Source organism: Furipterus horrens, unplaced genomic scaffold (assembly GCF_987537825.1).
Source record: "Furipterus horrens unplaced genomic scaffold, mFurHor1.1.pri manual_scaffold_9, whole genome shotgun sequence".
NCBI lineage: Eukaryota > Metazoa > Chordata > Mammalia > Chiroptera > Furipteridae > Furipterus > Furipterus horrens.
Window position 1 is genome coordinate 85,152,379 of NW_028327179.1, and position 68,521 is coordinate 85,220,899.

At 53.1% G+C, this 68,521-nt stretch overlaps 2 protein-coding genes and 1 non-coding gene across 11 annotated transcripts; all 3 read left to right on the forward strand.

Annotated features, from left to right (window-relative positions):
- Window positions 1-237: 237 nt before the first annotated feature.
- On the forward strand, window positions 238-309 carry TRNAP-AGG (transfer RNA proline (anticodon AGG)). The gene has a single exon. It is a non-coding gene; the product is annotated as a tRNA-Pro (tRNA).
- Window positions 310-5,514: 5,205 nt separating this feature from the next.
- CCDC136 (coiled-coil domain containing 136) lies at window positions 5,515-33,629 on the forward strand. 8 transcript variants are annotated; one of them, XM_090287477.1, is made up of 19 exons: window positions 5,515-5,634; window positions 6,405-6,512; window positions 8,074-8,319; window positions 8,413-8,487; window positions 14,295-14,618; window positions 17,075-17,186; window positions 17,747-17,915; window positions 18,123-18,263; window positions 18,599-18,757; window positions 19,020-19,190; window positions 19,817-20,002; window positions 21,967-22,161; window positions 22,643-22,870; window positions 24,184-24,648; window positions 24,782-25,003; window positions 26,437-26,709; window positions 27,382-27,690; window positions 29,528-29,634; window positions 33,295-33,359. In XM_090287477.1, the coding sequence occupies exons 1-18, from the start codon at window positions 5,577-5,579 to the stop codon at window positions 29,627-29,629; spliced, it is 3,543 nt and encodes a 1,180-aa protein (XP_090143603.1). In that variant the 5' UTR covers window positions 5,515-5,576; the 3' UTR covers window positions 29,630-29,634; window positions 33,295-33,359. The 8 variants fall into 8 exon arrangements, with proteins under 8 accessions (XP_090143603.1, XP_090143602.1, XP_090143605.1 ...); XM_090287476.1 differs by lacking the exon at window positions 29,528-29,634 and having other exon boundaries at window positions 33,295-33,629; XM_090287479.1 differs by lacking the exons at window positions 18,599-18,757; window positions 19,020-19,190; window positions 19,817-20,002; window positions 29,528-29,634 and having other exon boundaries at window positions 33,295-33,629.
- A 5,156-nt stretch (window positions 33,630-38,785) lies between these two features.
- On the forward strand, window positions 38,786-66,634 carry FLNC (filamin C). Of its 2 annotated transcripts, XM_090287484.1 has the most exons (48): window positions 38,786-39,296; window positions 43,571-43,819; window positions 45,408-45,505; window positions 45,643-45,793; window positions 45,897-46,015; window positions 46,227-46,304; window positions 46,488-46,650; window positions 46,814-47,014; window positions 48,268-48,405; window positions 48,818-48,944; window positions 49,091-49,227; window positions 49,384-49,577; window positions 49,691-49,804; window positions 50,430-50,573; window positions 50,793-50,916; window positions 51,070-51,230; window positions 51,477-51,567; window positions 51,661-51,830; window positions 52,050-52,167; window positions 52,258-52,520; window positions 52,906-53,503; window positions 54,172-54,345; window positions 54,455-54,617; window positions 54,844-55,004; window positions 55,763-55,930; window positions 56,010-56,133; window positions 56,638-56,794; window positions 56,870-57,059; window positions 57,238-57,261; window positions 57,379-57,626; window positions 58,079-58,159; window positions 58,488-58,587; window positions 58,891-59,031; window positions 59,291-59,419; window positions 59,516-59,689; window positions 60,523-60,684; window positions 60,796-60,999; window positions 61,461-61,613; window positions 61,697-61,819; window positions 61,962-62,204; window positions 62,356-62,625; window positions 62,726-62,863; window positions 63,144-63,259; window positions 63,950-64,082; window positions 64,180-64,356; window positions 64,562-64,780; window positions 65,392-65,601; window positions 65,723-66,634. In XM_090287484.1, the coding sequence occupies exons 1-48, from the start codon at window positions 38,942-38,944 to the stop codon at window positions 65,908-65,910; spliced, it is 8,163 nt and encodes a 2,720-aa protein (XP_090143610.1). In that variant the 5' UTR covers window positions 38,786-38,941; the 3' UTR covers window positions 65,911-66,634. The 2 variants fall into 2 exon arrangements, with proteins under 2 accessions (XP_090143610.1, XP_090143611.1); XM_090287485.1 differs by lacking the exon at window positions 58,079-58,159.
- Window positions 66,635-68,521: the final 1,887 nt, after the last annotated feature.

Here is a 68,521-nt window from a genome sequence, read left to right on the forward strand (position 1 = left end):
TTGGGGGGCGTTGACTGATCACAGGGAGAAGGGGCCCTGCCTGGAGCACCAGGTATCTGTGTAGCCCTACAGCGGGACAGGGAGGAGCAGGAGAGAGCGTGGAGCAAGGCGTGGAGACTGCAGCTGGCCTGGGCTTGGAGCCAGACTGGAAGAAGAGAAGCCACCTCCAGAAACCACAAACTATGGCTGAAGCTGATGTGGCACCGAAGGCACATCTGGTAAAGGAGAATTATAACAGGCTCGTTGGTCTAGGGGTATGATTCTCGCTTAGGGTGCGAGAGGTCCCGGGTTCAAATCCCGGACGAGCCCTGCTTTTCCTGAATTATTTTTCCTTCTGTCCCCTGCCAAACATATATATACTGCCTGCCCTTTCTAAAATAGAAGCAAACAGATGGTCTACCTCTCCGGATAAAACTCAAGCTATGAAACGCACAGGATTCAAAAGCCCACAAGGTAGGATTAAAGTCACAATTCTGCCCTGCTAAAATGGGAACAGTAATACTTATTTCTCAGAGTTGTTGGGAGGATTAAGTCAGAAAATATGTGAAATCCCTTTGCAAACTACAATTTATCTTACTGACATAGAGATTGTTAGGAATAAAAATGACAAAGAGAATCCAGAGGGGAACTTCTGGCAGCATGGCAGACTGAACTAACGTAGCTACGTCCCCCCCCCCCCCCAACATTCCCTAGAACACACACAGAAATGCTGCAAAATAGAATTTAAAAGTTAAAATGTGGACAATTGCAAAAATTTATTTTTAATAAGGAAACCCAGATATCAGAACTAAGGAAGGAACACAGAGCCAAATAAAAGAGAAGAGGAGGCTGTCGCAGTGGCCCGTGGTGGGTTTTGGACAGATATATGCCCAGGGACCAGGGGCTGCATTTTAATGTTTCCAGTTACAGGCTATGTGGCTTCAGCCCACCAGAGGCAAGGAGCTTGGGCTGGACCTCCTGCATAAAGCTCAGAACATCAAAGATCCATCTTGTCCATGGAAAGAGGATGAAAAACTACATGCACCAATCCAAGGAAGCAGAGAAAAGGGAAAGAAATACAAGTCAACCCTGAGAGACTGATGTTCCAACTATGAGCAATTGCTTGCATTGCATCTGCATGATGCTGGTCCTCAAGCAGAGGAATTAAATAGAAATCTGGTCAGGACCTTTGAAATCCCTAGGAATATCACACAGCTCCACAGAAGAAAGAAAGAGCTCTGTAAGAATGTTTTTATAGCCTAGGATATATAGGACTCTCACTAAAATATACGCGCGCGTGCGCATACACACACACACACACTCTCACACACAATCTGCTGAAGTAAAGCTCACAACAAAATATTATAAACTAGACAAAGAAGTAATCCACCTTAAGAAAGAGTCAGCAGATACAGCAAGAGAATTAACACCCCTAGAGCTGTGCATAATAGAATAACATGAAAAATGTTATATAGTACATAATAAGTATACTTAAAAGTGTTAAAGATTAAAGACAAGAAAATAAACCATAATAAAAATTTTTACTATAAAAAAAGCAGTTTATTGAGAGGGAAAGTTAAAACATTTAAAAAAATGAAGGACATATGATTGAAATTAAAAATTCAGTGGTGTATTAAAAAGTAGACTAGACCCAGCTAAAAAGAGAATTAATGACTTGGAAGATAGAGCTGATGAAATCATTCAAAATTTTGGGGGAAGGTGATGAGATAGAAAATTTAAAAAATAGTTAAAAAACATGAGGGAAAGAATGATACAGACACACACACATACACATAACATATCACGACCCTATGTAAAATTGGGGCTCCTGAAAGAGACAGAAAGAATGGGGGGAATGCAATATTCCAATCAATAATGATTAAGAATTTTCCAAAATGGACAAAAATAACACATGGTCCTCAAGTTGAGGAGTCCTGAGCTTATAAGCACATTGTGGTGAAATTGTAGAATACTGAAGAGAAAGAAAAAAATCTTAAAACCCCCCAAAAAAGTCTGTTTGCCTACAAAGATAACAATTATACTGGCAGCTGACTTCTTATCAGCAACAAAATATTATAGAAAAAAATAATATCTTCAAAAGACCAAGAGAAATGTGTCTACCTAAAATTATTTGTTTATTTTTAATTAATTAATTTGTTTGTCTGTTTGTTTGTTTGTAGAGAGAGAGGAAAGGAGAAAGAGAGGGAGAGAAACATCACCGTGTGGTTGCCTCTCACTCGTGCCCCCAACTGGAGACCTGACATGCAACCTAGTCATGTGCCCTGACTGGGAATTGAACCAGTGACACTTGGTTCGCAGGCCGACGCTCAATCCACTGAGGCACAGCAGCCAGGGCTCAACCTAAAATTCTAAGCCCACTGAATTTCCATTCAAATGGTGTGAAATAAGGACCCTTTAAGACAATGACTGAGATTATTTACCACTCAAAGACTTCCACTGAAATGCCACCAATGGATATGCTTCATAGGAAGGAAGGAGTGGGATGCAAGAAGGAATGGTGAGCAGAAAAATTTATAAATGTGTTAGTGAATCTAAACAAGCATTGAAAGCCACTGTTAAGAGTATGAATTTGTCCAACTGCTCTACAGAGCAATTCGGCATTAACGAGTAAAGTTTAACTAGTGAAGTTAAGCACATATTCTATGACTTAGCAATTCTACTTCTAGGTATCTACCTTAGAGAAGTCCTCACATGTATGCCCGCACTATCCATGGCAGCATTGTTTATACTATAGAAAACTGGGAACATTCTAAATGCCCATTAGCAGAAGAATGAATAAATAAATCATGGTACATTCAAACAATGAAATAGTATTCAGTAGTTACAATTCATGAAGTGAAGCTACATGAAACAACATGAATAAATGTAAAAAAAAGTTGAGGAAAATGAAAGTTTGCAGAAGAATGTATACAATATAATACCATTTAGATAGATTTTTAAACACACAAATCAATATCCTGTATTGTTTGTGGATGCATACATACAGAGTAAAAGTATAAAACTATAGAAGGGCTATCTCTGAATTAAATACGGCAAGAAATTAACAGTAGTTGGATTTCAGTGGTGTGTACATGGATATTTATTGTTATTCTCTGTATTTTTATGCATGTTTAGAAGATTCACATTTTTTCCTTTTTAACGAAGGGATCTAGGCATTTAGAAATAAGGGTAAAGGGGGTTAAATGGCTGCATCAATCCTCAGAGAGGATGAGCTGCAGGGATGGGATTAGGAGGGAGGCTGAGTCCTGAGTCCAGGGATTACAAGAATTAATTTAGATCATTCTCCTAAGCAGATCACCTGGCTGGCTTCCCCCCCACTGATGGCCCTTCAGAGGTGCATCTCCTGGCCTCAGTCCACTTCCCCCCATACCTGCTAAGCCCTTTCCTCCTGCCTCCTGTTGCCTCTCCACCCTCAAGCCAGTGCTGGGCTGGCCAGGGTTTGCCCAGATTTGGGTCCTGAGACTAGATTGGTTCAGATCTCCCCTGCATGCTCTCCCAATCAAGAGTGAATGGTGAGCTGCACCCTAAGAAACAGGGAGAAATTAGTCTTAATACCCAGGATCAGAGCTTCCTGAGGAGAGCTTGGATCCCTGGATATCACAGTTGACAGCGTCCTCCCTTGTCCTTCCCTCCCTCAGCCAAGAAGTCAGCAGTAAATATCAACTGCTCACTGACCCCACTGGCTGAGCCAGAACCCAAAGGAGCTGCGCTGTGGCAGAACAAATAGTCACTGGGCTTCCAGCATTAGGCTCTATCAGTCGCCAGAGCTCTATGTCCCCCACCCTCCCAGTGCCAGCCCCTTTCCACCATCCCTGACAACTGCCCTGCTCCCCAAGACTGGACAAGCCTGATATCTGCGTCAGACTCCTTGAAAGGGGTCTGGGTGGGCTTGTCCAACCTCCTTTCCCCATGATGGGATCACCTTGACCACAGGATTTGGAGTGGAACCCTGACCTCTAGGGAGCAAATAAAACCTCCATCATCTCTCAGGACACCAGGCTAGGGGAATGAGTGGGAGGAGAAGAGAAGGGGAGGGGAGAGAAGAGGAAAAGAGGGGAGGGGAAGGAACTTGTATAGGGCAATGTTATTGTTACTGGGCAACATTTAATTAACTACCTAAGTGTGAAATCCTATCTTAAGTGATAAGACAGAGTATTAACTGCATAATTGGAAGATTCACTTTTACTCTTTTATTTACTTATCAGGTACTTGGTCAGACGCTGGAGAGTTAAAAAAATGACTAAGATACTTCCCAACCTTCCGTGAATTGGGCAGGCAGATTAAACTCCTGCCCTTGACCATTCAGAGTGACTGGTGCCACTAGAGGGAAGGAGGACAGGGCTGAGCACAGCAGGCACCTCTGACAGGGATGGGGTAGGGCGTCTGCGAAGGTTGCCTACAGTTGACTCTCCACCTAGGATTGAAGGATAAACTGGGGATGTCCAGGCAGAGGACTTCTTTCCTGGGGATTATGGAGGGCTTGTGAGCTTGGGCCCCTGTGGGAGTGAACAAAGACAATATATACCCTTGACTTTGTGAGTGGGTATGCAAGAGATGGTGTGCGTCCCTGGCTTACGAATCTCCTAGTACTTTTCTGGATGTGCTGGGACGCCCCAGTTCCCAAGTGTGCACCCACTCTTTCCCTGCTGAGGGGCCTGCAGAGATGTGGAAACAACTGCTTTGGGCACCCGGTAAAGGGACTTGAATGAATGATTGAATGGGTGATATAAGCCCCCGAGGCTTCCATATCTCCCTTCTGCAAGAGTGAAAATTAGCAGTTCCCTTTCTGAGCCAACTACACGGGCTGGGTGCGCGGGGGTCAGGGCTCGCAGAGCATGGCATTTGGGGCCAAGTGGGAAGGCCCCGCGACGGAGAGAGAAAGCCTTCGGGTAGCGAAGGCTGCGTGGGGCCACGCAGCGGGCCCTCCTGAAAGTCCCTGTTCTGATTTGGTGGGGGCTCCGGAAAAGCAGAGAGACAAGGCCCGGCATTTCGCGTATGCTGGCCTCAGCTTCCTTCCTTCAGCCCTCACGCAACCCTGGGGCGCAAAAGGCCAGCGCGCGGGACTGGGGCGGGCAGCCCTGTGTGGTGGCACTGTGAGTGTCTGCGCGTTTGGAAGGAAAAGGCAGGGAGGATTTGTTCATCCTTGCCGTTTTCCTCCCGCATCACCGAGTGCATTGACAGGGAGAGGGCCCTTGCGCAGGGCGCAGAGGGGTCCCGGCGCTCAGCGGGCTTCGGGCAGGACCCACGGCCAGACCAGGGAATCTTGTCGCTTTCTTTTGGAGCAGACTCAAACCACGATTAGCTTCGGTCCGCTCGCCCCTCTCCCTCCACGCGGCCATGGGCGTGTCCGGGAACACGCTCCCTGGCCCTCCCCGCGCCCGCGAGCCGGCACCGGGTCCCTGAGCGGCGGCGGACGGCGGACCGCCGACAGTGGACAGCAGTCCTGGGCGGTGTCAGGTGGCCGGGCCAGGCCCCGCCCCCTAGGCCCGCCCCCGCCTTTCCCTGCGCGCCCGGCTCCCGTCCCGGCTTCGCCGCTGCGGCGTCTGCTTCGGGCGACAGCGGCGGAGCGAGCGGCCATGGAGGCGGGTGCCGGGGCCGGCGCGGGCGCGGCGAGCTGGAGCTGCCCCGGCCCAGGTCAGAGCCGCCCCTTCCTCATTTCAGCGCCGCTCCTTCCTTTTCCCCATCTCTCCTCCCTGCGGGCCCCGATATCCTCCCTCCCTCCGCTGCTCCCACCGTTCCCCCCTAAGTCTTCCTCCCTCCATCCCACCCCCCGCCCGGGCCCGGTCTCCATCTTCCCGAGCTGGATCTTCCGCCACCGGCGGCATCCTCTCTGGCAGCCCCTCTCCGGAGCCCTCCCCATCTCGTCTGTCCAGCCCAGTGGTGCTTCCTGCCCTGGGGGCTCCAGACCCTGCAGCACCGCGGCCCCGAAGGCTTCTGAGCGCGGGGCGAGGGTGGGGCGGGAGAGGTCCAGGGGAAGAAGGGAGGGGAGGGGAGCAGCTCTGGCCTAGACCCCTTCCCACAGCCCCGCCCCCATCACCTGCCTCCTTCCACGCACCGCCTCACCCTTTCAGACAATTCTTTACTGGGTTCTGCACTCCCTCCCATCCTTGCCTCTCCCCGCCTGCCCCCCTTGGGCTAAAGAGACACACACTCTTTCCGCCCGTGCAAGGGAGAAGAGCCTGGAACAGGGGGTGCCGAGGGGGGTGCAGGGCGGGGTCCCTGCAGGCCCAACTCGCTGAGCAGGGGGTGAGTCGCAGTTCTGGGCAGAGTAAGCCAAGCACTTCCACCAGGATTAAAAACCCAGGGCTCCAAAGGGCTAGAAGATATGTTCCCGTCTCTCCCCTGCACTCCAGCGCCCAGCCGCCCCTAGCATCTGACGGCCCCTCCTCTCTCCGTGCTGGCAGGTCCCACAGTGACCACTTTAGGCTCCTACGAGGTGTCTGAGGGTTGTGAGAGGAAGAAAGGCCAACGCTGGGCGTCCCTGGAGCGGCGGGGGATGCAAGCTATGGAGGGTGAGTTTTTCCAGAAAGCTTTCTCTCTCTCCCCCTTGCCCAATTTCTCTTCCCTTCCTCCTCCCTCTGACCCTTGGAACTCTGAGCCAGGACGCAGCTCTTTCCCCAGTTGGTCTGAGCTCCCTCCCCTCCCCCTCAGGGTTCAGGCTTTGGGGGAGGTTCCAGATGCATCCCCCTGGGGCCCTAACCACCACCTAACCAGGCTGTGTGTCCTAGGGGAGCTGCCAGACAGAGGAGGAGGCCTCCGCTGGACAGAGCTTTGAAGCAGCTTTTCAGCAGGGGGTTTGTTCTTACTGCCTCCCGACCCAGATCCCAAGCTGTCTTTTTTTGAAAAGCCGAGAAGTGAGCATGTGAATTATCTTTCTGGTGTCACCACCACTAACTTCATCTGCAAAGCTGGTGGCTTTGGTTCTCTAGGAGAGCTTACTGCCTGAAAGAGATTGCTTGGGAGGGGGACAGGTGTGAAGGCCAAACTCCCAACACTCCTGTGTCCCCACCACACCCATGGGACCTCGTGGTTGCTGTCAACAACAGGCCCAGGATGCTGGTCCGTTTTCCAGGACTTCTTGTGAAGTGTCCCCAGACTCATGTGCACACTGAATGTGGGTAACCCAGCTTCCTCTAGGGGAGCAAATGATTCAAGGGACCCCAGATGAACCTTAGGCTGCTGTTATTGGATAAAGTAAGACCAGGGATTTAGAATTTTAAAACAAAGCAAACAATCATCATTCAGGCAAGATTTTTGCCATTTAGAGGAACTGCATTGCAGCAAAGGAGGGGGAGCTCACCAACCAGAGGCTGGGGACCAGCACACCCCAGTTTCTTAATGTACTAAAGGCTTTCTTTTACACAGAAGCACAACCTCAGATTTCCCCCTGAAAAACTGCATTGTGGCCATGAAGAGGCGAAGAGCCTCATAACACTCCCCCACCCCCACAAACACTCAGCAGGGAAAAAAGGAAGGTGAACCTTGCAGAAAATTTCAAAAAGAGCACATTTGAAAGGGCCCCCATGTTTGATTAGTGAAAGATTCAGAATCACTTCATTGAGGTATTTTCTTCCTCTGCCTGCTGACAGGTAATGGCTTTTTATTATGAAAGGGCTAATTTCTCACAAGCCATCAGGATAATTTTTTAACTTTCTACAAAACTCCAAACTGCAACTCTTGCCCTATTTGTCCTGAGTCATGCCCAGTGTCTGAATCCTTTTTTGACTGCTTGGCCCACTATCCAGAGACCAGGACTGAAGAAGCAGGTATCCTTTTGCAAGCTTCATATGGCTGAGTGAACCCTGGGTGGCTCAGTGGGCCCAAAGGCAGTAATTGTACCAGGTGCAATCCTGGTCCAGAAAGGGATTGGGGTAGGGGGTGGGGTACCTCTAAATTTGACCCTCCCACCTAAGGACTTATGAGTGCAGGTTCTGCCCAGGGGGATTCTTGGGGGACACCAGGTGGCACTATTATACTGTCTCTGCCCTGGGACAGAGTTTGAGGGCCTACCCTCAAAGGACCCTGGAAAGGAAGTTGTCTCTGATTCCCTGGTGGGATGGGTGTCTCTCCTAGGGGAAGTATTACTCCCAGCTCTCTATGAGGAGGAAGAGGAGGAGGAAGAGGAGGGGGAAGAAGAGGAAGAGCAAGTGCAGAAAGGTGGCAGTGTGGGCTCCCTGTCACTGGGCAAGCATCGGGGCCTGAGCCTCACGGAGACAGAGCTGGAGGAGCTGAGGGCTCAGGTGTTACAGCTGGTGGCAGAGCTGGAAGAGACCCGAGAATTGGCAGGGCAGCATGAGGACGACTCCCTGGAGCTGCAGGGTGAGTGTCTGTGGTGGGGCAAGACGGCCTGGGCCCAAAGACTCTGTGCTCACTGGGCCCCAGGCCTGATGCTGGTTCTCCCTCTCACTGCAGGGCTCCTGGAGGATGAACGGCTGGCCAGCGCCCAGCAGGCAGAGGTGTTCACCAAGCAAATCCAGCAGCTCCAAGGTAATTCCCAGAACTCAGGATGGAGAGATGGTAGCCATCTGGGTACTTCTGTCCTAAGGGTTTGGCAGAAGCATAAGAGACAAACATAACCTGATTCTGTACTGTCTCCTCTTTTTTTCTCTGCTAGTATCACCCTTTCTCCTCATTTCTCCATTCTCCTCTTTATGTAACTTCCTTTCTTTTTTGCATCTCTGCTTGGCTCTTCTATCTGCCCCTTCCCTTTCTTGCCCTCCCATTTCACCCCTTCTCCCTGTGGTTAACTCTCCTTTTTCTCTCCTTCAGCTGCCTCCGTTCACACCTGCATCTCTTTTCCTTGGTTCTCCTGGTCAGTGCCAGGGATGAGTGATCAGGATTGAATTTCAAACCAGATTGCTGTTTCCTGGCCCTCTAAGGGCACGATGGGAAGAGCAGTGCGCCAATGAGACGTGACTGGAGGGGACTCTATGCATCTTTTAAGTGAAACAGATGAGAACACTTCTTTTGTTCCCTAGGACTGAGCTGTGGCCCCAAAATCCCTTTCTTCTAATGCCCACATTCCCTTTGTCTCTGGGAAGCGGCAAGGCAGGTGTCCCACATCCCACTGCACCACCAACTAAAGAGGCGGCTTTTGTTACTTCTGTGGGCTTCCGGAAGGTTTAGGGGAACTGTCCTAGAAAACAGCAGGGACTTTCCCAGGAGAAGGGAGATCAAACAAAAGTAAAGTATAAATGGAGAAAAAAGGAAGGCCAGGAAACAGACCTGGAGAGGACAAAGCAAAGGTGGAGAAGAGGGAGAGAAAGAGAAAGGAAAGAAGATGTGAGCAAAGGTGGAAGCAGGAGAAGTAGATAATTTATAGGTAAGGGTGGGGAGAGAAATGGGGTGATGTGTTGCACAGGGAAGAGCTTGAGCATGGGTCTCAGATCACCTAGATTCTTGGGCCCAGGTCTGCCACTTAGCAAGCTTTGTGCTCTTGGACAAGTCACTTTTATCTTCCTGAAACTTGGTTCCTTATCTGTGAAATGGGGCTAATTTATTTGTTTATGAACTCTTTATGGAGTGCCTGTATACTTGGAGGACCAGCTAGGAACAATACAGACCAGATCCCTGCCCTAATGAAGAGTATGTTCTAATAGGGAGAGGCAGAACATAAATAACACAAGTTCAGGTGGCAATAAATGCTATGAAGACAATATAACAATGTGATAGAGAAAGATGGGGTGAGATGGGAGTTTATTTTTGATAGGGTAGTTAGAAAAGTCCTCTTCGAGAAGGGCACGTTTGAACTGAGACCTGAATAATGAGAAAGATCTGAAGGAAGGCACATAAGGCAGAAGGAATAACAATTGCAAAAGCTCAGGGGCAAGAATAAGCTTCATGTGTTTGAAGGACAGAACAAAGGCCATTGTGTCTGAAGCCAAGTGCATGTGGAGGACCTTGGTAAGAGAGTTCTAAGAGGCAGGCAGAGGCCAGATTACAAAGGGCCTTGTAGGCCAGCTGAGAGATTTGGCTTTTATCCTAAATACAGCAGAAAGACATGGCAAGGACTTAGCCTGTGCAAGGGTGACATAATCTACTTTACTATTTTTTTATTTTTTAAATAATTTATTTGTTTGTTTGTTTTTAGAGCGAGGGAAAAGGATAAAGAGAGGGAAACATCACTGTGTGGTCGCCTCTCACTCGTGCCCCCAACTGGGGACCTGACGTGCAACCTAGTCATGTGCCCTGACTGGGAATCAAACCAGCGACACTTGGCTCGCAGGCCGATGCTCAATCCACTGAGCCACAGCAGCCAGGGTCCTACTTTACATTTTTAAAAAGAACACTTGGGCCACTGTGTGGAAATTGGGTGGAGGGAACAGAGTCAAAACAGGGAGTCTGGTCAGCAAGTTATTGCAATAGTCCAGTCAAGAGGTGGTGGTTGCTTGGATTAGAGCAGTAGAAATGAAGGTGATTCACAATAGATTTTGAAGGCCAAGCCTTCAGGACTTCTGATGAATTGAATGGGGGACAAGAGAGGCATGAAAGATGACTACCTGAAACTGGTTGGATGGTAGTGTCATTTATTAGGATGGGAAGACTTGGGGGATAGGGGAAGCATTTAAGACATGTTTTCTACATGTTGAATTTGAAATGTCTAATGAGATCCAAGTAAATATGTTAAATTGGATATATGAATCTAGAAGCAGAGGAGAAATGGGAGATATAAATTTGGGAGTCATTAGCATATAGATGATGTTTGAATCTATGGGAGAGTACTATGAAATCACATGGAAATACGAGAAGAGAAGAAAAAAGGGTCCAGTCCCAGAGTTACTCCAGTATTTAAAGGTCCAGTATGGAAGGAGATATGAACAAAAAGTGACCAAGGTAGTAGGAACTATTGAAGCCTTCCATACCCTGAGAGCCAAAAGCAGAAAGTACTTCAAGAAAATAACAGTCAACTGTGTCAAAAGCGGCTTAGTCAAGTAAGATGGCCATTTGATTTGGCAAGATGGAGGACTTGGCGATATTTCAGAGAAGGTAGAAGCTTGATTGGATTGAGATTGAAGAGATGAGGGGAGGTGACATGGAGGTGAGTACAGATCATTCCAGCAGTCACGTTTCGAAGAGAGGCAGAGAAATAAAAGGAATAGGAAATAAAACCAAGGGAGAGTTGGTTTTTTGTTTTTTAGATAGGACACACTAGATCGTGTTTTTATGGTGAAGGAAATGATCCGTCGTCATCGTCGTCGGCAGCCGTCCGTCTCGAGAGACGATGGTGTAGCTTCTTAAGAGTCTATCTGCACCGCCGAGAATGGTTGTGCAGTCCGACTCGGGAGTGACACGGTATCTGTCTCCTCCCGTGTTGAATCGACATCTTGCGATGACGCTGGAGTGTCCTCTCCAGTGAAGCTGAAGCTACAGAGCCTGGGCAGGGTGATATGGAGGGTCTGCTGTTGCCCATGCAGCAGACCCCCCCTCTCTTCGCAGCTGAAGGATCCAAGGGAAAGACGGAGTCGATACAGCTTGGGTTCAGGTGCGCCGCAGGAGTTGCCGGTGTTGACTACAACGTCAAACCGCCTTAGGGACTCCGGCTCCGGATTTTCTGTCGGGGTTTACTCCCTTAGCCTTTCCCCTGAAGAGGTATGCCGCAAGGCAGCGGAGGTTTTTTGGAGTCAGAGTTTTCCTTCTCTGAGGAAATGATCCAATACAACATAAAAAGACCTTTGCTTGGATAAGAGACATTCTTCCTTTCAAATAAGAAGGAAGTCAGAATCGAAGTACTGTAAAGAGGTAGGTAGGCAACTCCATGGGAAAATAAAGTGATAGAGCAGTTTCTACTCAGTAGGGTTGTTTCTAGCTTTAGGTCTCATTCAAGCGGGGCAGGGGTGGGGGATAGTGGCTGTAGGTCTGGTGAAGGCGCGCCACCCCCCACCCCACCCAAACAGACTATCCTTGCGCACGCGCGTTGCCCGTTTCCGCCGATAGGGGGTGCGCGCGGCCTCAGAGGTAGCTGGTGCTGGGAGGCCGTTCCGGCCGCCACAGCCCCTCCGGGGCCGGGACCGGCCGGTGGAGGAAGGCCCCCCAGGGAGACCGCTTACGGGGGGCCGTCGAGATGGAGGCCATAACCAGTAAGTAACAACTGACTTCTCTGAACTGCAGCTTGACTCCCGGATCCTTGGCCTATCCTAGTAGGTCCCAGCCCCACTGTCAACCGGCGCCAGCTCTTTGGAACCCAGTTCGGGCCCTTCCAACTCCCATCCAGGTCCCGCCCCAGTCAGGGTCCGCCCCGCCCACCTTCTGGGTAAGCCCCTCCCGCTGGCCTGAAAGCCACGCCCCTCAGACCTCTGCAGGTCCTGACCCTTGCGTTCCTAATGAAGAGCTTTCGTAGGTGGAGGGAGACAGTCTTCTGTTCCTTTTGGACTTGAGCATAGCAAATTATAGGGCTAGACCCCAGAGGAGAACCTAAGGGAGATTTGAACCCAAACATCAAGAGCACAGTAGGGAAGTGGAGGTTGGTCAGCCCCCACAGAAGTCCATACTTTATCCTAATGGCCAATTGACATGTGTGTCTCTCCCACTGGAGCCAGACCACCTCTGTGCTGTTCAGTAGTGGATAGAGCAAGGACTTTGTTCCTTTCAAATTAGAAGAAAGTCAAAGAAGCTCAGGGGAGAGATGCTTGGGTTTGGCACAGAGGTGATGATCAATTAATACTTGAATAGATGAAGAAGAGGAGACATCTGGGATCATTCTAGAGAAGGAAAGGCTAGCAAAAGATGTGCCTGGAGCTGCACACGTGAGCTTGGGGGAATAGGGTGGGAGACCTTCCCCCTGCCTCTGAGACACCCTGACTACTCAGCATTTATATCTTCAGGATGTGTCGAATTTTTCTTCTCGTAGTACTCAGTAAAAGTTTGTTCAGGTAGGTGACCCCCTGCCTCATAAATGCATGAATACAGCAAATATTTATCAAGCTGCATTATGTCAGTTACTATGACAAATCCTGGAGCTATAATAATAAGCAAAACAGAATGTGCCCTGCTTCATGAACCTTATAGTCAAGTAAGTGAGAGACCAAGGTTTTACACACGCACACACTGCCAAACTACAGGGTGCCTTCAGAGCATTTAATAGAGGACTTGCTTAGTTTTGTTTGAGGAGGTGGGGGGAGAGGCTAGGGAAGTTGAAATCTGAATGGTGAGTAGAATGAGCAGGAGTCCAGGGTGAGGGATAAGAACAGTACGACCTGTAGAGGGTTCATGGGAAGGTCCTGACCCTCCCACCCCCATCCTCATTAATTCCTGAATCTTGATTTCCAAATTTTGAATTCTTTTTCCTTCACTTTTAGGTTCTAATCCCAGATTACCTATGTCCAAAAGCCCTGAGATGTTCCACGGATCTGAGAGCTCTGACACATTTCTTTTGTAAATTAAAATCTGTTATAAAATAGTCTTGTTGTGAAAATTTCAATAGCACCAGTTTATGTGATGTAGAAAGTAAAAGTTCCCATCACTTGCTCTCTTGTTCCTGAGAAGAAACTGCTCTTTATGGTTTGACACACAGATCTTTCTAGATCTTTTTTTATGTCTTTGTATATTTCTGTTATATGTTGTACATATAATTTTTTTTGCAAAAATAAGATAATACAATCTATGTTATAGCTGATTTTTCTTTCCAGTTAGTATATTATGGAAACCTTTTCATGTTTTCTCTATAAATCTGCCATTTTCTTTTAAATGGCTGCTGATATTCTATTTAACCATCATCATTTTAAACAATCCCTTATCAATCAGCATGTAGGTTATTTTCCCATGTTTGGTTATCACTTGATGAACCTGTGTTTGAATTTCAGCTGTGAAACTAAATATACATTGTTTTAGGGCCAGTACTTACCACAGGCAGTTCATGGGAGCTCTGAGGCTCTAATTTCTAAGCTCCAAGGCTGAATAGATGAGATTAATCTGTGTAAGTTTTTTTAGCTAGGGAATTTTTTAAAAGACTCAGGACATCAGTAAAATACTGTAAATTAGGTTTGGCCTTTCCTTGTTAGATAATTCCTTAGAAACACTAATAATACTTTTTGTTTTCAGTATCCTAAGTTGTTTTTGGTGCCAAGACTCAAAATCTGCTTTTCTACTACCTTACTACATACATTCGCACTCTATTCCCTTCTTTGGTATTCTCTTTATTCCATACCAAATGAAGCTATGCTTCTCTGATGGAGTAGAGACTAGGTTGTCATGTGTTTACAGATAAGAAATTAAGTCTGCCTTTACTTTTGTGCCTCTAGAACACGGTAGATTAACTAACTTATCCTCATGACCATCCCAATCTTTGTGCTTTGCAGGTGATCTGAGGTCTCTACGGGAGGAGATTTCCCTGTTAGAACGGGATAAAGAAAATGAACTTAAGGATATAGAACGGGAGCTGCATTTGGCCCATGCGGAGATCCAGAATCTGCGACAAGCAGCAGAGGATTCTGCAACTGAACATGAGAGTGACATAGCATCCCTGCAGGAGGATCTGTGCCGGATGCAAAATGAACTTGATGACATGGAGCGCATTCGGGGAGAGTATGAGATGGAGATCACCTCCCTCCGTGCAGAAATGGAAATGAAGACCTCTGACCCATCCAATAGTTATAGTCTCTCAGATTTCTCTGAGTTGCAAGGTATGGGAATGCAAGTCCTTCCTCCTACTCTGTCAGTCAAGTCAAGCAGAGGGAGATTGTGTACAAGGAGAGGGTGGAAGGTGGTCGTAGATCATGAGTTGGGAACCTCTAGAAAAGACCTCCAGCTTGAAATCAAGACTATAAGGGAGAAAAACTTACCCAGTGTCACACATTGTGGTGTAAGGAATAGGACCATGGAGATGTACCCTGAGAATTCTTTCTCAGAGAGCCATCAGGCTATTGTTGATTTGACTTTGCTAAGTCCTCCCTGAGAAAGACAGTTCTGAGATGGGAATACAGGGGCTGGTCACCTTGGGAAACTCTTCCTGCTGCTCTGGCATTATGGCGCTTTGCCTGGATTGCTTTCTGGGGTGTCCTCCTGTCCTGCTCTCAGACCCCAGGATGCTAATTTTTAGGCTCTTTTAGCTCTCCTCAAAGTAGCAGCTTTAGAGAGCAAGAAATCATAAGACAGCTGGAGAGGAAGGGAGTTTGTTTCTAGTAATACATGAGGTACTCAAAAGCTCGGAGCTCAAAAGCTTTCTGTGAGTCTCCCAGCTAGTTGCTAGGATTCATGACATCAGAGAGTCTGCCTTTATTCTAGGCTAGATTGATGATCTGAGTATAATGGGAGGCCTTATATTAGGCCAGGTCAAGTAGAGGCAAATCAACAAGGAATCAAAGAAGTGCAAGGTTTCCCAGCTGTACCAAGCCTCTCAGAAAGCCTTTGGATTGTTGACGTTAGGAGAGGGTGGCCAACCCAGTGGGGAGGCTTGGGCTAGACTTACACAGACCTCAGTTCAACATCTCAGCTCCACTGATTAGCAGAATGAACTTAGTCTCATTATTATCTCTCTGAACCTCGGTTTCCACCTATGTGAAAATGCCTTAATAAAACTTTACAGCTAGATGAGATCCTGAAATAGGAAAGGCACCTCAGGGAAAATGTAGAGAAATATGAATCAAGTTTAGAGTTTAGTTAATAGTAATATTCCAACCTGATTCCTTAGTCAGGTGTTAAAAAGAGGAAAACTAAGTGAGAACACTCCCAGGGAATTCTGCACTCCACAACCTTTCTGTAAATCTAAAACTATTCTAGAGTTAAAAGTTTATTTAAGAAAGAAAAGAAAACCTTACAGGACTATTTTGGGGATTCAGTGAAACGCCTAGCAGGTTGAAAGCACTCACACACTAACTGGATCCAAGGCCGAAACCATCAAGTCTAATGCTTAGCACATGGCTGGTTTTCATTAAAGATTAGTTTCCTTCCCTCCTTCTTCAGTAATCTGCACTGTTCAAGGACTTCTGATTGGATAAACATTAAAAGCAAACTTCAGGGTGGAGAAGCTGACAGACAGGCCTTGTGTTCTAATTAGAGCAACTAAGTGTTCTTTCAGAAACAGTAGAATTCTAAGAGAAATAATTCTTAATCATGAAGAAACAAAACAGATACAGGTGTTTTTATTATCACAGCATTGAAAAGTATTGGGCTCTGGCTGGGTGGCTTAATTGGTTGGAGCATCGTCCCATGCACCAAAAGGTTGTGGGTTTGATCCCCAGTCGGGGCAGGTATGGGAGCCAACCAATTGATGTTCTCTCTCCCTTTCTCTCTCTCCCTCTCTCTCTCTCTCTCTCTCTCTCTCTCTCTCTCTCTCTCTCTCTCTCTCTCTCTCTCTCCTTCCTTCCCTCCCTCTCTCTCCCCCTTTCCCTCCCCTCCCCCATCCTTCTCTCCCTTTCCCTTTCCTTCTCCCTTTCTCCCTTCTCTCTCTTATCAGTAAACATAACCTCGAGTGAAGATTAGAAAGTATATATATATATATATATATATATATATATATATACACCTAGTACTTAGGGACATGTGCTGGGCATTTCAGCTAGACTTCTCTGATACCTGGGGGTGATATGTGGGTCTGGTTGAGATGGGCCCGCTATCAACAGATAAAAAATCATCAGAGTCTTGACCACATGGAGGCCAATGTATTTGGTGTGGTGATAAAGAAAATTAAAGGACCTTCAGGACGCCTGAGTTGTCTCCAACAGGCCAGGACTGGGCAGTGTGACACCTGGCAGTTCACATCTCTCAGCATTTTGTACTAAAAGTATAATAGGAAGGTAATCAAACAGTTCAGTGGAAACTTTAAATACAATAAACCAAGCAAATTATCACAAGCTCCTAAAACCCCAAGATTTTGTGGGGGTTTGAAGATGGCCATACAGGGCAAGTCTTCTGAGGGATGAAAAGAAGGCAGCCTCTTGAAGGAAGACAGAGACCCATTGCAGCATGGAATTTTCTGGGCCCTGTCTTCTAAGCTTCTGCATGTGGTATCTCTTCTGTCCCTAGAAAAAGGGGAGCCATTCAGCCTTTTGCTATCAGATTTCTAGGCAGGGAAATTGGGGGCCGGGCATCAGCGCTTCCTCCCTAGGACCTCATCTCTCTCTCATCTTGTCCTCTGCAGAAGAACTGCAGCAGCTGCGGGAACGCTACCGCTTCCTGAGCGAGGAGTACAGGGCCCTGCAGGAGAGCAACAGCAGCCTCACGGGGCAGCTTGCAGACCTGGAGAGTGACAGGTACAGCCAGGGGGCTAGTGGGGCTCTAGGACTAGGCTGCTCCCGGATGCCAGGCTAATGAGTATCCCTCTCCTCCTGGAGACCCGGTCCTTCCCCTGGTGTCCGAAGGATACAGAGACTGCCTAGAAGCAGCCATGGGGATTCAACCCAGTTGTCTGGGACTAGAGTTGAATGAGTTCAAAAATTTGGTTCTCTTCCATTTTAGGCATTAGGGTCTAGTTTGCTCTGTCCTAGGGTAACTCAGAAGTGATTCCTTTGTTGTCCACGTAGACTCATTTCAGTCTAATGACCTCCAGATCGGAGTTGGCTTGACACTGGGCCCAGCCTCAAGCCCAGCTGGACTAGGACTTTTAGGGTCTCCAAGAGCCAAACAGAGCTTTGCCTATTGAGGTGCTGGGGACTTCGTACCATTCTAAGTGTGTTTATTTGACAGAGAAATCATAATAAAAGGTTCCTTACCATTTTTTGCCTAAAATGAAGGCATCAGGACCAAGCTCGCTTGGCAGGTGGTGCTAGGCAGAGCGCCCTCCCAAACATGGCTCCGGGGTTCTGGATTACAGGACACGAAGGGCAACAGAAAAGTGGCTGGAAACCGAAACACTACGGAGTATGGTGTCAGTAGAGTCTCAGACTGCAGAACTGGATTTCCTAGAGCCTGATCCAGAAACCCAGTTGTTGCGACAGCAGCTCCTGGGAGCAGAGGAGCAGATGCATGACATGCAGAACAAGGTAAGAGAATGCAGGCCCTTCCCTTGTCTCCTTTACCTTCCCCCGGACTGTGTGAGAAACCTCTCCTTAGACCAGGGCTGCACTATGGCAGGAGATAGTACTCTGGGGCCTGGCTTGCTTGCCTGATGTAAATATTCTTGCAAACCTGTTCTTGGAGTACATGTGGTACTTGTAGGAAGTCAGCTTCCTGTTTTGTTTCCCACACAGTGTAAGGAAATGTGTTGTGAGTTGCAAGAGCTCCGGCATCATCGCCAGGCCAGTGAGGAGGAGCAGAGGCGGCTGCATAGGGAGCTCAAGTGCGCACAGAATGAGGTGCTTCGGTTTCAGACTTCCCACCACGCCTCCCAGGTAAACACAGACGGGAAGGGAGTTTGGGGAGGGCAGAAGGGCCTCCATGGAGTCACCGCTTCCGGGGAGGATGATCGCAGAGTAAGGCTGTGCTCTGCTGACTCTTACCCTGCAACCAGGGGTACAGGCCACCGAAGACCAATTGAAGAAGTCCCATAGCGCTACATTCTAGAAATGGTAGTCATTATTGAGTGTTTGCTGCAGAGAAGAGACCAAACCAGAGACCTGTGGTAGCGCCTCAAGATGTCTGCATCTGGAAAAGAACCCCCCTGGTCTGGAGAGGGGTCTGCTGTTTCTTGAGACTAACAGTTCTACCCACATCCTCCCCACCACAGAACGAGGAGCTGAAGACCAGACTCTGTACCCTGCAGCAAAAGTATGATGCTAGCCAGGATGAGCAGACTGAGCTCCTGAAGGTGCAGCTCCAACTTCAGGCCGAGCTCCGGCAGCTCAAAGTCATGAAACCCACAGTCGTAGAAAGCCAGAGTGAGAAGGTAACAGCCACCAGAGGTGAGGGGCAGCCGAGGTGCTGAGAGGTTTGGGGCGGGTGGTTAAGAGTAGGGCTGAAACAGCGCAGCCACCACGGGTGAAGAGCTCCAGCCGCTTGCCGGTGCTGCGTCCGGTGAGAGGACAGCCAGTGCGTGTAGGGCAGGGAGAAGTCAGTTCTTAGACCGTCTGTGTCTGAGCAGGACGCAGGCAGAAGAGCGAGCGGGTGGAGGACCTCAGGACTACTGCCCGAAGCCCCCTCCACTGTAGGAGTTATTGTGCCGGCTCCATAAGCTGAAGCTCCAGCACGAGAACCTCGTATGTGAGAAGGATAAGCTGCTGGACGAGCGGCAGCTACTGCGGGAGGACCTGCACTCCCACAGGGCGGAGGTGCAGCGCCTCAGGGACATCGCGGACTGCTTCCAAGAGAGCAGTGAGAAGGTAAAAGAAACTTCGAGCCAGGGAGCAGGGGGCCAGGCCGAGCTGTGGTGAGAGGACTGGTCCCTAGCAGGAGTGGGGGCGGTAGGAGGTCTGTGCAGGAGCTGTTGGCAAGGGAGGTAAAGAGTTGCCTAGTAGAAAGGTGATCTCAGAGAGTTGCGATGCTCTCAGCTTCCTTTGATTTTTTTTTCTAAATATTTTATTTATTTATTTTTAGAGAGAGGAGAAGGGAGGGAGAAAGAGAGGGAGAGAAACATCAATGTGTGGTGCCCCCACTCAGTCACCTGGCCCACAACCCAGGCTTGTGCCCTGACTGGGAATCGAACTGGTGACCCTTTGATTCACAGGCAGCTGCTCAATCCACTGAGCTACACCAGCCAGGGCAGCTTCCTTTGATTTTAAATCAGAAAATTAGCCTATAAAAAGGAAACCCTTTCCTTTCTCCACTTCCCCAAATGGAAGCCCCAGAAGGTCTCTTTGTAGAGCCTGTTAGGGACTCCATCTCAGGGAGTCCTCAGTGGGATGAAATTGGGACTGGAAAGGACAGGGTAGGACCCCCTTAGTCACTGCCTGAGAGTGTAGTCATTGGGACTCCTGGGGTGATGGTGGGCCTGCCTCCCCTGCCCCAGAACATAGAGATGCAAGCCCAGCTTCAGGGGATGAAGCAGCTGTACCAGATCAGCAAGGATGAGCTGGAGCGGCAGAAGCACATGTATGATCAGCTGGAGCAGGACTTCCTGCTCTGTGAGCAGGAGCTGAAGCAACTCAAGACCACCCAGCCCATCCCAGAGGACGAGGGAAAATGTGCTCATAAGGTAACTGTAATTAAGGGAACTGAGGTCTCTTGGGCACTTCCTCTGGAGAAAGGAGGTAAGGGCAAAAGAGGAAGTCATCCATCCACCCAAGGGGCTTGATGGGCTCTTGTCCAATCATAGCCTAGCATGGCAAGGCAGGAAACAGAACCAGAGCCCCATGTTGTTAACTTTAAAACAGTTTGCCTTGACCTTGACCTGAGCCACAGCTTAGCACGATCCAGTACATCTGGATCCAGTCTGAATACTGGAAGACTTGCACGTAATTCCATGTGTAGTGATATCTTGTCATTTTCATGGAAAACACACACACAGGCCCATGTGTGTAACTTTGATTGTTAGAACTAGAAAGAGAAGGTCTAATTTTCTAAGGCAGATTGCAAATGCGTGTCAGATGGCATGGTCTTGTGCCCAAAACACGGATTAGGTATTAGAAGGACCTAGGCCCTTCCAGGATCCGTTTTGTGGCTTCAGAGCAGTTAAGTTCTCGAAGCTTAATTTTTACCCTCTTTAAATGGAATGGAATACAACTCTTATCTCACTTCCTTTTTGTCATAAACCCTGGTAGTGATAAATGAAGCCTTCCTTACTCATTCTCTCTCTTTCCTTTTTCTTTTTTAACTTTTTTAAAAATTGTTTTTCTATTATAGTTGTCCCATTTTCCCTCCATTGTTCCCCCCTACCCCACCTCCCCCACATTCAATCCCCACCCTGTTGTCCACGTCCATGGGTCATTCATACTAGTTCCTTGACTAGACCCTTCCCCTTCTTTCCCCCCTTTTCCCCTTTCCCCTCCCTCTTTTTCTTTCTTTAAAGATTTTCTTTTAAAGATTTTATTTATTTATTTATTTTTAGAGAGAGGGAGAGGGAGGGAGAAAGAGAGGGAGAGAAACATCAATGTGTGGTTGCTTCTCCCCTGCTCCCACCTGGGGACCTGGCCCACAACCCAGGCATGTGCCCTGACTGGGAATCGAACTAGAAACCCTTTGGTTTGCAGGCCGGCGCTCAATCCACTGAGCCACACCAGCCAGGGCTCTTTTTTATTTTTTCCATACTGTATAAATGCAAGTCATTATCAGGTACCCTGTGTTGAGCACTTTCAGGATTGCTGATAGGAAATGGAAAGGTGTTGAAGCATGATAGAGAACAGGCCCAAGATTCTCAAAAAATCATGGAACAAGTCACATTCTGCCAGAATACTCAGTAGCTCCTGCCACAACTGATAGCAGGCTGTGTCCCCAGGGAAAGTCCTCCAGGAGACATACAATTTGGGAGGTTATTTGGGCAAGCCCTACAGTCCACCTGCCTTTCTGTGCCCTGGCTCACGTTCCTCCCTTTCACCATTCCCACTAAACTTAGGAGTGAGGGGGTCCGTGCCTTGCTCATCCCCTCCTCTCCTAGTGGAAGAGCTACAGCATGCAGCCTACAGAGCCAGCTTTCTCTCTTGTCATAAAACAGCACTGAGCTTATTAGATAATTTAGATTTTTGGAATCATAGGGTGATTTAGTCTTCTTAACCCAAACTTAGCAATAGTGCATACTTTTCTAAAGATTTTGAAGATGATTGTGAAAATAAAAATGGAAAAGAAATTAGGGTGAAATTAAGGAACATACTTAGGAATAAAAACAAATTGAGTAACAGGAAGTAGAAATCTCAGCAGGGTAAGAAAATGGTATATACCAAAGGAAAAGGCCAGAGGAAAGGGAGGCGGGGAAATGAAAAGGGAGGGGCATTGATAACACTCTCATTCAAAATGCTCTCAGAGGGGACTAATAGAAGAAATTAGAGCACAGCCACACAGCGGTGCCAAGCAGCCTGCTGGGGTTACCTACTCAGCATCTAAACCTGTGTGAGCTCAGTGTGACTCAGGACAGGGGCAGGAGGGCCCAGAAGTACTCTGCTCACCACACCGGCAGAGGACTACCTTGCGGAATAACCGTGTCTCCGTGCCCCGTCCCATCCACAGTGTGATGCACTGCTGTTCAGACTGACAGAATTGCAGGAAAAGTACAAGGCCAGCCAGAAGGAGATGGGGCAGCTGCAGATGGAGCAGTGCGAGCTCCTGGAGGACCAGAGGAGGTTGCAGGAGGAGCAGGGCCAGCTGCAAGAAGAGCTGCACAGGCTCACGTTCCCGCTGCCCAAATCTGGTCTCCTCCAGAAGGTAACCACGGCCAGCAAATGGCTGCTAACTGTGGAGAAGTGGCTGTGAGTAGCTTCCCAGGTGTGACTGTCCTTGGGAAAAAGAAAAGGAAGGGTGGAAATAGAGATTTTTCTATTCTTAACCAATCACTCCTTACTTTCTCACCAAGCTCAAACCAAAAAGTTTAATATAGCTCATTAGGGTTTTACATCTTAAAATACATTTATGCTCTGGAATATGTCTAGCATTTTATATTTAGATATTTAGTGCATCTGGAGAAAATATACTTGAAAGCACTTTGTAAACTACAAGATATATCCAAACATCTGAGATCAGTACTACTCAATTATAGATCTCCACAGGAAGACTGCCCCAGTCCCAGATGAGCTGTGCAGAGCCAACCCAGAGATTCCCAAGGGGAGGGTCCCCATCAGGAAGGACCAGAGGGCTTTCCATGTGACCACCACAGTTCCTGCCCCCTTCCTTCTACTCTACCTCACAGAGTCAGGAGCTGCTTACAAAGTTACAAGACCTGTGTGAACTCCAGCTGCTCTACCAAGGCATGCAGGAGGAGCAGAAACAGCTGATACAGAATCAAGAAAATGTATTAAAAGAACAACTAAGGCTGCACAAAATGCTGCACCTTTTCAAAGAGTCTCATTTCCAGGAAGTGTTGGAGAATCCAGAAGGTTCCAAATCTCTTAATTCCTCAAAATGTGGTCAACACAAGGTAACCCTAGTGAGAGGCAGGGAGACGGTTCTGGGGACATCAGGGAAAGGGGCTGCCCAGAAGGGTCAGTGACAGGAAGGCCTGCTCAGCTGGGAGCAAGGATGAGACTGAATCCCTGACCTGCCCCAGCCATGACCGCTCCTGGGTCCATTAAGATGTGGCTTCAGATACAGCCCGAGGACCTGACCACGTGCATGCCCAACCGAAGCTCTGTGCACACTTAGACCCAGGATGACCCAGAGGTCTAATCACTTAATAATTTGTCTCAGTCCCTTCAACATCTCATTTTCCAGATGTATAATATCATTTTAGCGTTTGGATTGCTTGGGACTGACTCTGAAGGTATCCTTTTCTCATGAGCTGGTTGATTATCGAGAAGTACACTTCAATGATAAAATCTATAACCTCTTGGTGTTCCACATGAGCCCAATACGGGGCTGTTCATTTCCAAGGGAAGAGTTCCTAGCATGTGGGTTTCTTGGGCCTGACCACACTGTCTTCATTGCAACGTTGACAGGAGTAACAGCCAGGTCAAGGGAGTTAGACACCCGCAAGGGTCATGTCTCTGAGGACTCACTGGTGGAGATTTCAGGTTTGGGGGTGAATGTGGTCTGAGGTCTCAGTGGGAGTGAGGAAGAGCAGGTAGACTTTCAATTTAGGCAAAATCTATTCATTCAAATATTAGCTTAGACAGGGGATACAGGGGATAGCAGGAGTCTGAGCTGTGAGATTTGGTCAGATTCCAGGGGCATCAGATTTCAGCCTGGAAAACACAGAGACCAGGCCCACAGGGCCTGGAAAAGGTGCCTAGAGTCCAGATTCAGAATTGGGGTAGGAGGTTCAGGGACTTGTAGGGAGACCGTGATTCCAAGTCCCCATCTTCTGAGAAAGGAATTCTTCGTATGCTCACATTCAAGACCGAGACTGATTTTAGAACTGGGGGTAGGGGAGGAGACCGAGTCTAAAGGTCAGGATAATGGGTACATCTGACTGAGAAGAGGATAAGGTAGGGAGCCAGAGTGTTCTTGAGACCCACTCGTTAGTGCTCCAAGGAGAGAGGGATGTACCTAAGTGCAGAAACAGCAGAAATAGGAGCCTGGAAACATTAATAGTGTCTACTGTGGAGAGATTGTCTCCAATGAGCAAGAAACTGACCCCTGACGGTTACCTGTAGGCTAAGGTGACAACCTAGGCTATCTTGAGACCAGCGTGAAGGTGCGTAGTTCTCTCAGATGTCTGCACCAGGACGGGTATCAGGCAACTAGGGCCGCAGCGTGAGAGTAACAATACTGTCTCCCACCCACTCCCGGCAGTCCAAGATGATCGCCACCCGCATGCAGGCTCTGCAGGACATGTATGAGGCCAGCCAGACGGAGCAGGAGCTACTGCAGCAGGAGCAGGGGAGGCTCCTAGAGGAGCGGAAGAGGCTGCACGCTGACTTGCAGCTCTGCCTGGAAGAAATGCAGTTGCTCCAAGCCCAGTCCCCTTCTATAAAAATGAGCCTTGAGTCCTACAGGAAGAGTTATGGTAGCAGCATTGAGGGCAATGAGAGCTATCACAAGAGTTACGGGAGCACCCAGGCCAGTGAGGAGAGCTTTCTCAAGAGCTACAACAGTAGCAGCAGCACCACTGAAACCTATATGAAGAGCTACCGTAGCAGCAGCAGCAGCGTCACTGACAAGAAGGGCTATGACAGCGGCAGTAGCTCTGACACCTGTTACAATAAGAGTTACGTCAGCAGCACTGACGACGAACCTGCTGAGCCTGAAGATATAGAGGTAATAGCAGCCAGATGACACATCAGGCAGGGAAAGAAGGTTCTTATCCTTTTACGGAAGGGCCTAGCAAAGAGAGTGGGGTGGAGGACAGGTGCTTCCTAGGGTGCCGTCATCCCTCCTCCACCCTCCACAGCACTTTGAGGACGTGGTTGCCAAGGCGCTGATCAAGCTGCAGGGAGTGCAGGCCTTGTACCAGCTCAGCCAGGAGGAGCACGACCTGCTGCAAGAGCAGATGAAGATACTGCTGGTCCAGCAGAAGGAACTGAAGGAAGAGCTGGATGCCTGCGAAAAAGAATTCAAGGACTGCATCGAGGGCCTTGAGAAGCCTGTTACCTCCCAAAATGACAAGAATGAGGTAACTGCCATCGGGGAGGCAGGGTTTCTTGTAGGAGTCCCTAGAGCCTTTTCAGAGAGCCTGAGGAGTGAGGGGCAGGAGCCCACTGGCTGCTCTGCATAGCTGCCCCCTTCCTGATCAGACACAGTTGGGACTGAATCCCAGGAGGCGGGGCAATCTGCTGCCTCACTGATGGACATTTCTCGGGTGCCCACTGCGCTGGGATTCACTGATCTCCAAGACTCTGAAGAATTTCGTTCTTTCCCTTTGCCACTGCTGTTCTCTCTTTTGCTCTGTGCCCTAGAGCACTTCTGTAGTCATATTTTTTCACCTGCCAACTTTATTTAGTTATTTTATATGTATTTGTCTTGCCTCTTCAACTAGATTGTAAGCTTGTCAAGTACAGGACCACAGCTCCTCTTGGATCTGTCATGATGCCAAGAAGAGTGTCCTGCATCCACTAGCCATGGGAAAGAAGGCTTTGTCTCTGCCCAAGAGTAGTCCACAGTCCAGTGGGGGTCACTGTGTATGCACGGGAAGCCTCGGAGAGCATTAGCCACATGGGCCTAGGTTGCTTAGAGTTGGTACATACCAAGGAGACCCTGATGTGCTGCCAGAAGTCAGGAGAGACAGAATCAGGGCTAGGGAGCAGGGCTGGGACTCGCCTCTGTTTCCAGGGCGAGGTTCAGGTGCCCAGGTACACTCTCCGGAGTGTTCGACACAGTTCCTTAGGTGATTGTGCCTCATAGAGAAATAGTTTGGGTGAAGTAGGAGTTCCCATAAAAAGTCATGACAGAATAAAGCCCAAGGTTCAGAAGGGGTAACTCTGTAGTTATTCTCAAGGCAGGTCACAGTAAAAATATAATCTAAATTATCCTTTATTGATCATGTTAGATGTAAATCATCAGGTGCCTCAAGTGAGGAAGGAGCTCTTTGTAAAACTGCTTTAGAGGCTTATTTCCCACAGTTTCATGTTTTCTTTCTTTTTTGAGATTTTATTTATTTTTAGAGAGAGGGGAAGGGAAGGAGAAAGAGAGAAAGAGAAACATAAATGTGCGATTGCCTCTCACATGCCCCCAACTGGGGACCTGGCTTGCAACCCAGATGTGTGCTGTGACTAGGAATTGAACTGATGATCCTTTGGTGCACAGGCCAGCGCTCAATCCATTGAGCCATACCAGCCAGAGCTTCATCTTTCCTTCCTTCCTTCCTTCCTTCCTTCCTTCCTTCCTTCCTTCCTTCCTTCTTCCCTTCCTTCCTTCTTTCCTTCCTTCCTTTCTTTCTTTCTTGTAACTTGTCCATTGTCATTCATTTAGTAAGATGTGGGGCTGAGATTTGAACCCAGGCTTCCCCACAGGCTCTAGCTGGGAAATTCCTGAAGCAGTGGCCCCAGGCAGGGCCCAGGCGGACTGTGTAGGCTAGGTTGTGGGTAACTGGCCCTCCACTGCCCGCAGATCAAAGAGCTGCAGACCAAGCTGCGGGAGCTGCAGCTGCAGTACCAGGCCAGCATGGATGAGCAGGGTCGCCTTTTGGCAGAGCAGGAGCAGTTGGAGGGGCAGCTGCAGTGCTGCCAGGAGGAGCTTCGCCAGCTCAAAGAGAAGAAGTCCTCTGTTACCAAGGGGGAAAATGCCCGTAAGAACACAAACAAGAATGTCAATGGGGTTAAAAATAAAAAGGTGGCCAAGCCAAGCCCGGAGAGTTCTGAGAGCAGCTGTAAGCCCAGGCAGGTGAGTAGTAACCTCTGTAGCCGAAAGTGGAAAGGTAGATGAGGTCCTGAGAGGAAAAACCATCTCTACCACCATTCTGACCAGGTGAGATATTTGTAGAGAAGCTTCTGGGGTCTCTAAAGTATCTAGAGTGGTTCCGTCTTGGTAGCAATTTGGTGTACTCCTTTTTCCTGTTAAGTTAAAGGGAGTGGGGAGTACAGAGCACACATATGTGGAGCTACAGCCTCAGAGACCCACAGCTGCTAGGCTAGACGACCGACCGCTTCAGTGAACCCAGCCCAATTTTCTGGGGCCCCTGTTCTTCCTGGGTCACATGCTCAAGAGAAAGAGCAAATGGATGAAAAGTAGCTGTGTATATATGAAAGAGGACTGGATAAAATAGGAGTCACCGTGCAGGGGTAGAAGGAGCAGTTGAGGCACTGAGCTCAAGGATCTTTAGCTCTGGCAGCTGTCTGAGGTGGTTAATGACCAGATAGATGTATCGGTCCGGAGGGGCTGGTGTGACTACCCTCCACGCTGTGTGCAGGGGGATGGACGCTCCCAGATCACAGTGCTGCCCAGGCAGCGTGACGAGACAGGAAGCAGTGTTCTTGAGGGAGTTCAGCATTGTGTTGAGGGTAGGCATCTTCGCGGGTAACAGCATCCCCCACTCTGCCCCACCTCCGCCCACAGAGTCTGGAGGTAGTGCTATACTACAAGGCTAGCCACACAGATATCGATGATCCGCCAAAAGCAGAGGAAGAGGAAACCGAGGAAAAGAGGGAGGAAACCAAAAAGGAACCAAAGGAAGAGTCCTGGGATGAACTAATTTCTGAGCCCCCAGATCCCGTAGAAATGAAGCCCACAGAAGATGAGGAGGAGGGATTTGAAGAGTCCCAAGACCAGGAGGGAAAGGAAGAAGAAAACCAAGATGAAGAGGATGCTGACTCTCACCCTGAAGCTTCAGAGGAAAACCCCCTTAAATTTTCTGAGAGCAAAAAGGTAATTGCAGCCAAAGGCTGGATCAAGTGGGAAATGGGCCCTTGGCTCCTGAGGTGCCCCAGCCTTGAGGGTGACCCAGCCCTCGATGGGCTTGTGCAGGAGCAGAGGCTAGTGATCTCTGAGGTGGCCCACTCAGGGAAAGTGGAAATAGAGATGGAATTGGAGAGAGTGGTATCTCTGTGGGAGATGGCGGGCCTAACCCACAGTGCTGTGGAACTGTGGCACAAAGGCCGCCTTTGCTGGTGGTCATCGGAGTTCTGCCTGCTTTCATTTATATGGTAGCACCTGTTACTTACGTCAGGAGGGTGCTCCCCTGCCTTAGTGCATTAGTGCACTAGGGACGCTGACAGTGCAAGGCTTTCTGTCGCCTGGGCCACTCACTCGGTCCCCCTACCCCACAGGACCCTGTCAGGTTTGACCTTTGTTTCTGTTAGTAGTGGGTAGAGGGCTGGTGTCATGCACTGGGCTCTGTATATTACAAGACATGAGGGTAGGGGCCTGGAGTAATCAGAAGTTGTCCAGTATTCAGTCTGTACAGCAGGTCATTGACCAGCCCGGGAGACCAGCCAGAATGCTAATTAACCCTTTACTTGCTGGATCCTGAGAGGTTGAGGTGGGAGTATCCTGGGGTATTTATCAACAAAAATACAAAAGTATTTCTGTATTTTAACAACCGGTACATCTGTACAGGTACATACCCACTGAATTCCTGCCCTGGCTGAGGTTAACTGGGGCTCTGGTTCCTGGAAGAGTTTGAGTACTTCCTGACTAAGTCCTCAGTTTACAGTCTAGGTTCTTTCTGTCCCTCTAAACACAGGGGAATAAAACAAGTCTCTTGTGGTGGAATGTCCCAGTCAACTTTAAGGCTATCTTATTTTCTGGTGGTTCAGTCTGTGGCCCCTGCTGAGGACCCAGCATGCAGTCCTTGTTAACTTGTGGCAGACCATTACTTAGGATGTGAAGTGGGAGAACTGCAGCCTCTTCCCCAGCATTCTATTTCTTTGAATTCCTGGTATTCCACCACATGCTGGTTCAGAGCCTCAGGGATTTCCTGGCCTTGGGTGCCATCTTCCTAAGCGCCAAACCTGATTTATCCAAAGTCAAGCACATCGCTTGTGTCTACCCTTTGATGACCCTTCAGCTCAGCGGGTCCTGTATCTTCTGCAGGCAGCTCGGCTGGCATATGTTACCTCCTGCAATCCATTTCTCTCAGGAAGATTGTTGCAGACACAGAACTGGCCCTTCTCCATTGTTGGCTTGCTTCAGCGCATTCTGTCTCACAACCACAGCATTACACTCCTAGGGGATCGTAGGGACCGGAGCCCAGAACATTTAGAGATCTCATGGAAAGCAGCCAGATCAAGGGGCTGACAAAGGGACAGGTGGCCTGACAAGAGATGGGCTCTTCCCGGAGTGAGAAAGTACACATCCTTCTCATCTGGAGAGCCCTACTTTACTTGCTGAAGCTTTACTTTTCCAGAGTTACCTACAGGAAAGGTCTGGGTGCACATCACACCTCCTTGACAAGACATGAGAGGGATACGACAAGCCGAAAAGCTGGCCCCGCCGCCTGATTTAGACCTAAGCTGCTGCTAAACCCATTCTGTTGCGCGTCTTCTGGAGGCTACCAGTGGGGAGACCCAGGCGCAGGTAGCAGGGAAGAGCCCCTGCTGCTCTTGCTGACCAGTTTAACCTCTTGACCTTTCTCTCTCTCTCTCTCTTTTCCCTTTGTTTTCTCATCTTCATTATCTGTTGGATTCATGTGTTTATGTCTTTTCATGCCACCTTCCATCTCCTGGTCTCTCCTCGTGCTTCTTTCTTGTTTGATATGTTGCAGCCATCCCCTGCCCCCAATCCTCCCATCTTCTCCTTGCCTCTCGTAGGCCTGGTGGTCATATCGGCTTTGCTCTGGTGCTGGTGGGCAGAGACGTCGTCCTAACGCAGGTACTGGTATTGGGTCTTCTTCGGAGGGATCGAGGGAGGGTGCAGGTTGCCCTTGCCTCCCCTCTGTTTCTCTTTTCTCTCAGCTACTTCTTGTTTTTGCCATTTTATAGCAGGCAATAGTGGGGTCTGAGTTTTAGCTCTGGCTTTTCCTTGGGCTGCAGCAAAGCCCATGACTTCTCGGAGTATGTCTCCATAACACATAGGGAGTCGGAATGCTTACTGTTGACACGGCGTGAGTTTCTGTCTTCTGGCCGGGAAGAATTGGGATGATCTCAGCACTGTTGCTACTTTCAAAGCTTCCCAGCCACCTCTGATGAGCTGATGTCTGTCTGCAAGGCTGGCCTGGGTGCTCTTTTTTTTAGTCCCCAAGCCAAGCTCTCTGTGTGGTAACTACCCAGGATGGCAAACTAGGAGTCGCTCCCTCCCCTGTTGGGTGAGAGAGGAGGTCTGGAGAGCAGTGACTCTCCCAGGCTCATGTGTATGAGGGTAGCCTCAACTCATCTTCCAGCCGTGGGGAGAATGGACGTGAAACCCCTACCATACTATATACTTTCTACTGAGAAGTTCTCTGATTTGGGGCTCTGATCTCCAGAAAAATCAAAACAAGAATGCCAGGAAATATTTTCTAGTTCTCTGTTTATCCCTTTTGGGGGCCAGGTTCTATTGTAATTGGCTTCCCAAGCTGGGCTTTCTGGAGAGAATGTAGTATTGGTGAAAAAATTCCACCAACCAAAGATGCAAGTGTTCTCAGGGAACAAAGGCTGGTATTTTCTGGGCACCTTCCAGTTGGCCTGTCTATGTAATCTGTCTGTCAGCAGGGTACCAAATTCAGGAAGCAGAATGTGGTCTCGGGGCCCAGAGTAGAACCCTAGGGTTCCCCCTGCCTCCCAGGAGCCATAAACTCTCCTCTCAGCCTGTTTTGGCCCCTTTCTCATGCGCCCCCTACTGTTGCCCCTCTCCTACCCTCCTCCTTTCCCAGTAAGTGGAGTGTGGTTGGCTTAATGGGTAGGTTCAGAGTGGCAGCTGAAGCATTTGCTGGTAGCTCTTATCACCATTTCCTTTTCTCTCCTTCCTCCACTCCCCCTCACTTTTAGGCATTCCTTTTATGTCCTGTGGACAGTCTTCAACTCCTTTAGTGACAGAGGTCTCTCCCAGTACCTGTTCCTCCCCTGTACACACCGATTTCTAAGTCCCTGTGGGTGAGACGCAGAGCATTCAGCCATAACCTTTCTCCAGGTCAAACTGAGCCAGGCCCAAGCAGCATGAGAGGAAGGGAATCTTGGGTAAGAGTCCTCCTAAGGGAGCTTTTTATGCCCGGAGTCTAGCTGTACCCCAATATGCAGCTCCCCTGCCAGGAATCAAGGCAGGAAAGGCAGAAACTGGCTGACAGAGTGGGCACAGAACTTGGTTGAGTCTGACTCTGCTTCTTACAGCTTAGTTCCAAGGGGCAGAATGCATAATCTGAATGTTCGTTTCTTCAACTTAAGCAAAGGATTATGAAATCTCTGCCTTCCTCGTTGAGGATCAAATCAGTTCATGTATGTAAAAGTACTTGACAAATGATAAAACACCACATAAATAATAAAAAGAGCATACACTTATATGATGTACACTACGTGCCACAACTGTTCTAATCACCTTATCTATAGTAACACGCTTAAATGTTACAACAACCCTGTGAGGTAGCTATTATTATTGTCATCTGATATATGATAAAACTAAGGCACAGAGACGGTAGGTAATACAGCCAGAAAATTGTGAATCACATTCTAAGTTACATAACATTAGCAACAGGTCAAATTTCAGTCATGTTTTTCCTAATCATCTTTCATTTTGAGCAATTTTCCTTAGTTGCTTCCAGGTATTAGGAAGACACCATACTTCTCTTGATAACTAATTGTACATTGTTATTTCATGTATTGTTCATTAAAACCCCTCTGCACATCACATATGCTGAGTAATCCTCCCCATTCTCTACGTGCAGTTGATTTTTTGGATCCAAGACAGAATTTTTCATGTATCCCTGTTAGAGATAAACCATTGATCTAACCTGTGAAGTTTTTAAAATCTTGACTCTGATTTCAAAATATCCCCATTCCCTACCAGCTTCATATCACCCTCCTATCCTCATCCGTGTTACAGGTGGGGGCCAACCCTCTCGAGTGTCATCTCTCCAGGCTCTTATCCAGCGCGTCGCTCACTTAACAAACGGTCCAGCAGCAAATCGTGCTGTCATTTTCCTCACTTCCTCATATTCTCTCCAAGGACATCATGGAAAACCTTGTCAAACACCTTGATTTAAGTCCAAAACATGATTTCCTTGATCTGTGAATTCTTTTTTTTTTTTTTTTAACTGCATTTATTGGGGATGGCATCAGTTAATAAAATTATACAGGTTTCAGGGGCACAATTCTATAATACGTCACCCGTGGATGTGTGAATTTTGTGACCCAGCCTGAAAGGAAAGCCTGCCATGACTTACCCCTTCGTGATGCCCAAACCAGCCCTTTACTCAGCCAGTCTGGAATCTTGACTCTGCCTGGTATAAAGGGCGTCAGGTCACATTTATGGGTTTCAGCTCTTTGCGCCTTTAAGAACATCAGACTGACATTTTTAGCAATGCATCTGAGCATGTAAATATTTTCTCATAGCTCCCTTTTCAGTTATTTTCTCACGTAAATTGCTCTGTACACCCACCTCTAACATTGTTTTGCTTCCCATTTCATAGCTTACGTTTTTTGGGTTTTTTTAGTAACTAATTTTACAAGTGTAGGAGGTTTTCTTTGCTCTTTATAGTTGGCTTAACATCCTCTTTTTAGATCGTTTTTCTCTAAGTAAATGCATTCTTAGCATTAATGGTCTATATTCACCCTTCCCTAAAACTGTCTTTCTGTTATGCCGTAGCTTACAACTTATAACCCAAATTCTGTGTTTCAAGTCATAAACACAGTAAAAAAAGGAATGAAAGAAAGAAAACAGTAATAAAAGTAGGAACTATTTTCCCAAGTAGGTATTTTCTTGTCCAAGATTCCATGTTCCCTAAATGATGCTTATTATTTTTCCACAAATCAACAGGATCTGGCAGCCTCTGCACATGCTCAGAAAGTCAGTCAACACGGTCACTGGAGGTGTTTCATGACACTGGCATTTGCCTCCCAGGGCCAGTGACCAGCTTCCTTGAGTTTCTTTGAGCCAACTTCTCCATAAAGGGTTTGGGCAGCCTGCACTCCATGGGGTATCTTCTTCACTTCCCCTGCAGTCTTAATAACATCCTCTTGACTCCGAGTTCCTCCTCCAGGAAACTAATGAGGTGCTGCTGATTTTCCCAAAGGCCCACATTCATTCTCATATTTTTGCCATATGATATCCAATCCTTTCTCATGGCAACCATTTGGATCCTCTGAGGTCTGGCCCCTGAGCTTGCTTCTACACACAGGAACTGGTATTCTCTTTCCATGGGTCATACATACAGGCTGTGGCCTCGGGTGATACACACAGGGTCCTTCCCGGACTCAGGCCACATTGTCTCCAGTACCCAGGAGGTAAGGGGGTGGACCATGGTGGTCCTGAGGTATCTTCAGCACCAGGAGGCAGGGGATCTCTGGCTTAGGGATGGGTTCAGAAGGCGGGACACTCACCGTTTGTCTTTGGTCCCCACAGAACATGTTTGGGATGTGGAAGCCTATGGTGTTCTTGGCCCTTGCAGCTGTGGCTCTTTATGTGTTACCCAACATGCGACAGCAGGAGACAGAGTTCTGCCTCCTGGAGTGATGGCAGACCTGGGCCAGCCGCGGGTGCGGATCCCCAGTGGCTACTACCCTCAGCTTTGGGCAGGACACACTGTGCCAGAGCCCCCACCCTCCCACATGTCTCATGTGTCCCCATCTTAGCCTCAGTCACCCAGGCTGGAAAGGCTTATGGGGAGCTGCTGGCTCCCACCTCCTGTGTTGTAAAAGAACCTGGGTTCCTTGTAATTAAATATCAACCTAACTACATGAGACTTCGTGGCTTTTTATTTGTTAAACACTTCACAACACAACTGGAACAGGGCAGTTTCCCTTAAACCAGTTCCTTCACATAAGGGTCTGACTCCTGAATAGGACTTCTCATCCCATAGATGACCGCAGAAACGAAGCTGGCTCGTGCTGCCAGCCGAATTGCAGTTGAATTGGTATGTACTATTAACACTCTCCCAAGGAGCCATCTGAGCACAGGAATGGGATGAACTGGGTACTTGGTGGGAGGGGGCCCAGCGACCAGCCCTTAGGTTCTGTGCCCATACCTGTGTTCTCGAGAAGGATGCCTGAGACCTGCGAGTGAGCCTGCAGGCTTAGTCCTAGACTTCTCGAGGGATTTGCTCTCAGTGAGAACTTTATTAGTCACTCAGCATCCTGGCAATAAACAGGTCAAACACTCAAAAGCTTTCACTGAAATTTTAGTGAAGGGCAGAGTTGGAGAATCAAGACGGAGTAGTGAAGTCCCCCAGGCACCAGCAAAAGTGGAAAGTGGCCACCATTCCAAGCCTGTAAAGGGACCCCAGACACACATGGAGGCCACAGGTAGATGTGGCCATTGTCAGAGCCACAAATGAAGTGGGAAACTGATGGACTCCCCCACCCTCTTCCCGCTCCCCAGGTTTCTGGTGGTACCTCTCATTGGCTCTGAAGATAGCACTGATTTAGGGTGGCCTACAGATCAGCACCAGCATTGCAAGCTTGTTGGAAAGGCAGAATCTCAGGCCGCACTTCGGACCTAGAACACAGACTCTGCATTTAACAAGATTCCCAGTTGATTGTTATGCACAATAAAATCTGAGAAGCACTGCCCTCAATTATGTTAGACTGTGTGTCCTCACTTGTAACCTAACTGAATTCCTTCACAGCCCACTAGTGCCACTGGCCTCTGGCTCCTGGCTGTTAAGAGTAGTGAAACCTTGCTTTTTATTGACTTTACTCAGGCCACAAGTTGGCTGGAGAACATAAGTGGTGGAAAGGACTAGGAGGTTACCTACCACCAAGGATCACTGGTTTAACTTGGAATTAATTAAAAGTCAAGGTGGAGGTCATGGTCTGGTAGGCAATTGGCCCCTAGTCGGGACTTGATCTGGTCCTTCCCAGGCCCGAATCTAGAGCCTGGGCTATAACAGGAAAGGCGTTCTGTTTTTCCCCAGCCTTTTGCCTAGAATACAGAGCTCTTCCTTTAGGACTCTCCCCCTGTTAGCTCATTTTAGAATGCCATTCTCTTCATCCTTCTGGGCTCTGACTCCTGGTCTTGTTGATACACTTTGCCAGAGTGAAGAGATCTCTCCATGTCGACAGTCACTTGAACTAGCTTAGGTCTACAGGGGTATCTCTTAGAAGCTTGGGGGACATGCACCCAGGCTGAGGTACAGTTAGAACCAAGGACTCGAAACACCTTCAGGGGCCTCCAACTCCCCCCACTCTAGTGCCCTCTGCATAACTGCTTCCTTTCTGCTGTCTCCCTGCACAACAGCCCCCTTGCTTTCCCTTCTCAGGCCACGTGGTACAGCACACCACCTGCTACTCCTGTCAAGGACCAGCTGCTGCTGGGGGTCAGGGGGAATGGTTCTAAAGATCAGGAGTACTCTGGTTCTGATTCTGGCAGGTGGAGTGTTAGGATACAGGGAAGGGAAGAGGGGAGCAGGGTGGAGATCCTGGAGGGGACTCTACAGGGAACAGAGACAGAACTGGGAGGAAGACTTAGCTCACCAGAACCCACATGGTTCCTAAGATACCAGCAGATGAAGCAAAGTGACTTGCACCATGCTCATCATTTTGTATTAGCTCCTTTCATCTTTGCACATGAAGCATCCCTATAAGAGCACTATGAACTCCCTTTTAGAGATAAGAAAACTGAGGCCCAAAAGACTTACCTGCCCAGAGTTATAGAGCCTATGGATCTTTTCACCCTACCACACTGTCTTTGGGTCAGGACCACAGTAGCATGGACTGATCCAAGTGCCTGCTGTGAGCCTGGCCGCCTGTGATCATCACAGGTGACTGTGGAAATGTCCCTGGCTCCAGAAAAAACAGGATTCTCAGACATGTTTCATTGTATCTGCTCATTTAGACTCTTCTCAAATCAAGTTAAATACGACAGTGGCTGGTGAGCAGTGCCCCTTGAAGGGAGAAGTAGGGCCAGGTGGAAGGCCAGACAACCCGTTCCTCTGAGACAGGTCAGCAGGTGGTAAGTCAGGGGGCTATAAATTGCTTGTGGCCCTAGCCAGCACTGCCCCAAATACTTAGCTGATGAAACCCCCTGTAAGCCCCTCTATGTGCCCCCGCCTGGCTGGGAAAGGAACACAGGGGCCCTCAGGGAGGCCACCCCACTTGGCAGGCCCCAGGACCAGCATTGCGCACAGTCTGTTCCAGTCTCCTGGCTGGGTCTGGGGCCTGGGCTCATGGGCTATATTGAGGGCTGAGTCACCAGCCTGCCCCTGGGTCAGGCCGCTGTGACTGGCTGGCTGGGGCCTGACTCAGGCCCCGATTTATCCTGGAGAGCAACAGGCTCAGGTTTCAGGGGGTAAGAAGGATTCTGGGAACCATCCTTGGCACTAAGCACCTTGTCCTGCTGAGACCATTCACTCACTCCTGTGGGGCCTCACAAAGACCTCTCCTGGACAGACAGAATGAGAAGCCAGAGAGAGGAGACTTCTTTCTCCCCTCTGTTGGCTTCCCTCTGAACACGCCCACCCTAACAAGCCCTCAACTGACTGAGGGGCCTCGGGTAATGCCCACAAAACAGGACTATGAGCAACTAGGACTTGTAAAGCTGTTGGCTCCAAGCAAACACACTTTACTCCTTTCTCTCCTCCCCAGCAGCTCTGGGAGAGGAATCTATCCTTTCTCAGATCTGTTCTTCAGTTTCTTCATCAGGGCTTCAGAGACAGCATCACTGAACCCTCATCTGGCACCTCAGGCTGGGTGTCAGAAGTCTGCCTTTTTACACACATGCACACACACACACAGTCCCTTGTGAGACCCAGCTATATGTCATGTGTCCCCAGGAGCTGGGCATCTCTCTACAGGAGAGCTCAGCTTCTCAAATAGTCGGATGGTACTGATGTCTGGTGGCTGGTTTTGGCCGTGGGACAAAGGTGGTATGGGGGAACAAGAGTTCTGGAGATGGGAGGGGATGCCAATAGGAGAGTGGAATTCCTGAGCACCTTGTCACAGGCAGCCGACAGAACATGAGCCGCAGGGCCCAAGCTATTTATACCTCATCTGTCACTATCAGGGCCCCCAGAGCTCCCCCCTCCCAAGCCACGCACAGCAGGCCCCTTTTCTGTTTCTGGTCCCTTCTCTACTCCTCCCCCTCCCTACCTAATGAGCAGGGAAATAAATCATTCATGGATCCCTTTCACAATAAGCACTATCCCACCCCCAGACCCCTGTACTTCTTTCTGAGCACCCTAAAGGGGATTGCCCTCATTCTGCCCTTCAAAGGGGAGACAGCCTTCAAAGATGCCCATAACTTCTTCCTTTTCACGGGGTCTTGGGGGAGAAGAGGAATAAAGTAGACTGATTCACCTCTAAGGTCCTAGAACCTTCCCAAACTTCAGTTAGGCACACAGCTTGAGTCAGGGACTGTCTGGACCAAACTTACTTGGTCTTGAAGAATGGGAAAGCTGAGGAAGTCCGGCCTAAAGTGGGTACCAGGAGTTATGGAATACATGTAGGTTACAGAATTACAGAATGTATGTTTTATTTTTAAATATTTTTGTTTATTACTTTTAGCAAAGAAAGGAAGAGGGGTCAACTTTTGTTGTTTCACTTATTTATGCATTCATTAGTTGATTCTTGTAGCTGTCCTGACCCAGGATTGAACCTGCAACCTTGGCATATTGAGGCATGTTCTAACCAACTGAGCTACCCAGGCAGGGACATTACGTTCTTTTTATATAAGTATATTCTATAGCTCTGTCATCCCAGACCAGCTCCAGGGTTTTAGTGCCTCAGTTTCCCTGTTGTCACCATTCCCTAGCCTCCAGCTGCCTTTCGCTAATTCTGAGCCCAGTCATGCCTAGGCTTCCTGGCCAGCTCCCTGGGGCTGTCCCTGCCCACCAGCCTCTGTCACGTTTCCCCTTGGCTGCTCTGGGCAGGGCTCTCCCCCTTTCTGTCTGGCTAACTCGCCCTTTCACTGGAAGGATCTGCCCTGTGGCCCAAATGGGCATATTGCCCAGGGGGCTCCCTGGTACTGTGGCGCAGAGTCTCTCGCTTCCCTCTCATCACCTTGGTTGAGTCAGACTTGTTGAGGGATGGGGGGGGGGGGGGCGCACACTGTGACTCACTGGGTTCTCTTTTCCTGAGCTCAGCTTCATTCTAAGGGGATGAGGCCAACTCAGCTAGTGACAGGGACACTGAGTCAGGGGCAGCCTCAGTCTTTCTACTCAGACCCTGGATTTGGGCTTCAAACTAAGCTTTTCTGCCTGTAAAGCGGGGCTTTATCCCCCCAAAAGCCTTCTCCCTAAATGGCCTGGGCAATGTCCCTACTTCCTCTCAGTCCATCTCCACATAGCACACACATTTCCCTTCCCTGTCCCTGTCCACAGGTGGACAATACCCTGGGCTAGGAGCCAGACTCCCAGGCCCTGTCAACGTCCCTGCCACCAGAAAATTCTGTCAACACCAGATTAGTGTGTTTTGTCCTAACCGCTGGCCTCAGTTTCCCCATTGATCTCTTTAGTCCCGCAAGATGTGAAGGGGGCCTATTTCCTATGTGACTGGGGATATTTCGTTTTGGGGTGTTGGGTGCCCACGCCCCCATTCCAGCTCTACTCTCTCCACCTCTCCAGCTCAGCGCCCCGGGGACCAGCCCCTCTGGGCAGGGGGCGGGAGCCCCCCTTCGGGCTCCTGGGGCCGCGTGGGGGAGGGGAGGAGGGAGGCGGGGCGGCCGGGCTCTGTGCAGCTCCCACCCGCGGGCCGGGCGGCATTCCTGGGAGGCCGGCGCTCTGACGTGGACCCGGGGGCCGCGAGTGCGGCGGGGGGAGCGCGACCCGGGGGCTTCTTAAACCCCCCGCCCAGGTCCGGCCGGCACTTCCCGAGCACTGCTCCGCCCCTGGAGGGAAAGGGAGAGAGAGCCAGAGAGAGAGCGAGCGCGCGGCCCAGGAGCGAAGAGTCCCGCCGAGTCCCGCCAGCCAAGGGCGCGAGAGAAGTTGAGAGCCGCGCAGCGCCCATCTGCGAGCCCCGCGGTCGCCCGGACAGCGCCCCGACAGCGCCCCCAGCCCCAGCCGCAGCCCGGCCCGAGCCCAGCAGGCAGCGCAACCCCCGGCCCAGCCCCCGCCAGCATGATGAACAACAGCGGCTACTCCGAGGCCCCGGGCCTCGGCCTGGGCGACGAGGCGGACGACATGCCGTCCACGGAGAAGGACCTGGCGGAGGACGCGCCGTGGAAGAAGATCCAGCAGAACACGTTTACTCGCTGGTGCAACGAGCACCTCAAGTGCGTGGGCAAGCGCCTCAACGACCTGCAGCGCGACCTTAGCGACGGGCTGCGCCTCATCGCGCTCCTCGAAGTGCTCAGCCAGAAACGCATGTACCGCAAGTTCCACCCGCGCCCCAACTTCCGCCAGATGAAGCTGGAGAACGTGTCCGTGGCCCTCGAGTTCCTCGAGCGCGAGCACATCAAGCTCGTGTCCATCGGTCAGTGTGGGCGGGGAGCGCCCCGAGGACGGGCTGGCTCGTGGGGGACGGGGGACACAGGTGCCAGAGGGCGCAGGGCGGCTCCCCAGCACAAGGAGGGGACCACGGTTCGCCTGCCACCGACGCCGGGCACAGCGGCATGGGGGGCATGCTGGGGGGTGATGGGGGTCCAGAGTCCCACTGACCCGCCTCTATTCATCGTCCCCCTTCTTGCTATCGGGCAACCCTAACCATGCTTAAGAGGACAGGACCAGGACACGGTACTGATTACTGGGGGCATCTTCCCCCAAACAAAGCAACTGCCTCCCAGCCGCTCCACTGGGAGGGGCGGGCTGAAGGCTGGTCTCAACCACTGCGGATCCTGGGACTTGGGGGCAGAGGGCGAGCCGGTGGCCCGCATGGGCTCAGCAGTTGGGTTCAGGCCTGGGGCGCGGGTAGGCAGGGCCCAGCCGCAGAAACCTAAAAAGGCGCTGAGCGAGCGCGGGAGCCTTAACCCCCGCCTGTCCTCCGGCTCAGCCTGCCCGGGAGGGGGCTCCGCAGGTCCTCGCCGGCCGGGCCCCAGCCCCGGCCCCTAAGCCGGGATTGGCTGCAGCTAACGGTCTGCGCGGAAGGGAGGGAGGGGAAGGCCTGTAGAAGGAAGTCATTGAGTGTAACCAGATTTGGAAGGTGTGTCTGTGCTGGGTGGGGGTGGGGAGACACTCTAGGCTTGGGAGCCCAGAGGCCATGGTTGGATCCTGAGTGGCCAAAGATTGCCCCTCCCCTCCCAGCCCTCACTCTTCCCTGCCTGCTGGGGCCTGGGGAAGACCTTGTACCCCTGTGGTGAGGTCCTACGAGTCCTCCTGTGATTTACAGGAAACTGCCCCTCGGGGCTTGCACCGGGGGCCCCAGGAGTGGAGTTTCACGTAGGGTCAGGTGCCTGCCCCTGCCAGGCTGTCCCAGAGACTACTCCAGATAACTGAATGTCTGTCCACCCCTACTGTCCCTCAGGTCATCTCTAGGCCTCCTGAATTAGCAGCTGAGGTCAATCCGGGGCCCTTTGCCCTGTCCAGTCCCCTCTCTAGGCCTTATGCCCTGCTGCCCCAACACTGCCCCCCCACCCCACCCGCTCTGGCCTGGAAATAGCCCTGCCTTCGTGACACAGCAGATGTCTCTGAGCTTTCCAGAAGGACAAGCCTGAGGACAGGGGTGGGGGAGGGGCCCCAGTATGTGTGTTGTGGGGCTGAGGGCTAAGTGAGCGTGTGCGTTGGTGGTGGTGGGGGTGGTCAGAGAGGAGTCAGCCCTGGGGCCAGCACCCCCTGCACGCTGGGATTTGACAGACAGGCTGGCCCAGGTGGGGTCTCCAGGGGCGAGCTTGGAGCCTCACCACAACTTAATAGGAAACTGTGCAGTCTTGCCCTCCCTTTCCCTCCGCTCCCCTCCCCTCCCCTACCCGCTGCGGGGCAGCCAGCCCCACTCCAGGCCTCATCCTTCCTGAGCGCACCTCTCCCCTCCCCCATGGCGGTGCCTGGCTCCGGCCCCTTGGCTCAACTGAGGAGGGGCCGGCTCAGAGTAGGGGGGAAAGAAGCAAAAGCTGGTTTGGAGGCGGGAGGGAAGCGCCTTGGTTCCCGCTGAGAGGAAAGGAACCGTTCCCCTTTTGGGCCAAGTGGCTCACTCGCTCTGATGAGATAAGCTGTCAGCAGTTCAGCTGCTGGGCCTGAGGCTGAGAGTGGAAAGGGGGGGGGGGGGCGGGGGGGGGAGCACAGGAGGCAGGGGCTGCCCAAACCTGAGTTGTAAAGGGGTTTCCCACCAGGGGCAGCCTCCTGCTTCCTCTAGTTCCCTGTTGCTGTTAGCGGTGGGAAGGAGCTGTCCTGGGGGCCTCCTTTGGGCATTGTCTCAAGAATGACATTGAGCAGCATCTGGGCACCTGGGAGGAGGGTCAAAATGACTCCCCACTTTCCTTTCTAGGAGTGGGGTGGGAATGGAGGAGTCCAGCTCAAGGAGGGTTTATTCAGCCTGGCTTGAAGGAGCTGTATGCCCTTCTTACCCAACTCCCCCCTTCCCCCTCCTCTTAACCCAGGCCCCACCACCCCCTCAGCCCCTCCGAACAAAGAGACCTATGAGGCAGCTCTGTCCCGCAGCTGTTCCCCAGTTGCTATTCCTTTTCCTTGAGCCAACAGCCAAGGGAGGGGCTGGAGGGGACAGCAGCTGTCCCGGCACCTCCCTCGCCGGGCCCTCTCTCCTCTCCCTCCTTTTGGGGCCTGGGGCTGCTTCTGGAACCGGCTGTCAGGCTCCTCCCACCCCTTTGGGGCATCCCTAGGCAGGCGGAGATGTGGCCTGGTGGGGTACAAGGGAGGAAGCCTTGTTTGAGCTGAATTCCTCTCCTCTGCCTGGCCTCTGAAGAGAGGAGGGAGAGGAAGGTCATTGATCCCAGAGTAGGACTCTAGACCCACCCCTCTCCTGCCCCAAGGCACAGTGGACCACTTGCTGTCTGGCCCAGAGCCAGTTACTGGGGAGAAACCTCTTCCTGCAGCAAATATGAATGACGTCCCCCAACAACCACCCCCCCAACCCTCCAACCCCAGCCGCCTCCAGGCCTCCCTCCCTGGGATCTGGCTCCAGTTTGCCAGAAGCGCTTCCTTAAGCGCCAGCTTTGGAGGCTGTCAGGGCAGTGAGAGGCTGTGGGGCACTGGGTGTCAAGACTGTGAAAGGGCAGGGGACCTGTGTGTTTGAGAGGGAGTGCACCGGAGCAGCACCGGGAGGCCAGGAGCGAGTGTGTCATGGAATCTGAAAGCTGCCAAACCATTGTGCTGCAGTGGAGCCAGGGGGCGGGGGCGGCCTGGGGAGCTGCTGGGGAAGGAAGGATGAATCAGTGAAAGGGTGGGGGAAGCCAAGGGGGCCAGAGCCCTCAGCCAGAAGGACAGAGAGGCTGCGATTCTCCTGCTGGGGGCAGGTGGGGGTAGGGTGGGGATGCTGGGATTCCACGGGCCCTTGGTCTCTGAAAGCTGTCCCCCAAGATCTAGAGAGGGGCAGGAAAAGATGTGTAAGGGGCGCCTCCAGCCCCACCCTTTCCCATCTGTCAGGCAACACCAGTAAACAAGGCTGAGTCTTCTGCCCCCTCCCAGCCTCCTAAAAGCAGTCCTTGGGAAAGCTGATGGATTTCAGGCCTGTATCATTTACAAATAAGTTGGTTTCCAAAAATTTATACTCCAGGCCACTGTCTGCTCCTGGACATTTCTTTCTGGCTGTTAAAAGGAAATTAGGCCCCCCAAATATTGGGGAACCAGTTCTGGTTCATCTTTTTCCTCAAAGGAGGGGATGGATGGAGGGTCGTAGCTTCTGAGACTTGTGTCCATATGAGTGACATCTCCTGCAGCTCTTATGAAACTGCACTGGCCCCCAGCATTTGATAACATGATTTCAAGCCTTAACAGAGCAGGCACTATACCCCTTCCCTCCTCCCAGAACTTTGTTCCAAAAGCCTTTTATGGCCATCAGAGTACAACTAGTTGGAACCAGGTTGGTCCTTCTCTCCAACTTCAGTTTTTAAAATATTCACTCATTCATCCAGCATTTATGGAGACCCTAGTAAGTTATACACTCTGAATATAGAGACAAAACACTGTCCAGAGTGAAAAAAGCCAGACAAAAAAAAAAAGAGGGTATAAAATTCTAGAAAATGCAAACTAATCTATAGTGACCAAGAGCAGATAAGTTGTTGCCTGGCAGGGGGTGGGGTGAGGGGAGGTAAGGAAGGGCAGGAGGAGGGATCCCAAAGGGGTATGTGCAGAGGGATCAACACACAAAGGAAAACTTGTGGGAAGTTATGTTTGTTATCTTATGGCAATGGCTTTATGGGTATATACATATTGTCAAAGCCTATCCAGTTGTACCCTCTAATATGTGCAATTTGTGGTATGTCAAGCATAACTCCAAAAAACTATTTAAAAAATGAAACAAAACAAAGCAGTGTTTTCCCAAAAAAACTGACATACCAGATAATTGCATGAATGTCTGCAGCCTGGTAGGAGACCCATCAAGTGCTGTGATAGAGGCAAGAGTACCTGCTGTGGGGACACTGGGAAGCAGCCTCATTCTGAAGGGAAAGGGACAGTAAGGGATAAAGGGGCTGTGGCCTCTGGGCTGGGTCTTGCAGGAGGGTGAGAATTTGGTAGGCAGAGAAGGGAGCAGGTTTCAGACGTAGGAGGCTGGGGAGGGAGGGCCTTGTGGAAGCAGAGGGGTCTGGGCAGTGGGGGGCGGTGCCCTCCTGAGCTCAGCTTGTCCCCTCCGCTCTGCAGACAGCAAGGCCATCGTGGACGGGAACCTGAAGCTGATCCTGGGCCTGATCTGGACCCTGATCCTGCACTACTCCATCTCCATGCCCATGTGGGAAGATGAGGATGACGAGGATGCCCGAAAGCAGACACCCAAACAGCGCCTGCTCGGCTGGATCCAGAACAAGGTGCCCCAGCTGCCCATCACCAACTTCAACCGTGACTGGCAGGATGGCAAAGCTCTGGGCGCCCTGGTGGACAACTGTGCCCCTGGTGAGTGGGCCAGCCGGCACAGTGGCTCCCTTAGCCCGGAAGGAGAGCTGGGCTGAGCTGGTGGTGCTGGGGCCTGTGGTGGTCAGAATGTGTATCTCGGGGCTGGAGGATCAAGACCACCTGTGGGGCTTGCCCCCTTCTCCAGCTGAGAATCACTGCTGGAGTCAGGCGCTTTCTGATTGGGTGTGCCAGATTCTACAGTGGCAGCAAAAGGTTTAAACCCCTCATTTTATAGGCAAGGACATTGAGGTCCAGAGAGAGCTAGTGACTTGTCCAGGATCACACGGCTTGTCTATGGCAGAACTGATCTAGAGCCCAGAGCCTTGACTCCCTGCTCCACGAACCTCTGACTTTGCCCCATGGCACCACTTCTGCTGAGCTGAGAGAGAGGAAATGTGTTGGGACTTATAGCAAGAAGCCCAGGAGTTAGACCCAGAGAAGGCTCTTCTTTTTGAGACCTTGGGAGTGTTCTGAGAAGGGGCTGAGGCACAGGGTAATGTGGGCTGAGGCTGGTGTGGCACTGCCCAGTGGCAAGTGACCCAACCCTGGCCTGGTCAGGTAGGGGCAGCTCAGGGCCCAGGAGAAGAGAGACTCCACAGCCAGAGCCCCGCCCCACCTGCAGCTCCCCTTTCCGACCTTCATCTCCTGAGAAGATAGGTCTTCTTCCCCCCGGAGAAGCCATGGTCCCTTGGGAGAATCCTGTCGCAGCTTGGGGTCAGCTGGGGAGCAGGGGGTGAGAGGCGGGGACACTTGCAGCCCGGGAGGCATTCCCAGCAGCTGAGCCATTGCCCACAGCTGGTGTGGCTGCCAGCAGTGAGCTCAACTGTTCCGGCCAGTCATGGATTCCAGCCTTTGAGCTGGCCCCTCCTTGCCAGTGAGCATCACCTCCCCTCCTCCAGGTCTAGCCTAGACCATGCACCCCCTAACCCCTGCACCCCTTCTCAGAAGTGATCTGGGGCTGCCTTAGCATTCCTTTCGTTAGGAGTGCTGTGTTCTGGACAACCATAGAGAATTACTCATCCTCTCCCAACAGGCTCTTCAGTCCCTCAGTTTCCCCAAATGTGCAGTTAGGAAGGAGAGGGAGTCTTATGCTCTAAGGCTGGTAAGGGAAGTGCCTGGAGACCTGGGACTTCAGGGCAGCTGTGAGGAGACCTTCAAGTGGATGGGTCAGAGGCATATCTGGGACAGAAACTCCAATGTCCTCTGTCCACCCTGGAGGCAGAATGTGGTGGAGGGGCCTGGGAAAGGCACCCTCACAGGGGTTTGGTGTTCAGGGTCTGCACTGGAGCCTGGGCAGGCAGGAGGCTGGCCGGCAGCGCTGGTGCCAGGCTGCGTCAGTCAACACAGAAAGGCCTCATTGTTGATGCTAGGAAAGACTGCCTGCTTCTGAGCAGTGATGGGCATCCCAGAGAATGAGCCATAACGTGAGCCATAGCACTGGGACGGGGGGGTGGGGGGGCACTCAGCAGGAACCTGGCTGGTGGGCAGAGGTGTGAACTACAGCCCCTGAGGGTGTTGGATGAGCACAGGCTGCGCCTCTGGCTGACTGCTTCCCCTTAATCATTGTCTCCCTCCCCCATCTCTGCAGGCCTCTGTCCTGACTGGGAAGCCTGGGACCCCAACCAACCTGTGCAGAACGCCCGGGAGGCCATGCAGCAGGCGGACGACTGGCTCGGGGTGCCCCAGGTACACTCAGTTTGGGTCCGGGACAGGAGGGCCAACGGTGCAGGATGGGTGTGTAAGGATATGTGGTCAGGGTGTGGGGGAGAACCAAGCTGCCAGGTAAGGAAGGCACCCTGTAATCCCACCCCTTCTTGTGGCAGGTGATTGCCCCTGAGGAGATTGTGGACCCCAACGTGGATGAGCATTCTGTCATGACCTACCTGTCTCAGTTCCCCAAAGCCAAGCTCAAACCTGGCGCTCCCGTTCGCTCCAAGCAGCTGAACCCCAAGAAGGCCATCGCCTATGGACCTGGTATGTGTGATGCCCACCCCCTTAGCCCTCCCTGGTCAGCTGGGCGCCTGCTAGGATGGCTGCCCCTGAGTCACCTGCCTCTGCCTCTGCCTCTGCCCCTCAGGCATCGAGCCCCACGGTAACACCGTGTTGCAGCCCGCCCACTTCACTGTGCAGACGGCAGATGCCGGCATGGGCGAGGTGTTGGTCTACATTGAGGACCCCGAAGGCCACACCGAGGAGGTATGGAGAGGCCACTGGGCATGAGAGGGATTAGTGTGACATTGGAACCAGAGGCCACAGGCCAACAACAGGAAAGGCCTGGATAGAGCTGCCAGAGCCAGTTGCTGTGCTGGGGGGAGGAGGAGGCGCTTCACCATGGGGGCCACCAGGCACTGTGGGGTCAGAAGAAACTACAGCCACTGTGACATCCAACCTGTTCCCTTCCCAACAGGCCAAGGTGGTTCCCAACAATGACAAGGACCGCACCTACGCTGTCTCCTATGTGCCCAAGGTCGCTGGGTTGCACAAGGTATCTCCCCCCAGGCCTTCCCCTGTGCTCCACTTTCCATTCACACCCTAGGCTCAGGCTCACAGCCCACCCCAGGGCACCAGCCGCCCCCCTCCCACCCTCCTAGGCTCTGCTCTTCCACTTCACTGCCCCCTCTCAGAACTGCTTTCCCCTGGGAGCTAACCTTTGACCCCTGGCCCCTAGGTGACTGTGCTCTTTGCTGGCCAGAACATCGAACGAAGTCCCTTTGAGGTGAATGTGGGCATGGCCCTGGGGGATGCCAATAAGGTGTCAGCCCGTGGCCCTGGCCTGGAGCCTGTGGGCAACGTAGCCAACAAACCCACCTACTTTGACATCTACACTGCGGGTAAGGACAGGCCTCAGGGATGTCCGGAGATCAGCCCCTGGCTGGGGGGGGGGGGGGGGGCTGTGGCAGGGTCCCTGCCAGGAGGTGAATGGCCCTAAGGTGCGGGATCCTCAAGCAGCTGTGTGTGTCCAGTGTGGGGGCTGATGGCCTTTGTCCATGGCAGGGGCTGGCACGGGTGATGTTGCTGTGGTGATAGTGGACCCGCAGGGCCGGCGAGACACAGTGGAGGTGGCCCTGGAGGACAAGGGCGACAGCACGTTCCGCTGCACATACAGGCCTGTGATGGAGGGGCCTCACACGGTGCACGTGGCCTTTGCTGGTGCCCCCATCACCCGCAGTCCTTTCCCCGTCCATGTGGCAGAAGGTAAAGGCCCTTCACCTACCCCCCACAATCACCCTCGCTGAGGCCAGGGCACAGACAGAATTGCCACCAAATTCCTGGTCTGAGGAGTTATGGGAAATGAAGCACTAAATCCAGGGCTGGGTGGAGAGCCAGCTGAAGGCTTCAAAAGGGCAGAAGGAACAGCCGGGGTGGAGCTCTGGAGAGATCTCATCCTCATCAGCTTTCCAATCCCCAGGGAGGATCAGGAGGCCACAGTGAAAGATACCAGACAGGTGTCACCCGGGAGGGATTGAGGGGGAAGCGACTGGGCCATGGGGTAGGGGCATACATGGTGAGTATTGTATGCCAGGCCTTCAGGTGGTGATTCCCTTACTTGGGTCTCTCCCTGCCACTCAGAGAAGCCTTGTCACTGCTCACCCGCTCTGTGCCCATCGTCCAACACCAGGCCAAGAGAGTGGCGCTGCGTTAGTACTCTAGCAGAGCGGGCCCAGGCATGGCCATAGCTGAATGGCAACTCCTGTGCTATGTGACATGGCCCAGGCCATAGGGATTGACTACCCCACTTCTGTGGCATTCTGTGACAGGCCCCAGGTTCCACGCTATTGCCTGCGTTCTATGGTAGATCTATCTAGTGTCTTTGCCACTTGCCTGATGATTTCTGTGATAAGACGTATCTTATCACAGGTTCCATGCCATCTTCTGTGTTCTGTAGCAGGCTGAGATCGCCATTCTTTAGCTACTGTGTTCAGTAGCAAGGTCTGGTTCATGGCTGCTGGCAGCGCTCTGTGGCAGGCTGATTTCCGCACATTGCTGCGATCTGCAGCAGGCTTGGTGTTACATGGAGTATCTCTCGTTCCACGATGTAGCTGAGTGTTTTGTGTCATGATTTAGTTTCTAAAACTTCTCTGGTGGCTCTGAAAAGGCTCTATCTAGGTGGCTGGCCCTGGGGCAGGTGAAGGGCCCTTTCCTGTCTCTCCTCAAACCACTCTCAGCCCAGGCCCTGCCATGCCTTTGTCCCAGGCAGCACCAACTCTGAGAGCAGGAAGCGTTTCTTATAACGAGCCTGGTGGGGGCCTGTGGCTGTCCCTTGCCCAGCACGGCTCCCAGCAGCCCCAGTTATGTTGAGGGCACCAGGGAACACGGGGAAGGCTTGCATGAGGCAAGCACTTGTGAGGGGGTCAGGAGGACTACAAGGTAGAGGATGAGGGGTGAGGGGCTGAGTCTCCATCCAAGACCCCTCAGCACCCCAACTTCCCCTCTTCTCCTCTCCCCAGCCTGTAACCCCAATGCCTGCCGTGCCTCTGGCAGGGGTTTGCAGCCCAAGGGCGTGCGTGTGAAAGAGGTGGCCGACTTTAAGGTGTTCACCAAGGGTGCGGGCAGCGGAGAGCTCAAAGTCACAGTCAAGGGGCCAAGTAAGTGCCAGGGCCCAGGGCCGGAGGGAGAGCGTGGGGGTGACAGGGGTGGAGGTGGCAGCAGTGGGGCAGCAGGGAGGGATGTGACCAGGGGTTCTGACTCCCTGAGAGCCTTGACAGCACCATGTGACCCTGGAGAGACTCCAAAGAGACCCTGACCGGAGACACTGGGAGACCATAAGGGTCTCCTCTCTGCCTCAGTTTCCAGTGTGCCAGCTGGGAATGGTCCTCTTCGCTGTAGCTGCTACAACTGGGCTATGATGTACAGGGATGGCATGTGGGCCCTGTCCTACATGTGGCTCTGCCCATGTACAAATGTCCTCAGGCTGGGCCTGGGTCCCAAGGGCTCCTCAAGGGGGTTGAAGAACTGGAAGTCACACACCATTGATTCCTGCTTCCCTCCTCTCCTCAGAGGGCACAGAGGAGCCCGTGAAGGTGCGGGAGGCTGGTGACGGTGTGTTCGAGTGCGAGTACTACCCTGTGGTGCCTGGGAAGTATGTGGTGACCATCACGTGGGGCGGCTATGCCATCCCCCGCAGGTAAGCACTGCATGCTCCCTGCCTTCCTGTCTGGGTCATCACGGATTGGAGAAGGGAGCTGGCTGCCTGGGACTCCGAGGGAACCAAGGAGGGGTAGCTCTGGCTGGGTACTTCCCAGCACTGACACTGGCTCCCTCCTCGCCCAGCCCCTTTGAGGTACAGGTGAGCCCAGAAGCAGGAGCGCAGAAGGTACGGGCCTGGGGTCCCGGTTTGGAAACTGGCCAGGTGGGCAAGTCAGCCGACTTTGTGGTGGAGGCCATTGGCACGGAGGTGGGAACATTGGGTAAGTGACTGGGTGGCAGCAGGTGGGAATGCTGGGGAGTGTTGGGATGAGACGAGGAGGTGGGACACGGGGACAACTGTGGAGAGGGTTCTGGAGGAATAACAGAGTGTCCAAGCTGCCTCTAGTATCCTGTGACCCTTTCCACCTTGCACCCAGGGTTCTCCATCGAGGGGCCCTCGCAGGCCAAGATTGAGTGTGATGACAAGGGGGATGGCTCCTGTGACGTACGGTACTGGCCCACGGAACCCGGGGAGTACGCTGTGCATGTCATCTGTGATGACGAGGACATCCGGGACTCGCCCTTCATTGCCCATATCCAGCCAGCCCCACCTGACTGCTTCCCAGACAAGGTTTGGTCCCACCTGCTATACATCAGCCCGGGATGGGGTGGTTGGGCCCAGGATGGAGCGATTGGGCCCTCCTCCAGTCCCCAACCTGGCCTCCCTCTCTTGCTTCTGCTCAGGTGAAGGCCTTTGGACCCGGCCTAGAGCCCACTGGCTGCATCGTGGACAAGCTGGCGGAATTCACCATTGATGCCCGTGCAGCTGGCAAGGGAGACCTGAAGCTCTATGCCCAGGTGGGACATTGCCCAATCTCTCTGCCCCTCACTGCTCTGGGAGGGACCCTGGGAAGGTGGAGACAGGTGAGAGGCCCCTAGGCATCACGAGACTGGTTCTCACTGGTCCATACGAACTATGAAAAAATTTAAATTTTGTCTTTTCTTACTGATAGTCTTCAAAACATGCTTTATCAAGAACATATCTTTGTACTAATAATTTAATTAAAAGATGATTTGATAGAGCAAGATATTAGTTTCCCAAGTCAGTTTCTCATACTGGTGTGCATTGACCCCTAGAGGTTAAGAAACATATTCTTGGGTCCCGGAGGATGATTGTTCTTTAAAAAGTTCATTATTCAATTTTAGGAACATTGATTTAGCCCAGCCTCTCTCCTGCCAACATATCTAGGCTGGGAGACCAGGCTACACAGATGGCTAGGGGCCTGGTGTCCTGGCTCCCAGGGTGCACTGTGGCCATCAGAGCATGTGGCACTAGGCCCATGTGGCCTGAGGACTGGGGCAGGGGAAGGAGACTGAGTGTATTAGCTGTGGGTAAGGAGGACAGCCTGTAGCCAGCAGGGGGCGCTGGTGTTGTGAGAAGACTGGAGCCCTCTAAGAAAACCTTGCTTGGTAATGCCCACAGGATGCCGATGGCTGCCCCATTGACATCAAGGTCATCCCCAATGGCGATGGCACCTTCCGCTGCTCCTATGTGCCCACCAAGCCCATTAAGCACACTATCATCATTTCCTGGGGAGGCGTCAACGTGCCCAAGAGTCCCTTCCGGGTATGTCCTCCTCGTCCTGCACTGCCCACCTCCAGGGTCCTCAGAAGGTGGGTGGAGCCCCAAGATGTTGTCTGTCTCTGGACCCTTGTCACTGCTCCCCACCTAAAGACCACCTCAAAGAAGCTAAGATGGTCCCACTAAGGCTGGGGCAGGTAGTGCTGGGGAACGGGATGGGCCTCGAGGAAGGGCACCATGCTGAACACTGACCCCTCCCCACAGGTAAACGTGGGAGAGGGCAGTCACCCCGAGCGGGTGAAGGTGTATGGCCCTGGCGTGGAGAAGACGGGTCTCAAGGCCAACGAGCCTACCTACTTCACTGTGGACTGCAGCGAGGCGGGGCAAGGTTAGCCCAGACTGGGGGTAGGGGTGGGGGTGGGACTTGGGCAAGGTCTTGGCCCATGAGACTAGTACTCAGGCCAGAGCTCTATGGGACCGAAATGTGGGAAAGATTGGTGAGCTTCCCTCTCATGGCTCTGTGCCGCCTCCCTTCCCTCAGGCGATGTGAGCATTGGCATCAAGTGCGCCCCGGGTGTGGTGGGCCCTGCAGAGGCTGACATCGACTTTGACATCATCAAGAATGACAATGACACCTTCACAGTCAAGTACACACCCCCAGGGGCTGGCCGCTATACCATCATGGTGCTGTTTGCCAACCAGGTAGGCCACCCTGTTTTTGGCGGTCATCAGCAGCTCTGCCTTCCCTGGCACCCACACTATTACCATCAAGTATGGCAGGCACCCTGCCCCCAAGTCTAAGCTGGCAACTTGAGGTGCTGTCATTGAGTGTGATGAGGGACAATTCTGCAGCCATTGATTGAGCACTTCCTATGCCTCAGAGGAAACAAAGGGGGCTCTTTCAGAGGCTGCTTTTGTCCACCCTGACCCAGTTTTCTCTTCACCCAGGAGATCCCTGCCAGCCCCTTCCATATCAAGGTGGATCCATCCCATGATGCCAGCAAGGTCAAGGCTGAGGGCCCAGGGTTGAACCGCACCGGTGGGTGTCTGCACAGGGACTGAGAAAGGCTGGCTGGTGTTGGGGTTAGGTGTCCTCCAAGTCCTCACCATCACCTTGGGGTGTGCTCCTCAGGTGTGGAAGTTGGGAAGCCCACTCACTTTACGGTGCTGACCAAGGGAGCTGGCAAGGCCAAGCTGGACGTGCATTTTGCTGGGGCAGCCAAGGGTGAGGCTGTGCGGGACTTTGAAATCATCGACAACCATGACTACTCCTACACTGTCAAGTATACCGCCATCCAGCAGGTGTGCCTCACCTTCTCCCATGCCCCTGCCCCTCCTGGCTGACAGCATTCTGGGTTCCCTTCCTCCAATCTCATAGATCCAGCCCTAGATCTTGGCTCCTTTCCTGCCTCCCATTCTCTCTCGCTATGGATCTCTGAGCCTCAGGTCCACATCAGCCAAAGGCATGTTGCCAGGCTGTGTCTAAGCCACCTAATTCTGACCCCCTATTGTACCCAACAGGGCAACATGGCAGTGACAGTGACCTATGGTGGGGACCCTGTGCCCAAGAGCCCCTTTGTGGTAAATGTGGCACCACCATTGGACCTCAGCAAAGTCAAAGTTCAAGGCCTTAACAACAGTAAGTGGGGCAAGAGATTCCCTGGGAATGAGGGGTGTTGGGAGGACGGACTAGAGTCTCTGCTCATGGTGTCTCTTGCCCTCTGTGCAGAGGTGGCTGTTGGGCAAGAACAGGCATTCTCCGTGAACACACGGGGGGCTGGCGGTCAGGGCCAGCTGGATGTGCGGATGACCTCACCCTCCCGACGACCCATCCCCTGCAAGCTGGAGCCCGGGGGTGGAGCTGAAGCCCAGGCTGTGCGCTACATGCCCCCTGAGGAGGGACCCTACAAGGTGGACATCACCTATGATGGTCACCCGGTGCCTGGCAGCCCCTTTGCTGTGGAGGGTGTCTTGCCCCCTGACCCCTCCAAGGTAAGGAGATAAAGGCTGATTGGAGCTGGCAGTTAGGTGCTTGTAGGGAAGACAGATGAGTCACAGGGGCAGAGGCTGGAAGGCCATATGTCCTGGAGTGAGCACAGTCAAGGACCCAGGCTCAAGGTAATCCCCCACCCCAGTGAGGACCTGCTTTTGAGGCAGCTCAGTTATTTAGAGCCTGGCCTTGGATTAGACCTGGGCTTGAGTCCCAGGTCCACTAACTGGGACAGATGATTTATCTCTCTGCCTTTGTTTCCTCACTTAGAACTGTTGTAAGGACTCAGTCTATAGTAGCTGCTACAGTTGAAGGCTCTTGGTGGGTGAGGAGCCATGAAGGGGAGAGGCCAGGTATAGGAAACCCACATACTTCCTCTCTCCATAGGTCTGTGCTTATGGCCCTGGTCTCAAAGGCGGGCTGGTGGGCACCCCCGCGCCTTTCTCCATCGACACCAAGGGGGCTGGCACAGGTGGCCTGGGGCTGACCGTGGAGGGCCCCTGCGAGGCCAAGATCGAGTGCCAGGACAATGGTGATGGTTCGTGTGCTGTCAGCTACCTGCCCACAGAGCCGGGCGAGTACACCATCAACATCTTGTTCGCTGAGGCTCACATCCCCGGCTCGCCCTTTAAGGCCACCATCAGGCCTGTGTTTGACCCAAGCAAGGTGCGGGCTAGTGGGCCGGGCCTGGAGCGTGGCAAGGCTGGCGAGGCAGCCACCTTCACTGTGGACTGCTCGGAGGCGGGCGAGGCTGAGCTGACGATCGAGATCCTGTCAGATGCTGGTGTCAAGGCCGAGGTGCTGATCCACAACAATGCCGATGGCACCTACCACATCACCTACAGCCCTGCCTTCCCCGGCACCTACACTATTACCATCAAGTATGGCGGGCACCCCGTACCCAAATTCCCCACCCGCGTCCACGTGCAGCCTGCTGTTGACACAAGTGGAATCAAGGTCTCGGGTCCTGGAGTGGAGCCGCATGGTGAGTGAGACAGAAGGAGCCAGGAGCTGGTTAAGTCACCAGTCAGGGAGCCTGGGGAGTCAACGGGAGGGAGGGAAGCAGGGATGAGGGCTTAAGGGGCCAATGTAGGGTGAAGGGATGGCTTTGGGCAGCCCCGGAGTCCTTAGGGCTCAGACATCCCAGAGAAAGAGCCAAGGGCGAGGGCAGGGCATGGAGCTTTGCCTCTGCTCCTGTGACAAGATCGCATCTGCCCATGGGCATTTTTCTGGGGGAGATCCTCAAGTTTCATCAGCTTAAGGGGACCCTGATCTGAGGGTGCAGAAGGACGCTTTGGGCTAGAGATGACAAGAATCAGGAGACAGTTCAGCTCAGTTCAGTGACTATTTTACCACCTGCTGGGAGCTAAACCTTGAGCTAGGTGTGAGGGTGGGAGTGCAGAGGGGTGTGAGATTAAGACCTGTTCTTGAGGGGCCCGCAGCCTGGGGTGGTGACAGATGTGAATAGAATGTCACTGTCTGGTGAAAGGCATGAAGGCAGGGGCTATGGGAGATGGCCTGGAGCTCACGGGGCAGAGGGTGGAGGAACTCCAGCTGGGAAGGAGCAGCCTCAGAGTTGGGGAGGTGTGGGGGCTAGCTACTGTGTAAAGGCTGCCCCCAGCCCACACTGAGCTCTCCTCTCCTGGGACCCAGGTGTCCTGCGTGAGGTGACCACTGAGTTCACTGTGGATGCAAGATCCTTAACTGCCACGGGTGGGAACCACGTGACAGCTCGAGTCCTCAACCCCTCGGGCGCTAAGACGGACACCTATGTGACAGACAATGGGGATGGCACTTACCGAGTGCAGTACACAGCCTACGAAGAGGGTGAGGGGCCAGGCTGCGTGGGGGTGGCAGGGACCTGATCCCAGCATTCCCTGGGTGGTGGGGTGGAGGAACCTGCATGCCCTGACCCACTCTGTGTGGCCGCTTTCAGGTGTGCACTTGGTGGAGGTGCTGTATGATGAGGTAGCTGTGCCCAAAAGCCCTTTCCGAGTGGGCGTGACCGAGGGCTGTGACCCAACCCGAGTCCGGGCCTTTGGACCAGGCTTGGAGGGTGGCTTGGTCAACAAAGCCAATCGTTTCACCGTGGAAACCAGGTATCTATCTTCCCCATTTCCTAACTTTGACCCTGATGCTGTGGCCACCTTGATCCCAGCCACCTCTCTACCCCTTTTGTACTCTGTGGGTGCCTCAGCATCCCCATCCCAGGAACAAACCTCTCCCAAGTGTCCAGATCAGCTGGGCCCCCAGCAGCCCGCTCTTGCCCCATCACCCCATTCCTCCACTGGTCCTAGTGGAGCTGATGGGGATGTCACTTTGCAGGGGAGCTGGCACCGGGGGCCTTGGCCTAGCCATTGAGGGTCCCTCAGAAGCCAAAATGTCCTGCAAGGACAACAAGGACGGTAGCTGCACAGTGGAGTATATCCCCTTCACCCCCGGAGACTACGATGTCAACATCACCTTCGGGGGACGGCCCATCCCAGGTGTGCAGAGAGGGCAGATGGTGCTCCTGGAGGGCAGAAGGGTGCCTGCCACTGGGCAGGAAACTGGAAGGAAGTCAGAGGTGCAGGTTCATCCCTAGAGCAGGATGGCTGTGAGCCCAGCAGCCCAGCTCCTGTGGAGTGGGCTGGCGTGGCCGCTGAGGCCGTCACCAAGAGGCAGGGTGGTGGGTGCTGTTGGGGGACCCACCCCTCCATTTCACTCCCAGAGGCCCAACACTTGCATCCTGGCCCTTTGCTTGGGGCAACAGACCTCATGGGTTTGGTCACTCAGACACAGTCTGGCCACTCTCACTGGCTCAGCGGGGACAGCCTTGTGCCCTCTCGCTCTGTCTGTAAAGCCAAGAACCCCCGATCTCCTGCGGGCTGAGTTGCTCAAACGGGTCATGTGTTCAATTATTGCAGAACACGGGCCTGCTGAAATTGAATATACTTTCCCCCTTATCTAATTTCACACCATCAAAAATGCATTATCTTTTAAAAATATTCTACTTCTAACATTTTATTAATTAGGAAGGCCATCTTTCAGGCCTGTGGTCCAGGTGAGTGAGGTTTGCCCAGCCTCAGTCTGCAGCCCAGTTTATTTATCCTTGTTGATATCTTCTTAGCGAGTTTCAAAGCATTTGCACATGTCCCTCTGTCCTCCAGGGGCATTTCAAAGGCAGGGAAGGCCTCCTCCCGGTTCCTCAGTGTAAGAGATGCCCCCGGCAGGTAGGTAGGGGCTGATGGCCTTCTCTTTCCAGGGAGCCCGTTCCAGGTGCCGGTGAAGGATGTGGTAGACCCTGGGAAGGTGAAGTGCTCGGGGCCAGGGCTGGGGGCCGGTGTCAGAGCCCGGGTACCCCAGACCTTCACAGTGGACTGCAGCCAAGCTGGGCGAGCGCCCCTGCAGGTGGCCGTGCTGGGCCCCACAGGTATGGGATGTCTAGGGCAAAGTGGAGGGAGGTGGGGCAGGGTGTCAGAGGCTCTGCTGACCCCGCTTCCCTTGCCCAGGTGTGGCTGAGCCCGTGGAGGTGCGTGACAATGGAGATGGCACCCACACTGTTCACTACACCCCTGCCACCGATGGGCCCTACACTGTAGCCGTCAAGTACGCCGACCAGGAGGTGCCACGCAGGTGAGGACCAGCTTTGGGCTCCCCTGTGGTGCTGAGCTCTGGGGAGCTCCAGCCAGGGCCACACCCACAGGCCACTGCTGGGCCCTGGAAGTGCCCCTCCCACTTGTCTCAGCCCCACCCTGCTCTTCCTCAGGGGTCCCTCCCTATCTTCTCCGCCCTGAAGCCAGCACAGCCCTAAGAGCCTCTCCCCAGGCTCGGCTTCCCCAGCCTGTAGTCACAAAATTGACAGCTTGGGAATAGGCAGGAGAGGGCAGCCTGTGCACCCTCTTCTTTAAACAAAGCACGGCATCTTTCCTGGATGGAGATGTGCTCAGACTCTCTCAAGGGCATCCCCAAGTGACCCTTCCATAAGACTCAGGATAGGATCTGGTTCCTGGGAACTGATCCCTCCTCCCTACCCCAAGAAGTCATCCCTCCTACTCATATCTGTGGGGAGGACACCACGCCCAAAATGAAATGAGCTCTCAATCCCTAGCCGATCATCCATCCCTTTTGCTCCTCAAGCCCCTTCAAGATCAAGGTGCTTCCAGCCCATGATGCCAGCAAGGTGCGGGCCAGCGGCCCCGGCCTCAATGCCTCCGGCATCCCTGCCAGCCTGCCCGTGGAGTTCACCATCGATGCCAGGGATGCTGGGGAAGGCTTGCTCACTGTCCAGATTCTGGTGAGTCTATGCCTAGTTCACCTTCCAGGTCAGGCTCTGGGCATAGGCAGGCCCTGACCCCTGCTTCTCCCCCAGGATCCTGAGGGTAAGCCCAAGAAGGCCAACATCCGAGATAATGGGGATGGCACATACACCGTGTCCTACTTGCCAGACATGAGTGGCCGGTACACCATCACCATCAAGTATGGTGGCGACGAGATCCCCTACTCGCCCTTCCGCATCCATGCCCTTCCCACAGGGGACGCCAGCAAGTGCCTCGTCACAGGTGGGCATACATTTGCTTCCTTTGCCCCTGCTCACCATCCAGCACCCCAGCAGCTCTTCTAAGTCCCTGGCTCAGTCCCCTGAGGACTGTTGGTCCAAGAGCCCACCCCTCTTATATGCTTGCCCCCACCCCACCCCTCCTGGGTGCTTTACAGCCTCACACCCTTCTCTCTTTCCAGTGTCCATTGGAGGCCATGGCCTGGGTGAGTGCCCTGTCTTTTCTCTTCCTGCCATGGGCTGAGGTGGTGGGGGCAGCTGGGAATGGAGTGGGCCTGGGCATGTTCCCCGCGAACCCCTGACAGGGCTCTTCTGTGGGACAGGTGCTTGCCTGGGCCCACGCATTCAGATTGGGGAGGAGACGGTGATCACCGTGGACGCCAAGGCAGCAGGCAAGGGGAAGGTGACGTGCACGGTGTCCACGCCGGATGGGGCAGAGCTTGATGTGGACGTGGTTGAGAACCACGATGGTACCTTCGATATTTACTACACGGCGCCCGAGCCGGGCAAGTATGTCATCACCATCCGCTTTGGAGGCGAGCACATCCCCAACAGCCCCTTCCACGTGCTGGTGAGTGCCACGGCTGCGGCGAGGCCAGGCAGTGGCTGGGTAGGTGGGCTGGGTCCTCTTAGCCACAGCAACGAGTCCCAGAACCTATTCCCATGTCTGAAGGGTTCTGGGCTCAGAGTGCTCCAGAGCCGAGCCTTTGGTTTCCCTGCAGCTTCCCAACCTGGGAGGTGAACACAGCCTTGCCTTGGGTCCCCTGGCATTGGTCAGCCGTCACTGGAGGAGCTTGCCATGTTCCTCTCTGACCTGTGGGCCCACTCTCCCCATACAACTCCCCAAGGTGGCCCTATAAGAAGATAAAGCCCTCCACTGGGTAAAGCACCCTAGGTATCCATCCTGACCCGCACCCAGCCCAGGATGTCAGGTCCCACGGTCATTCTCTGAGTCAGCTCCTGGTCACTCGAGCTGGTGGGCTGGCCTGTCACATCCTGAGCTCTCTGTGCCTTGCCTCCCAGGCGTGTGACCCCATGCCCCACGCGGAGGAGCCCCCCGATGTGCTGCAGCTGCACCGGCCCAGCGCCTACCCCACACGCTGGGTACTGCTGCCTCCCACTGGGCAAGCTCTCGCCCTCTTCCTCCTCCTCCTCCTCCTCCTCCTCTGGCTTCGTTTCTTCTATTCCTCAGTAGCCAGGGCTGGGCATGGTCTGGGGATATCTTGGGAAGTAGACAGGGGTCAGGCTGGGCAGAGGGCTCCCCGAGCTGGGCACAGCACCTCTCCTCTTGCAGCTGACGCACCTCTCCTGCCTCTCTGGTTTCACATTAACCATCTTGTTCTTGCCTCACTTCCTCTGACTTCAGTCATGGCTCAGGCCAAGCTCCCCAGGCCTTCCCCACCTGATGACTGTTCCTTCTCACCTGCTGTAGGCCACAGAGGAGCCAGTGGTGCCCGTGGAGCCATTGGAGTCCATGCTGAGGCCCTTCAACCTGGTCATCCCCTTCACCGTGCAGAAAGGGGAGCTCACAGGTACTGCCCTGGGGCCCTGAGGCATGAGGGCTCAGGGGGTGGACACCGTTGTCCTCTGTGAGATGAAAACTGGGGCCCAGAGAGCAGACGTGAGCTCCTCAAGGTCATATAGCAAGTTTCGTAGAGCTGAAACTCAGACCAAAGCCTTCTGTCTCCCAGTTCAGGGCTCACCCCACTGCTCCAGGCTGGTCCCTAACCTCTAGGTGGAAGCTGAGTCACACAGGGGCTGGGGGTAGGGGGTACAGCAGGGGCATTGTGGTAGGAGAAACTGAGGTCCCCTGCATAACTGGGCCTACTCGGCAGGGGAGGTGCGGATGCCCTCCGGGAAGACTGCCCGGCCCAACATCACCGACAATAAGGACGGCACCATCACGGTGAGATACGCGCCCACGGAGAAGGGCCTGCACCAGATGGGGATCAAGTATGATGGCAACCACATCCCCGGTGAGTCAGGGGCCGTGCTGAGCCGGGCCGAGAGCCGCCCACAGCAACCTTATTCTTACTTGCCTTCTTTCAACAAACATTTATTGAGCGCCTACTGTGTGCTGATACCCTGGGAAGCCCTGGTGGGAGGCAGTCAAGCCCCTATGGCAGAGATATGGGGCTCAACAGGGAGGCGGCTGGTTGGTTCTGGAGTCTGAGGTGGTGCTCAGGCAGCCCCTGTCCTCACTACTAACACAGCCCCCTTCTCTGTCCACCCCAGGGAGCCCCCTGCAGTTCTATGTGGATGCCATCAATAGCCGCCACGTCAGCGCCTACGGTCCGGGCCTGAGCCATGGCATGGTCAACAAGCCAGCCACCTTCACCATTGTCACTAAGGATGCTGGGGAAGGTGAAGGAAGCTGCAAGGAGGGGGTTGGGGTGGAGGGCCAGCCTGGTGCAGCGATGAGGGCAGGACCTTTGATCTCAGACCCACCTCCACCTACAGGGGGTCTGTCCCTGGCCGTGGAGGGCCCATCCAAGGCGGAGATCACCTGCAAGGACAACAAGGATGGCACCTGCACTGTGTCCTACCTCCCCACAGCACCAGGAGACTACAGCATCATTGTGCGCTTTGACGACAAGCACATCCCCGGGAGCCCCTTCACAGCCAAGATTACAGGTGGGGGACGTGTGGGCACCTACAGCCTATGACACAGGTGGGGGACATGTGGGCACATACAGCCTATGACACAGGTGGGGGATGGGTGGGCACATACAGCCTGTGACACAGGTGGGGGACATGTGGGCACATATAGCCTATGACACAGGCGGGGGGGTGTGTGGGCACATACAGCCTATGACACAGGTGGGGGACATGTGGGCACATATAGCCTATGACACAGGTGGGGGATATGTGGGCACATACAGCCTATGACACACACCTGGCACACAACAGGCATTCACTGTGTGTGTTCAAATCACTGGGGCCTTGGGTAGGGCCCCTTGAGGTGGAAAAGGTCATTTTTGGACAGATGAAAAGAACTCTGTTCTCTACAACAGGTGAAAAACAGCCAACCTCCCCCATGCTTTGAAACACATCCTCTCACTTAATCTTTGCAGTAATTATTGTGAGTTTGGGGTATTGAGAATCCCTTTTAGTAGATGAGGAAACCAAGTAGGGCCAGAGAGCTGAGCAACTCTGTTTTGTCTGGTCCAGTGTAGTGTTTATTCCCACGAAACCACATGACTCAGGAAAAAAGTACACAACTTAGGGTTTTAACCCATTCAGGACTGAGGCATCCCCAGGGCTGTGGGGGTGCAGGCTCCATCCATAATCTGTGGCAGCTAATGTGTGAATGAAGACTGAGCTCTTCCGGGCCTCGGGCGCCTCTGCGCGTGTGAGGAATCCCCAGTCTGCCGGGCCAGTGGGATCTGCCAGGAGGTCTCCTGAGCCCCATGCGGGCAGGGCCCGCCTGGAGTCACAGCTGCCTGACACCCCTACTCCACCACCAGGCGATGATTCTATGAGGACGTCACAGCTGAACGTGGGCACCTCCACGGATGTGTCACTGAAGATCACCGAGAGTGACCTGAGCCAGCTGACTGCCAGCATCCGTGCCCCCTCAGGCAATGAGGAGCCCTGCCTGCTGAAGCGCCTGCCCAACCGGCACATTGGTGAGCGTGCGGCCGTGGGAAGGGGCCTCGGGAGGAGGGAGGCCAAGAGGGGCCAGGAAGGGCTGCTCTGCCAGGCCAGGGGCTCTGTGTCTGACCCCCACCTCTCCACAGGCATCTCCTTCACCCCCAAGGAGGTCGGGGAGCACGTGGTGAGCGTGCGCAAGAGTGGCAAGCACGTCACCAACAGCCCCTTCAAGATCCTGGTGGGGCCATCTGAGATCGGGGACGCTAGCAAGGTGCGGGTCTGGGGCAAGGGCCTCTCCGAGGGACAGACCTTCCAGGTGGCAGAGTTTATCGTGGACACTCGTAATGCAGGTGCTTCTTACCCCCTACCCTTGAGACCCCTTATTTCAGGTGGCACCTCCACCGAGGGCTTGTCCTTCTATCCTGCCCAGGGCCCCTTGGCCACACCCTCCTCCCTGAACCTCCTGGCCCAGTCTCTGTTGGGATTCACGTTCTGGGACCTACTTAGGGGAAAGTGAATGTCCTCGTGTCAGTTCTGTCATGTTTCAGAGAAAGCTCATCTGTCATGAGTTTGTCTCCTCCTTGCTTACTGGAACCCAAGCGGCCTTACCTTAGGAAATTTCCCAGACTGCCTGTCCCTGGCCCTCTGGGTCAGTGGCTGGCTTACCCCTCCTCCCACTGAGCCATCTTTGCTTAGTGGTTACTACACACCTTGGGTGCCCATTCCAGATGGAGCCTGCAGTTTGGGGAGGGGGAAGCAGAGTGGCAGTGAGTGGCAGGGACAGAAGGAGACATGTCTTGTTTCCCACCAGGTTATGGGGGCTTGGGGCTGAGTATTGAAGGTCCTAGCAAGGTGGACATCAACTGTGAAGACATGGAGGATGGCACATGCAAAGTCACCTACTGCCCCACTGAACCCGGCACCTACATCATCAACATCAAGTTTGCAGACAAGCATGTGCCAGGTAAGGTTCTGGGTTGCAGCTGGGCAGTGAGAGGCCATGAGGCTGAAGGCAGGTGGCCTGACCCGCTGTCTCTCCTGCTACAGGAAGCCCCTTCACAGTGAAGGTCACTGGTGAGGGCCGAATGAAGGAAAGCATCACCCGGCGCAGGCAGGCACCTTCCATCGCCACCATCGGCAGCACCTGTGACCTCAATCTCAAGATCCCAGGTGAGGTGTGAGCCAGGAAGAGCCTGGGCAGGGCAGGGGAGGGCAGGGTGGTGGGGAGGGCCTTGGGCCTAGGGCCTGCCCGAAGGGCTCTCCGTCCTGCTTGCTCATTTCTCACCCCCCACCCGCAACATGTGTCCCACAGGGAACTGGTTCCAGATGGTGTCTGCCCAGGAGCGCCTGACGCGCACCTTCACACGCAGCAGCCACACGTACACCCGCACGGAGCGCACAGAGATCAGCAAGACGCGGGGTGGGGAGACTAAGCGTGAGGTGCGGGTGGAGGAGTCCACCCAGGTCGGTGGAGACCCCTTCCCTGCTGTCTTCGGGGACTTCCTGGGCCGGGAGCGCCTGGGCTCCTTTGGCAGCATCACCAGGCAGCAGGAGGGTGAGCAGGCCTTTTGTCCCTGGGGACAAGATGGGGTGTGGCTGGCCAGCCAGGGCCGGTCTGAGTGAAGGAGGGGGTTTATTGAGGAGGGAAGGTGGTCCAGGGCCAGGAGTAGCCTCAATGTCACCCTGACGAACCCCACCCCTTGCAGGTGAGGCCAGTTCGCAGGACATGACTGCACAGGTGACCAGTCCGTCTGGGAAGATGGAAGCCGCAGAGATTGTTGAGGGGGAGGACAGCGCATACAGCGTGCGCTTTGTGCCCCAGGAGATGGGGCCCCATACGGTCACTGTCAAGTACCGCGGCCAGCATGTGCCTGGCAGCCCCTTTCAGTTCACTGTGGGGCCACTGGGTGAAGGCGGTGCCCATAAGGTGCGAGCTGGAGGCACTGGGCTGGAGCGAGGTGTGGCCGGCGTGCCAGGTGAGGGGCAAGGGGCCGGGAGGGCAGATGGGGGCAGGGCCGCCAACAGGATGGGTGACGGTGCTAAAGAGCCACCCCTGCCCTGCTTTCCCGTCTCCAGCCGAGTTCAGCATCTGGACCCGAGAAGCAGGCGCTGGGGGCCTGTCTATTGCTGTGGAAGGTCCCAGCAAGGCAGAGATTGCATTTGAGGACCGCAAAGATGGCTCCTGTGGGGTCTCCTACATTGTCCAGGAACCAGGTGGGTGTCCCTGATGGGGCTGGGGGCTGGGCCTGCCTGACCTCTCCGATTGGGTTTCTGCTCCATGATTGGGCACGAGATGGTTGGGGCTACAGAACTGACTCTTCCCCTGCGCCCTTCTCTCTGCCCCATCTTTCTCCACCCACACCACCCGGGAATGCGTGTGTCTCCGGAGGCGAGCCCTGACCCAAAGAGCCTCTCCTGGAATAAGTTTGGGGTGGGGGTATTCCTCTCCTGCTGCTGATTCTGAGGCTTATGCTGACTGACAACCCTTCCTCAGGTGACTATGAGGTCTCCATCAAGTTCAATGATGAGCACATCCCAGACAGCCCCTTTGTGGTGCCCGTGGCCTCCCTGTCAGATGACGCTCGACGCCTTACCGTCACCAGCCTTCAGGTGTGTGTCCGGAGGTGGGGGTCCTCTGCCACCCTGAGAGATGAGCACGAAGGAGTCAAGGATGGCAGGTCCATGTGCCCAGGGGCTTAGCCCCGGCCTTGGATGGGCCAGACAAACATTTCCCCTCTTCCAGTGTCTATGCAGTAAGGCGGCTCCATGCCCCCTTCTAGCTGCCCCTATGGTTAGTCTTATCAGCCTCAGGTGGCACAGCCTCATCACCTGCTCCAGAACTGGACTCTGTGGTCTAACCCCACACTCATCTTCACTTCCCCATTGGCCCGCCTCCTCCAGGAAGGCCACCAGGCCAGTCCAGGTCACACTATCTTTCCTCATCTGAGCTACCTATTGTTTGCAGTCCACACAGCACTGGCTTCTCTGCCATCAGGCCCACTTTACAGAGTCTGGGTGTTACCCCCTCAGCCAGTACCAGAGACTGTCTCACATCCTCCACTGTGCCCAGCACAGCCAGGTGGCCCCAGTTCCTAGCAGGTGGATGCTGAGCCATAGACCCAGCCTCCACCTCCCATCTGTCAGCCTTGTTGAGAGCCTCGCTGAGCAGGGCCAGCGAGGGGCCAGGCTAGGATGGGAGGTGGGAGCCTCTGGGCTGGAGGTCAGTGAGCAGTGTCAGGCTGCAGAAAGGAGGTCTCCGCACCATCCCAGGAATCCAAGCATCCTCTGTGATCTCCGCAGGAGACAGGGCTCAAGGTGAACCAGCCAGCGTCCTTTGCGGTACAGCTGAACGGCGCGCGGGGCGTGATCGATGCCAGAGTGCACACGCCCTCAGGGGCGGTGGAGGAGTGCTATGTCTCTGAGCTGGACAGTGGTGAGCTGACCCTGCCCCTGCCCCTCCTGCCAGGCTAGGACCTTCTGGGAAGGAGAAGGGAAGGACAAAGTCTCACCACTAACCCTCTGCCCCACAGACAAACACACCATCCGCTTCATCCCCCACGAGAATGGCGTCCACTCCATTGATGTCAAGTTCAATGGTGCACACATCCCTGGCAGTCCCTTCAAGATTCGTGTTGGGGAGCAAAGCCAGGCAGGAGATCCAGGCTTGGTGTCAGCCTATGGTCCTGGACTCGAGGGAGGCACTACAGGTGAGTGCCTGGGGATAGGAAGGACGCGTGAATATTGGGGTGCCCAGTCTCCAGTCCTGTACTTTCCTGCCCCAGAGACAGAGGGCAGTGCTAACGAGCCCAGAGTCCTCGCACAGGCCTGCTCTGGGGAGCCTGGGGAAGAGCCCGTCCCAGCTCTGGGCCGCAAGCCCTTACTGCCTACAACCTTGCTGCCTCTGGCCCCTAGGCATTTCATCGGAGTTCATTGTCAACACTCTGAATGCTGGCTCGGGGGCTTTGTCTGTCACCATTGATGGCCCCTCCAAGGTGCAGCTGGACTGTCGGGAGTGTCCTGAGGGCCACGTGGTCACTTACACTCCCATGGCCCCTGGCAACTACCTCATTGCCATCAAGTATGGCGGTCCCCAGCACATCGTGGGCAGCCCCTTCAAGGCCAAAGTCACAGGTGAGTGCCCTGGGTAGGGAGAGGCCCCTCTAGGACAACCTGGATGTCCCCAGTGGCCATTCACATCAGGGTCATAGTCTGCCCCAAACATCAAAGTCAAGTTACCAGGAATGAGATGGGCCTGGCTTTACACAGCACACTGTTCTCCATATTCTACATGAGGAGTCCTGAAGAATCATTTTTAAAAATCAGATCCTTCCTGTTTATTGTTGTCCATCACTTGTTTAACCTTTTCCCTGGGGTGGCTCCCCATGCTTTAGCTTAACTTTTGTCCTCCTGGCTTCCAAAAAGACAGAACTCAGTAAATATTTAGCAAGCTTTCCTTTTGGAAGCTACGTGTTCCTTTTTACTCTGTGACCTAAGTTCCCAGACAAAGCCCAGAAGGGCGAGTCGCAGAGCCACCCGAGGCCCAGACGTTGGGGTACACTTGCCATGGTGACTGTAACCGAGGCTCACTTGCAATGGGTTGTTGCTGCTAAGGTGCTATAGCAGAGGAAGGGACTGTGGCCCATGACCCCAAGTCCCCTGGGGGTCAGTGCCGACCAAGGGCCTGCTGCCTGCAGAAGAGCAGGTCTCTGACCCGCTCATGGCTATCCTACTCTGCCCCTTAGGTCCCCGGCTGTCTGGAGGCCACAGCCTTCATGAAACATCCACAGTTCTGGTGGAAACGATGACCAAGTCGTCCTCCAGCCGGGGCTCCAGCTACAGCTCCATCCCCAAGTTCTCCTCAGATGCCAGCAAGGTGGTGACGCGGGGCCCCGGGCTGTCCCAGGCCTTTGTGGGCCAGAAGAACTCCTTCACCGTGGACTGCAGCAAAGCAGGCATGCTGAGGGGACGATGGGTGGTCTCCTAGGGTGGACAAGGGGGCAAGAATGGTGGGCGCAGAGGATGCTGTGGGCGAGGGTGCCTGACTGAGCCCACCCTCCTTGCCTCCCTCTCCAGGCACCAACATGATGATGGTGGGTGTGCATGGACCCAAGACCCCCTGTGAAGAGGTATATGTGAAGCACATGGGCAACCGGGTATACAACGTCACCTACACTGTCAAGGAGAAGGGGGACTACATCCTCATCGTCAAGTGGGGTGACGAAAGTGTCCCCGGAAGCCCCTTCAAAGTCAACGTGCCCTGAATCCCAGAAGTGCCTCCCCCAGCCTCAGCCCCCACCTTTGGCCAAACACACTCACATAAACACACACAAATGGGTCACACCCAGATGACACATGCACAATCAGACCCCACACACACCTGCCTTGAGGTGTGACATGAATGGCACTGCCTCTTCAGCCCACCGAGCCCCCAGGGGTTGGAGGCCTTGTCAGTCTCAGGGCAGTGTCCCTCCCTCTGAATGTGACGAAATGGCGAACTGAGGGTTCAGGGGGGTCAGGGAAGGCCTGAGTTTTTGGTGGGCTTAGGCCAGTGGGGGAGCACAAATTGGGGGTGTCTGAGTGTGTGAGAGAGGGCACCCTCAAACCTCACTGCTGGCCAGGCCTCCTTGCACTGAGGACTGCGTCTGGCCCCTCTGGTGGCTACACCCTTGGAGTGTTAAGGACTCGGAAAAGAAGCACAATTGTTGGAGAAAAAGGACCCAGAACCAGCGGCAGCGTTGGCACGTGGCCTGGCTCCAGGCGATGTATATCCCAGCCAGGCTGCCTAGGGGACAGATTTCTCTTTCTCTCTCTTTCTCTTTTTTTATGGTTGCACAGCTCTGCCCCATGGGGGGCCTTTTTTACACACTGCGAGGCCCAGCTTTCTGGGGGAACTTTTGCACATGTCATGTGGCTCAGCTGGGAGTCACTTAGGCGGAAAACTCCAAATAAAGTGCGGCCTGTCGCAGAGGCTTGGTTGTTCCTTGTGCAAGTGCTCTCCATGCTGGTCACTTTCTGGCCCACTGACACAAGTCAGGCCCTGGGAAGGCAGAGACTGGCTGACTGGCTGGCCCCTGGAGGACTGACCTAGGCTAAGAGGAAGGGCCTGGGGCAGGGGGCCACATTTCCAGGCCATCTATTTAGTGAAGTCCGGGATGTTGGCAGAATGCTCGCAGGGATTGGGTGGGGGGGCCGGGAGGGGGCAGAGCTAGGGATGTGGGATTGGTTCTCAGATTCCTGGAGAGCTGGTGGGTGGGATAGGGAGGTAGAACTCTTCAAGGACCACTGGGAGGCCAGTTTCTATTCATCCTGATCTCAAAATGTTCTCCAAATCAGAACCTTAAAACAGGAGCACTGACTCAAACAGGACTGCCCCTCACCCAGCAGGCTCGCAGAACCATATACAAACCCAGGAACCTTTCCTCCAGTCAGATCCTCAGTCAAATCAGGGCCTCCCTCCTGAACCAGCCTCTAAAGTAGCCTCCCTGACCCGCAGGCTTTTTGATAGGCTCCCTTCTGTATCAGCTTCCCTGGCCCTGGCCAGCTCCCTCCAACCCACCCTACATGCTGTAGCTGCTGGGGGTCACATTAAAGGGATTATGCCCCTCTCCAATTCAATGCCCTTCTCTGACTTCCTCCCACTCCAGGCTAATGTGTATTCTTCCTAACAAGGCCTCCAAGGCCTCCAGGTTCATGTCCGGCCTCCACACCCATTTCAGAAGACCCCTGAGTTGGTCATGTACTCATTCCCCACTGCACCCTCCAGCTTCAGCCCCTCTTCGCAGCCTCTAGTTTCCCAGACACCCATGCTACAGTTTGGGCCTCTGCCAGGGGACACCCTTGCCTCTCTATCCTCATCTTCCTATCCTAGGAGCTGGGCCAGCCCCCAGCTCCTATACTCCCTTGGACATGTCTCGAGTTGCATTTACTACCCTGATCTGTGACCATATATCTGTGGGTTGGCCATCCTCACTAGACTGAGCTCCCTGACCCAGGCAGGTCTGACACAGACAGATGTGATGAATGAATAAATAAACAAGCAACTGAGTAGCCAGAGCAGGGCAAAGAAGCATTTCACTCAGTTGATTCCCCAGCTCCTAGGCCCGTCCCCAGACATTTGTGCATGTGGTGGTGGGTCAACTCCAAAGCCCAGGCCTCACCTCTTCACTCAGTAGCTTATCTGTCTCCTTGCTCTTCAAGTTTTCTTCTCCTTCCCCCTCCCTCATTTGCTCTGAATCCTGCCCCCCATGATCCCTCTCTCTATATGTCTGCCTCCTCCCTGGGATATTTTTCACTCTCCTCTCAGTCCTCAGGGAGCTCCCTGAGGACAGAAATCGTATTTTATCAATCTTGCGTCCTCAGCATCTTCATGGCCACATTTGACAAATACTGGCTGAATGAAGGAGTGTATGATGAATGTGATGGGCCCGGCTCCTTACTTTACCTGACAGACCCACTGAGGCAGGATCTGTTCTCAAGTACCCAACCACTTGCCGCCATGAAGGGCCAGTTCTGCGCCAGGGACTGAGCCAGGCACTTCCCAAACACACCACTTCTCACTCTGCCCTCCCTCTGCCTCACCCCCAGATGTGAGGGTTTTTGAGCATGATCTGCTGTCTTCCACTTGTGTATTGACCGCTGACCCCAACCACAGTATGGCCCTGGGTGCTGAGCACTTACCGCTCCATCTCACTTCATCCTGACAGCCTATGAGGTAGGCATACTGTTATCTGAAGGAATGAAGGCCCTGAGAATGGTGGCAATGGGTCCAAAGTCATACCTCTGGGTAACAGTACACCCAAATCCCAAGCCTGATATACAAAAAACCAGTAGACCACACCATCTGGACGTTAAGTGTTCTAAACTCCAAATGCC

What these genes read in the sequence shown, in the direction of transcription:
- CCDC136 (XM_090287476.1), top strand. Translation starts at nt 5,577, where the DNA reads ATGGAGGCGGGTGCCGGGGCCGGCGCGGGCGCGGCGAGCTGGAGCTGC. An exon ending in CAAAATGTGGTCAACACAAG is followed by an intron (nt 22,871 to 24,183) that starts GTAACCCTAGTG and finishes CACTCCCGGCAG; the next exon opens with TCCAAGATGATCGCCACCCG. An exon ending in GCAGCTGTAAGCCCAGGCAG is followed by an intron (nt 26,710 to 27,381) that starts GTGAGTAGTAAC and finishes CTCCGCCCACAG; the next exon opens with AGTCTGGAGGTAGTGCTATA.
- FLNC (XM_090287484.1), top strand. Translation starts at nt 38,942, where the DNA reads ATGATGAACAACAGCGGCTACTCCGAGGCCCCGGGCCTCGGCCTGGGC. An exon ending in AGGTCGCTGGGTTGCACAAG is followed by an intron (nt 46,305 to 46,487) that starts GTATCTCCCCCC and finishes CCTGGCCCCTAG; the next exon opens with GTGACTGTGCTCTTTGCTGG. An exon ending in CTACATTGTCCAGGAACCAG is followed by an intron (nt 62,864 to 63,143) that starts GTGGGTGTCCCT and finishes ACCCTTCCTCAG; the next exon opens with GTGACTATGAGGTCTCCATC.